The 72,089-nt window shown below is 40.4% G+C and overlaps 1 long non-coding RNA gene and 2 pseudogenes across 1 annotated transcript in view; 2 read left to right on the top strand and 1 right to left on the bottom strand.

Annotated features, from left to right (window-relative positions):
* The window catches only part of LOC144320230 (uncharacterized), a 5,731-nt gene extending 1,672 nt beyond the window's left edge, over positions 1–4,059 (bottom strand). Inside the window, exons 1-3 of the long non-coding RNA XR_013385785.1 lie at positions 2,462–4,059; positions 1,546–1,745; positions 1–608 (exon numbers count right to left, since the gene is read on the bottom strand). The exon at positions 1–608 is cut by the window's left edge and continues 1,672 nt beyond it. This is a non-coding gene — a long non-coding RNA (uncharacterized LOC144320230). The remainder of the gene's footprint in view (positions 609–1,545; positions 1,746–2,461) is intronic.
* A 29,092-nt stretch (positions 4,060–33,151) lies between these two features.
* On the top strand, positions 33,152–33,879 carry LOC144319991 (translocon-associated protein subunit gamma pseudogene; annotated as a pseudogene).
* Positions 33,880–44,813: 10,934 nt separating this feature from the next.
* LOC144321327 (AP-2 complex subunit mu pseudogene) lies at positions 44,814–60,980 on the top strand (annotated as a pseudogene).
* The last annotated feature ends 11,109 nt before the right edge of the window (positions 60,981–72,089 follow it).

The raw sequence follows: 72,089 nt of genomic DNA, 5'->3' as shown, positions 1-72,089 counted from the left end.
GAGCTGCTCCAGGGGCCGTGCAGCCCCCTCCCCGTGAAGCCTTTGTCGGAGCCACTTCTGAGTGTGGGGCGCTCTCCCTGGGGCACAGGTGCTCTGTTAGTGTCCCTGGGAGTCTGAGGTCATCCCCGCCCTCCTGGGATCCTGCTCTAACTACCTCAGAGCGCTTTCCTGTCCAGGAAGAATGGTGAAACTCCTGCTTCTCCAGGCCAGGCTCCCCTGTCCTAGGGACAGTCGCCCCAGCCTTAGCCGGTTCCTCGGGGAGCCCCTCCCCCTTGGATGCCTTTTGTTTATTTCTTTGTTCTCCATCTTCCTACCTCGATAGAAGCGTGAACTCTCCTCCAGTTTGGATTCCATCACATTCAATTGATTTTTAATTTTGGCCTGATTAGATCTATATTCTGCAGTCATGAAATCTCTTGAATCCTTCATGCTTTTTCCAGAGTCACCGGGAGCTTTATACTTGTGCTTCTGCATTGGCATTCTGACATCGAATTCTAACCCAATTTCTGTAATTCTGTGGGAGACAGGACTGTTTTTGATTGTTTCTTTGGGGTGAGTTCTCCCTTCAAGTCACGATGCTCAGTGCAGAGTGGCTAAAACAAGTTGTACTGGAAAAAGGAAGGAAAAAAAGAAAAAAAATCCAAATTAAAAAAAAATAACAAGTATGGGTATCCTCTGATTCTATATATACTGTAAGTCCCTTGACTTCCCCTGGAGCTTTCCAGCACTGCTTGGTCAAGAACTTGCTCTTCTTGTTTCCTTCCAGGTGATCTTCTGGGGGAGGGGCTCTTTTTATATTGTCAGGTGTGTGCCCCGGGGAGCTACCCCGCTCCCTGTCAGGGGCACGGCTCAGTGGGAGTTGTTTATCCTGTGAGACCCATGCTTCCTGGCGGTCCCGCTCCCTCCCATGTATAATGTGACTTAGGGGGGAGCAACAACACTGGCAACGGGCAGCTCTTAACCACTGGCGTCAGCTCACGCAGTAACTCCTGCAGATCCCAGTCCACCAGAGACTAAATCCTCCGGATGTGGGGAGCACTGACCTGCACAGTTTGGGGGTGCCTGGCGATAGCAGTGTCCTCGCTGTCCTGTGTCCTCCCGGCACCCACATGTCCCAAGGGGATTGCCGGATCCTGGGCTGTGCCCCCGGCGCCCAGGACTCTGGGGCCTGCGCCACTGGAATTGCTCTCCCAGGGCCAAGCATCCCCCTCCTCGCCATGCAGCTGCTGGAGCTGCCACCTAAGCTACTGCTGGAGCCCACAGGGCATGCGATCCAGCCCTTTTCAGAGCTCGGCCAATGGTGTGTGGCGCGCTGTCCCCACTTCCTCTGTTAGTGACCCTGGAGACCTGAGGTCTCCACTGCCCCTCGTGGGATCCTGCCTGAGTTCCCTGTGAGCGCCTTTCTATCCCGAAGGTTGGTAAAGTTCCTGATTCTCCTGCTCTTTGCTTTCCTGTCCTGGAGTCTCTCCTGCCTGGCGTTAGCCCAGATGCCTGTATGGGTTCTCCCCCACTGGAGTTTATTTATTTATTTTTCCGTCATCCTACCTTGATAGAAGCGCAAACTCTTCTCACTGTAGCCTTCCAGCTGTTCTCCCTTTAAATCTCAGGGCGAATTCGTAGGTTTTCAGGATGGTTTGAAAGTTATCTAGTTAGGTCGGTGGGGACAGGTGATTTCGGGTTCCTACTGTTCCACCATCTTGCTGACAGCCTTGTGTCTCATTATTTTGGTTTCCCATTTTCCCATTCTATTTATACAAAGGAGAAAAAATGAGTGGGAAATATCAGAAAGGGAGACAGAACATGAGAGACTCCTAACTCTGGGAATCGAACGAGAGGTGGTAAAAAGTGAGGTGGGCGGTGGGGGGGTGACAGGGAGACGGGCACATAGGGGTGCGCAGGATGGGAAGAGCACTGGATGTTATTTTATATGTTGACACATTGAACACCAATAAAAAATACATTTAAAAAGAATTTTTAAAAAAGAAGATGCACTTGCAGTGCCAGCTGGCTGCCAATTTCTTGCAGGCTTCGACAAGGTTCTCCAGAGGGCTATAAATCTGCTTTTAATATATGATGCTGTTTCTCCCATAGCGCACATTCACAGGTGCAGAAGTCAGGGCCTGTAACTGGAAGTGCTACTAGTCACTATAACCCTTCATGATCTACTTGCAAAATGTTTACTTTCTGTTCCCACGACTTTATATTCTGCTGGCCTAGAGGTCTCAGTTACAAAGAGAGACACAAAAACAATCCCACTGATCTGGAAATTGAAACTGCTGCCTGGCCACTTTGAGCTCTTCATGCCTCTGAATCAATAGGCAAGGAAGGAAGTTACTATGCTGGCGGGGTGATTAACCCCAAATACCTGGGAGAAATTGGACGAACTCCAACAAGGAGGTTAAGAAGAGCATGTGTGAAAATCAGAGGATCACTTAACACATCTTTTAATATTTAATATTACCTTCATGTTTTCATTTTCATTTCCTTCCATGTATTTTTTTTATACTTTAATTTCCCTCTTCACACATTCATTATGAGCAGGAGGATATTTTTAACCCCCATGTAATTCTGGCCCTTTATCTGATATGTCATTTGCAAATGTCTTCTCCCATTCTATAGGTTGTCTTTTAGTTTTGTTGACTGTATCTTTTGCTGTGCAAAAGCTTCCTATCTTGATGAAGTCCAAATAGACCATTTTTGTTTCTCCGTCTCTTGCCTTCATGGATGTATCTTGCAAGACGCTACTGTGGTCAAGTTCAAAAAGGGTGTTGCCTGTGTTGTCCTCTAGGATATTGATGGAGTCTCGTCTCACAATGAGATCTTTCATCCATTTTGAGTTTCTCTTTGTGTATGGTGCAAGAGAGTGGTCTAGTTTCATTCTTCTGCATGTGGATGTCCAATTTCCCCAGCACCATTTATTGAAGAGACTGTATTTTCCAGTGGAGAGTTTTTCCTCCTTTATCAAATATTATTAGTTGACCGTAAATTTGAGGGTCCACTTCTGGATTCTCTATTCTGTTCCATTGATCTATGTGTCTGTTTTTGGGCCGGTACCACACTGTCTTGATGACCACAGCTTTGTAGTACAACCTGAAATCTGGCATTGTGATGCCCCCAGCTATGGATTTCTTTTTAATATTCCCCTGGCTATTCAGGGTCTTTGCTGATTCCATGCAAATCTTAAAATAATTGGTTCCAACTCTCTGAAGAAAGTCCATGGTATTTTGATAGGGATCCAGTGTCTGGGTGACTCACATGCCCAGGGGCACCAGGGTTAAGAGGGTTCCCAGTCTGAGGGATCCTGGTAGGTGCTGTTCTGGGGACTGAATTTCTCCATGTCCTGCTGTGTTCGAGGGTTTGTGGTGTATGGACGCCCAGTCAGCCAGGGATCTGGAGCATCCATTTGTCCACTACTGAGCTGGGGCAGGCAGCTCGTGGTCTGAGGGCCCGTGTTCCAATGACCCCCACCATGTCCAGTGACGTGGTGACTCCTTGCCCCAGGACTTACTTGTTTCATACCCTTCTCTGCCGGGTGCCTGGAGGCACTGCAAACACTGTACACATGGGGGTGGAGTGGAGGTTTAGGGCATTCATGTGCCCTGTACTGAGCTGGGTTGGGGAGCTCTAGATAAGCAGTGAGTGCCCTGGGTTCCCTCAGAATGGGGACTCACAGCTTTCCTGTGTTGAGCTCCGAGTTGACCCCAGGGGTGTCAGGGAGGCATTTCCCCTCTGCCTGAGTATCCATGGTACCGATTCCCAGTGTCCCGCTCCCACAGTCCACATGGGAATATTTCCGTGAGCAGCCAGGCCAACCTCTCCGTGGGAAATGGGAGCAGGAGTCGCCTGCTGTGGTTTCATGGACTCTCAGGACCACAGAGGGGGATGAATGGATGTGCAAACATGCAGATGGAGCCCAAAGTCTTGGCGAGAGGACTGGGGCAGGAGGGTGGTCCAGGGGTTTGCCATGGGCATGGGCAGAAAACAGGGCAGACAACCTGAGGGAGAGCAGGGAGATCTGTGGCTGAAGTGCCATCATGGGCATCTGCGCGGTTGTCATGCTTTTATATCAACCCAGGTGCATCAGAGTGCCCCTCTGTGATGTCACCGCCATGCTACAGCCAATCACGCATGCTCTCGGAGGGGCCTGGTTCAGGTGGCCAATCACCGTGCAGCTCAGGTGGCCAATGTCAGATGGCTTTCTCCTTGACCCTCCTGATACCGTTGCCTGGAGACAATTTTTTTTTTAATTTTTTTTTTATTTATTTATGTATGATAGTCACAGAGAGAGAGAGAGAGGCAGAGACACAGGCAGAGGGAGAAGCAGGCTCCATGCACCGGGAGCCCGACGTGGGATTCGATCCCGGGTCTCCAGGATCGCGCCCTGGGCCAAAGGCAGGCGCTAAACCGCTGCGCCACCCAGGGATCCCCGCCTGGAGACAATTTTAAACGGAAAACAGAGTAGGAGGGGGGAAGATGGCGGAAGTGTAGGGTCCCCAAGTCACCTGTCCCCACCAAATCACCTAAGTTTCAAATCCTCCTGAAAACCTACGAATTTGGCCTGAGATTTAAAGAGAGAGGGATCCCTGGGTGGCGCAGCGGTTTGGCGCCTGCCTTTGGCCCAGGGCGCGATCCTGGAGACCCGGGATCGAATCCCACATCGGGCTCCCAGTGCATGGAGCCTGCTTCTCCCTCTGCCTGTGTCTCTGCCTCTCTCTCTCTCTCTCTCTGTAACTATCATAAATAAATAAAAATTTAAAAAAAATAAAGAGAGACCAGCTGGAACGCTACAGTGAAAAGAGTTCACGCTTCTATCACGTTAGGAAGACAGAGCAGAGGAAGAAAGAAAGAAACAAAAGGCATCCAAGTGGGAGGGGCCCCGCGAGGACCCGGGCTAAGGCCATGGCAAGTGTCCCCAGGACAGGAAAGCCCCATTCTGGAGAAGCAGGGGTTTCACCAATCTTCCCAGGAGTTGGAGCAGGATCCCAGGAGGGGCGGGGATGCCCTCAGCCTCCCTGGGACACTAACAGAACACCACGGCTGAGCTCCCTAAAAGACTGCAGCGTGCATCTGGGGGGGTTGGGTGTCTGGGACTAGCTTGGAGGCGGCTCAGGCAGCGGCTCCGCTGGGAGGGAGCTGCGCGGCCTGGGCGCAGCTCGGAAAGGGCTCAGAAAGAGGCTCTGTATAGGTGGCTGCACTGCCCTGTGAAATGCTGAGAAGGTCTCCTGCAGAGGCTCCACATGGAGGGGCTGTGCGCCCTGGAGCGTCCTACAGCTCAGGCCTGGGAGCACAGTGCGCCGGGGACTCAGCCCAAGGTGCGGCACTCCCCCCGGGACAGGCAGAAGCCAGGAAGGCTCAGGACAGCAAGGACACTCTTGCTGCCCGGTGGCCCCGAGCTGGGCAGATCAGCGGCCCCTGCCCCCAGAGCATCCAGGCTTCTGCAGACTGCAAACTTCATAGCTACTGCGGGAGCTTAGTCCAGGGCTCCAGATCTGGCCGCCTCTACTGTTGTTGTTCCTCCTGGGGCCTCACAGGATAAACAACTCCCACTGAACCTCACAGTGGACTCAACGGATAGAGGTTAAACATCTTTCACTGAGCCCTGCACCAGGGAGGGGGCTGAGCAGCTCCCCCAAGTGCTAAAACCTGAAAATCAGCACAGCAGGCCTCTCCCAGAGAAGACCAGCTAGATGGACAGTGGAAAAAGAAATTATTGACCAAGAAGGACTAGAAAGTTCCAGGAGAAGCTGAGGAATTTACAGTATACACAATCAGAGGAGACTCCCCATGTTTTTTTTTTTTTTAATTTGGTTTTCTTCCCCCCCTTTTCTTTCTATTATTCTATTCTTTTTTTTCCTTCTTTTCTTCTTTTTATTCTTTTTCTTCTTTCTTTTTCTTCTTTCTCTTCTCTCTTTTTCTGATTTTCCCAATACAAATTGTTTTTGGCCATTTTGCACTGAGTAAAATGACTAGAAGGAAAAATTCACCTCAAAAAAGAATCAGAAACAGCTCTTTCTCCTACAGAGTTACAAAATTTGAATTACAATTCAATGTCAGAAAGCCAATTCTGATGCACAATTATAAAGCTACTGGTGGCTCTCAAAAAAGCATGAAGGATACAAGAGACATCATGACTGCAGAATTTAGATCTAATCAGGCCGAAATTAAAAACAATTAAATGAGATGCAATCCAAACTAGAGGTCCTAAGGATGAGGGTTAACGACGTACAATAACAATGAGTGACATAGAGCACCAGTTGATGGGAAGGAGGGTAACTGGGGAATAAAGAGAAAACGACTAAAAGGTCATGAGGATAGGGTAAGGGAAAAAATAACAGCTCAGAAAGAAAAATGTACATTTATCTGGTGTTACCGAGGGTACCAAAAGGGACAGATGTCCCGAATATGTATTTGAACAAACCATAGCTGAAAACTTCCCTAAATTGGGGAGGGAAACAGGCATTCATATCCTGGAAATAGATAGATCCAACCCCAATATCAATAAAAACCACTCTACACCTGGACATTTAATAGTGAAACTTGTAAATTCGATAGATAAAGAGAATTTCCTTAAAGCAGCAAGAGACAAGTAATCTCTAAATTTTATGGGGAGAAGTATTAGCATAACAGTAGACCCCTCCAAGGGTCCTGGCAGGCCAGAAAGGGCTTGCAGGATATATTCAGGGTCCTAAATGAGAAGAACATGCAGCCAAGAATACTGTATCCAGCAAGGCTCTCATTCAGAATAGAAGGAGAGATAAAGAGCTTCCAAGATAGGCAGAAACCGAAAGAATATGTGACCCTGAAGCCAGCAGTGCAAGAAATACTAAGGGGGATTCTGTAATAGAGGAAGTTCAAGGGAACAATCCACAAAAACAGGGACTGAATAGGTATGCTGACACTAAATACATATCTTTCAATAGTAACTCTGCGTATTAAAGTATCTTGCTCTTAGACTACATTAATATTTGAATGATAAAAATACACAATCAATTTTATTCCAAGTTAATATTCCTTAAGTTAAACCATATCCATACTCAACAAATTTATAACAACATATTTTTAAAACATGCTACTATAATGTGCTAATGTAACCATTTCTTATGGGCCACTGAATGATAAATACATTCAAAAAAAAAAGCAAGCAAAAAAGAAATACATTCAAAAAAGAAAGCACTTTAAAAGATGAAAGACTTGCAAATTTCTGTTTGAAAACGTTAAGCATATTACTTTAAGATATGCTCGTCTTCTAAAACATGTAAAAGAGTTCAACTGTATGAATCACTTAATATACTATGCAAGGTAATCAAAAGAAGCCCCAGACTAATACAAGAAAGTTATTAATATATATTTATAAGTATTATGTTTACATTTGTCATTTATTAGGTAATGTAGTAAGTTATGTTTCTATGATGCTGTATTTGTTTTAAAGTGGATAGCTTTCAACTCTCAGATAACAAGAAAAACAAGTAGGAAAGCATAGTGTTTTTATACAATCATAAATCTAGTCAGAGATATTCTACTGGTAAATCTTTCTTTCTTATTTGTATTTCTATAGCCTATGGCTAAATGGATTTTTCACTTTTGGTTTAGACAATGTGGAAATAGGTCAGGTAACAGGACTTTCCCTTGTTAGATCTCCCATGTACGTCTGTACATAGGCTCAGAGTCAGATCATACACACACTTTCTGGAATAAAAAAATATGGATCCACTGAAGGATTCATAACTATTAGACCTGGGCTTCACTCAGAACATCTGTGCCCTCCTGGGAAAGTGTCCTTAACATAGTTCTGGTCGTAGTGCTTTCTTGCAAGCTGCAATTAGGAGGGCTGTCTTACTTCTACTAAAAATGCACACTCCAAACGTAGCCTGTGGCAGCCTGAGGGATGGTAACAGAGGATGCAAAGCAGAGAGTGTACCTTGCTTGGAAGTGTGGCTTCTGCTTATTTGCTGACCCCAAGTCCTGGAACTTGCCAGCACCAGTCTTTAAATTCTGTTATTTTGGGGCACCTGGGTGGCTCAGTGTTTGAGCATATATCTGCCTTTGGCTCAGGTTGTGATCCCAGGGTCCAGGGATGGCATCTCACATCAAGCTCCCCGCAGGGAGCCTATTTCTCCCTTTGCCTATGTCTCTGCCTCTCTCTGTGTATGTTTCTTATGAATAAATAAATAAAAACCTCAAAAAATGCCACAATTTGAAGTACCAAGCTCTTCTACAAAACAGTATATAAAAACTGGAAATTGCAGAAAGTGTTTCTGGCACTTACATGAAAGAAACTTACAGAAATGTCCTTGAGGGAGAAAAAATTATCAGGGATATTAAATAATGAATAAACAAAAATGGGGATGAAACCTTGTATTCATGGCTCTACATGAAGATAAAACTGAAATGCTTCTATGTATTAATATAAAGCAATAACATAATAAACTGTTTAATATGATGGATGATGTTGCTTTGCTGAAAGTCAACTACAGGTATTAGGTGTACAGTAGAAGATGTAGCTCCTGATACTGTCCTCTAAGATTAGTTTAGACATTGAACTGTACAGAAATTTGGGTGAGGGAGGTAATGTATGAGACCCTTACAGTTGATTTATGTTTGCTCTGGAGGCTGAGGGAATGGAAAGAAATTAATGTAAATGATAATTTCAGAGGAGATTCTGGGTTCCTGGCTGCATGTAAGGTATGTATAAAGGAGGAATCTCAACTACTCTTAAATTTTGAGAAACATTTTAAATACATTTAAATCCTGGGCAAAAGGAGTGCTTTTGTTGTAGAGTTACCAACAGTAAGAAGATCAGAGTGAGTCATGGCATAGGCTGAATGTTAGTTGATCCATTTAGGGCAAACTTGTCCCAACTGTGTTTTATAAAAGGCCAAAGCACAAAAGAAAACAAGTGTTCTATTGGTTCATCCTGGTGTAAAGTTGACTATCAAATTATTTATCAACATTTATCTGATTTAGTGAATGAGCCTATTCAAGAAAGTCTAGTATTGGAAAAGAAAGTATTTTTGTAGAAAGGCCATTCACTGACCTTTACCATTTTTGAGAAGTTTCCATTGACCTACTTCAACTATTTGGGGGCAGCAAGTTGACCCTCGACAATTTCTTACCATGAAATTAAACATATTATCCCCCAAAATGTGATTTGTGTGGTGAAGTTTAAAATCTGGAATTTATTTATGCTCCAGGATTTCACCCAGTTGCTCCAACAAAAAGTTTTCACTCAGACTACCTCTAGTGTTTTGGGAAGGCTGATGACTTCTAATACATGGGGTGACTCAAGGGATATGTCCCTTTACTGTACTCTGCTTTAATTGAAGAAGGAAACTACCAAACATTTAAACTGCCAAGAGTTTCCTAGGAGACCACCTTTCCTTCTGATATTGTGTCTAAACTGTATGATTTGCATACAGCTTCCAAAGTAATATACAATTTTCTGGATTTAAAAAAGATATTCTTTCCTTTGGCTAAGAAAACAAAATACTTTATTATTTATGTTTTCTGTTTTATGCCATCAAAAGCAAAGCAACACACTGGCAAGCATATCTACAGTTATTTATAGATCATCTAGAAATAATATTAGGAATTCATGTTTCTGAAATGGAAATAAATACCCTATAAACTTAATGGAAATGTGATTACCCAGGAAAAGTTATAATACATCGAATATTGATTTTGTACTCCTGAATACCACTGGGCAACTATATTAAACACTAATCTCAAGATATATTGTATGAAATGAAGTGAATTGACTCTGAGTGTAGTTGCCCTTTAAAAACTCTGTGTTAGCTTACGGAAAGTCCTGGAGACATAGTGTCTGTGATCCGATGTTTCCAGAGAGCTAATATTCTGGGTAACAAATAGACTCTGGAGAAAAAATAAAATAAAAATGGGGAGGGGCTCACTTAGAAATCTGTGTATAAATACTAAGAAAGGTTAAAATTAGGCATGGACAAAATAGAACTTATCTCTAAAGAGAATAAAAACCAATGATGATTGGTTTATATGACTATAGAGGGTTAAGACTAACAGGATGCTCCTTCTTTTTTAGAGTCTTTCCCTCTTGACTAATAATACCACCCTGGACTTTCTAAGAGACTGATGTGTTGCCTAAAAAGAATGCTGAAATGGAGTCTCATTCCTGTCCCTTACTAGCTGTGTGGCAGATAGGTTTCAATCACTTCATCTGTGAACTGTAAATTAATAACGATAATAAAAAAATAACAACCACCACCACCATACAGGGTCATTGGGGGAATTAAGAAAGAATATATACTATGGACTGAATTTTATCTCCCCTCCTCCCCTCCCTAATGAATATGTTGAAGCCCTAACCCCCAATGTCACTATATCTGGAGACAGGGCCTTTATGGAGGTAATGTTTAAATGTGATCATAAGGGTAAGACTCTGATCTTGATAGGATTAGTCCTTATAGGAAGAGACACCTGAGACCTTGCTCTCTCTCTGCCATATGAGGACAAGTGAGAAGACAGCCATCAGCAAGCCGGGAAGATACCATCCTGCTGGACCTTGATCCTGGACTTCCAGCCTCCAGAACAGAGAAAATAAGTTTCTGCTGCTCACAGCACCGGTCTGCGGCCTGAGCTGAGTAATACAATAAGTTAGGGTATCAAGGGTAGGGTCCATGTTAGACTTGCTCATATTTTTTAAAAGATTTTTTCTATCCATTCATTTGAGAGAGAGCAAGGAAGAGCACAAGAAAGGGGGGAGGTTCAGAGGGAGAGGGAGACACAGACTCCATGGACTCAGGGCTCGATCCCAGGACCCAGAGATCGTGTCTGAACCAGAGGGAGATGTTTAACTGACCGAGTCACCCAGGCATTCCTAGATTTGCTCATTTTGTAATCCCAGGGCATTTTCAGTGCCTATTACATAGTAGGTGCTCAAAAAGTCTTTACTGAATAAACAAATCTATAATTGAATCCAAAATACAAAAGTTAGTCAACAGATAAGCATCTGAATTCTCTTTGAGTAGAACTGGTTTCAGATGCATTCTCTGGCTTGTTTATTAGATTGTATATGGGCAGCATGGACATTCAGTGTAGAGCCAATCCCAGGTTCTTCTTCCCTTTCTATCTGCCCCTTTACGTTTTTCCTCCATTTGACTATGTAGGTGTTCAGAGAATGCAGCTTGGGATCCAGACTGCCTGGGCCCAAGTCCTGGCTCTACCTCTCGTGGCCTTAGGCAAGGTGGTTAACTACCCCATGTGCCAATAACAGCATGTGTAAAAATGGTGATAATTATAGTACCTATGAGGAGGTTGCTGTGGGAATTAAACTGATACATGTCATGCTTAGAAAACAAATAGTGAGCTCTCATCACTCATAGTTATCAATTATTCTTAAACCTACTTTAACCAGAGATCTAATATATCCTTCCTTTTGTACCTTCAACCTCTATACTGGCTCCTTCCCAGCGACATTTATATATGAACAAATCTCCCGATTTAGAAGATAAAAAATTCTCCCTTGACCCTTTACCTCTCTTTGCCTACAGGCCAATCCTTTCCCTCTACTTTTATATTTTTTTAAAGATTTATTTATTTGAGAGAGAGAGAAAGACATGTGGATAGGGTGGGGGCGGGGAGAAGGGGCAGAGGACAGGGGAGTGGGACAGACTTCCACTCAGCAGGGAGTCCTCTGTGGAGGACTCTGTGGACTCTGCTCCACATGGGGCTCAATCTCCCCACCCTCCCCTCCCAGGAGATCATGACTTGAGCCGAAACCAGGAGCCAGAGGCTTAGTGGACAGAGCCACCCAGTTGCCCCCACAGCCATTTTTCAGACCAGTCACATATGCCACCATCATCATTTTCCCAAGTTGCAACCCTCAGTATATTTCAGTTTCACATCTCAGATCCTTGCCTACACTTCCTCTTCCTGAATATCTTGGAATACAATGGTCATTGATTCTGTTCTTAATTTGCTTTCATTTCAACTTGAATTTAATGATACTGAACACATCCTCCTTCTCTCTTCTGTTGTCTGCCAAACCACATTCTCTGGACCACCTGCTTATCTGACCATTTATCCCTGCATCTCTTGCAGACTTCCTCTTATCACTTGCTCTGGGAGGTCCTCAAGGCTCTGAGTCTACAGTCACTTCTCAGCCAACTGCATCTCCTGCTTCTCTCCTTCTCCTTGCATCTAATCACCACACAGTGTCTGCTGGGTCTCTTACGTGTCTCTCAGATGTAATATGCTAGTCCATTTCCACCATCAATCCTGGCCCAGCCCAGCATCCATCTCTCACTTTTTTTAAAGATTCATTCATTCATTCATTCATTCATGAGAAACATACAGAGAGAGGCAGAGACACAGGCAGAGGGAGAAACAGGCTCCCTGCAGCGAACCCGATGTGGGACTTGATCCAGGGACCCCGGGATCACAACCTGAGCCGAAGGCAGATGCTCAACCACTGAGCCACCCAGGTGCCCCTCTCACTTTTTTGTATAATAGCCCCGTAGCTGGCTTTTTCTATTTCTCATCTTGTCCTCTCTCAGTTTCCTTTCAAAAATGCAAAGAGGATCAGTCTGTTTGAACTCTCTAAGTAACTTGTCAACACCCTTAGGAAATGGTTCTCCTACTCTAATGTGCCAGGAAGGCTGCAGGACCTGCTCACTCACCCTTCTATACTATTCTCTCTTAATCTACACTCCATGGGCTTTGAGTTACTCAGTGTCTGATACTCACTCTTGCCAGGACCTTTAGCATCCTGGACCCTCTTTGTAGAATTTTGCCACCATGTTCTTCAGTCTAGGTGGCGGTCTGTTATTTCTCCTCCAATAGCACCTTTCTCTGACATAAAATTTTGTTTTAAAATCTGTATCTTTGCTCCATGAGAAGAAGAATTATCTATGTCTCCTTTGGCTTTTAACACATAATACACATTTAAATATTTGTTGAACAGGTGAGTGAATAAACCCTCCTCAATTTTCCTTATGCTCATTTTTAATCCTTTGGTTCAAATGCTTTGCTCTGTATGATGGTAAATTTTATGTCTTAACTGGATGGAGCCAAGGATGCCTGAATATTTCATCAAATGTTCTGAATATTTCAGTGAAGATATTTCTGGCTGACATATAGTATATAAACATATATATTTAAAGATTTTATTTTATTCCTGAGAGACTCACAGAGAGACAAAGACATACGCAGAGAGAGAAGCTCCCCCCTGCAGGGAGCCTGATGCAGAACTCGATTCCAGGATCCCGGGATCATGAACTGAGCAGATGCTCAGTGACTGAGCCACCCAAGTGCCCCGAGTTTAATATTTAAATCAATAGATGAGGTAAAACAGATTGTCCTTCCTAATGTGGGTGGGCCTCATGCAATCGCTGAAGTCCTGAATAGAACAAAAAGACTGACCATCTCTGAATAAAAGGAAATTCTTCCTGCCTTATTGCCTTCTAGCTGGGACATTGGTATTTTCTTGCCTTCAGACTCCAATTGAAGCATCAGCTCTTCCTGTCTTGAGACTGCCAGTCTTGAATTGAAGGTGCACTATTGTTTCTCATGGTTCTTAGGTCTTTGGGCTCAGACTAGAACTTGCACCATTGGCCCTGCTGGGTCTCCAGCTTGTAGACTCACCCCACAGGTCTCAGGACTTGTCAGCTTCCATAATTGTGTGAGCCAATTCCTTATAATAAGCCTCTCTCTTTGTATATCTCTATCTATCTCTGTATCTATCTATCACAATATCTGTCTACCTATACATATATATCTCCTATTGGTTCTGTTTCTCTGAAGAATCCTGACTAATACAATCTGTCAATAATATTTGGAGTTGGAAATATACCAAGAAGTGATCAGATACATAGATAATAAACATAAATGTTTACCACCTGTCACTAGCAGCAATTTTCTAAATATAACTAATTTTGAATTTTGTTTTTCTTTTTTATTCAAAAATTGCCAAAATCCAGAAAGTCATCAGCAAAAAAAACAACAAAAATCAAGACAGGTATCAGTAAGCTGCAAACTGAGCAAGACAGTCTTTAGGGAAGTGACATGTAGTAATACTTATACCACCAACTAGTTCATTTGCACGTCGGTTTTTTAAAATTCATATTTCCAAAATAACATTTCAAAGGGTATTTAGGTTCTATAAATAGCTTACAAATTTTAATCTATAATGTAGCTAAAATCTCTTATAGAGTTCTGCACCTGACAAAAGAAGTTGCTGAACAGATGAGGGAAGGAGAGGAGAGACTAAGCAAATTCCACATAATTCTAGGCATGTGGTGAGTCTCGTGTATGTTCCATAAATTAATGTCCTGTGTGGCCATGTGGCCATGTGGCACATTCCTAATTCCTGCTTCCACTATTGAATTGTCTGACATGAAAGCTCAGATAAGTTCATCATCAGCAACAAAATTTGAGTACGGCTCTGTGCTAGGTTCTTTCCTAACTGTGGAGAAAACATAAAGAATGACAAATGCTCATTCTCAAAATGAGAGTAGGAAAATCAGAGGAATGAAGGAAATGAAGAGTGAATTCAATGGTCGATTCTCTGTTCTTCACTCAACTTGCCTTCATTTCTCTATCATTCACCTTCAAGCCAATTCATGGAGTATGGGAATAGAACAGATCCATGCCAATTATTTTTATACGAATGTGCATATACACAAAGTGATCACGGGCTTAACAGCAGTTTACAAGAGACTTGGAGTGTTTGGAGAAATAAAAGTTCAATTGAAACAATTGAAGTGGGGGGGAACCTGGGGTGCACAGTCAGTTGAACATCAGTCAGACTCTTGGTTTCAGTTCAGGTGGTGATCTCAGAATCTTGAGATCACAAGCCTGGCTCCATGCTCAGTGCAGAGTCTGCTTAGGACTCTCTCTTCCTCTCCCTCTGCCTCTCCCCTACCCCCAAGCTTGCTCCCTCTCTCAAATAAATAAATCTCCTTAAAAAAAAAGAAAAGAAACAATCAAGTGGTCAGAGCTGCTAAAGAAGGTAATAGTGCTAAATGTTGTTCCCATTTGCAGAAATAAAGTGCCCTGATTGAAGTAGATAATAATTTTCTAATTGTACACTTTATTATCTATTGCTGAAAGATCTTGGATATTTCACCTGGAGTAAAACAATTAAGACACACTTGGAAACTTTCTTCAAACCTTTGGTCCTCTTTCGATGGGTGAAAACTTGGAAAATGTGTGAAAATTATAGATATCCCTTACTGTTAAGAACTTTCTAGCAACTAAAACAATAGAACAAAGAAATGATACTGACTCAGCTCTCTTGGCCTGCGAGAGCTGAGTAAGTATCATAATCTCATTGGATGTGATCAAGAAGAGAGTGGATGACACCTGTAAAAGAGGATCTAGAAAGAATTATTCTACTGTCTGGAAGTTAAATTAGATGACCTTTAGTTCTCTCCTCAAATTCTGAAACTCCATGGTTTTATTTATTTTTATTTCCCTAAGATTTAATTTTTTTTAAAATTAATCTCTACACCCAATGTGGGGCTCGAACTTACAACCCCAGATCAAGAGTCACATGCTCTACCAACTAAGCCAGCCGGGTGCCCCTGAAATACCATAATTTTAGGTTTTAGTAAGTTGTGGACTGTTTACTTGTACATTTGTAGAGACTTTAAAAGCACATTATTAAAACTTTTATAGTATGTCCAATCACATCATTACACATGCAAAAAAAAAAAACAAAAACCTCAGAAAATTTGCTGAATAAATGTTAACATAATAAAGTACACATTTTGATACCTCACCAAACTAAGGGTGTACAGCATTTCCTGAACTCAACATTTTCTTTTAATTCAAATCTTACATGATATAAAGACTTAGAAAAGCATTCATAATCTGAATTATTTTACATAGAAAGATAATCCATGGGCTCTCTAAAGCTACTGAATACTATCCTTTTCATTATATCTCCTATTAATGCCTTTATTATTCTTTTGTTTCTGTTTTGTTTGTTGAAAATATCCTCATTACAAGTAAGAACAATGATAAATTTTGTTAAATATTTGCTTTTGAGTACTTAGGATCTGAGTACTTGCTCTGATGTACTCCAGGGAATTTTCTTATTTATTTTATCTTCCTGTCCATTCATTGTTTCTAATAAAAGGTTAAGACTAAAATAGTTCTCCCTCAGAAATGTACAACAGCATATTTAATTTTGCTTTAGTATCTAAAAGTTAGTGGGTAATCAAAATGAGATGATGTAAACTTTCTACATATTCTTCTCAATACCATTTTTCTCCAACAACAACTACCTTTCAAATATTTAAAGTTCTGAATCTGAGATCCTGTGAAACAAGTCTTATTTTCATCATGGATCTTAATAATACGTTAATAAAGTATCTCAGATATAACCTAAATGTCTGTTGGAATCCCATCAAAAGTGGAGCTAGCTTTCCCTTTAATATATAATTCTCTTTTTCCGATTGGCATCTTTCATCCTTCCTGGCTAGCTACTTGCTTCTGTGACACCTGTGGCCTCTCAATTCCTTTCTTAATGCAGCTGTTTAGGTCTGCCAGAGGAAACTATCAGGAAAGTCCCCCAGTTGACATTCTGTAGGTAGCCCTGAGAAGCAACCAAAAGCTTTTCCTGGGTCCAGCCACATTGAGACTCCAGCAACCCAAGCAGGGTCCCTACCATTTAACCTTCAACTCCTCTATCTACAGCCAATGTTTCTTTTTTCCTCTTTCTCTGAAGTAATGTCAATTACTCTCAAAGTTCTCAAAGCCTTGCTGCTTAGACTCAGTGAATGAAAGCATCATTTGGAAAGATGTAAGACCATACGTATCATGATAAAAGAATGAAACACTGATTTTTTAATGACAAGAAAAGAGTGCCTTATAAAACGTTTCATTGCAATACACAAGCAATGTATTAAGCAATACATTAGCAATGTGCAACACACAAGATATGTTAGCTCCTGAAAGCCTTGAAAAGCCTTTTGCTTCACTGACAGAGAGTGGGTTTTATCAGCTCAGCTGTTGATAGCTTTCCCTTCATTCAGTCTTTGCATGAAAAACATAATTAATACTGCCTTGAATAGTCCAAGCTGAGTTGAGAAACCATCTGTCAGAGATGTCATGTAAGTAATTCCTGCCTGGGATGGAACTGGTTGTTAACCAGTTTAACCAGCTTTCTTTCAAACCTTTACTCTCCTTAATAATGGTAAAAAATCATTTTTTCCAAATGGGAAAGTTGGTCCATGTGACGTTTGGATTCTAATGGAATCATTAAAAGATGAAATCAAGTCTTTCTGTATGTCAAAGACCAGTCCCTCACTCCCACCCTTCCTTTCTTTCAGAATTAAGGGGAAAAGTCTCTAAATTTATGTTCTCTTTATATTAAGAGAAAAAGTCTCTAGGGAAAAATTCGCTACACTCATCCCAGTTTAATTTACAATTGGGTTGCTAGTGTCTAGAAGCCACTGCCTCTGTGGTGGTTTCATACCTCAATGTTAAAAATCAGAATGAGGCAAATTCTAGTGAATAGAAGTCCGCACAAACAATTGCTGCTTTTGTTGGTTCCTCTGGTACCAAGTCTAAGAATAGAAAGAAAAAAAAAAAAACCTGGCAACACAACAACATCATCTTTTACAGCCATCTTTCTCTTCAGCATAAACTGAAGCATGTGTTTGATGGAGGGAGGGAAAGAGTGTTTCTTTTATTTCCCCTCAGTAAAGGAGCTTAGTTCCATTAAACAATGTTGGAAAACATATTGGAGATAGTATATTTAAAATTAATTTAAAATGTAAAGTGTTTTTAATGCCTTTTAATATAAACAAAAAATGATTTTATTAAAATGCTTTCAGATATTACAATACAATGATTTATTTATCACTCCAAGTCTGTAGCATGACTATAACTTCCTTTCCAAGTATATTGATTTTTAACTGTATTATGGAAGTGGAAAAAGAACCAAAACAGTCTACCAAAATTCTTCACCAGCCCTCTTAAATACAACCAGGTCCATTATGTCAATGGAGTCTATTTCAAAACAGTATGGGAAAATTAGTTTTTCAAAAGGATAGGATTAACCAATTAGAAACATTTTTTAAATAACAAAGGACAGGTCATACTTTTCTAAGTTGTGTTTTGCTGAGTCGAAACATGGAAGGTCAAATATTGATAAAATATTCAAAGTTAGGTACACCGAAATGTCTGAAATATTGATATAGATTATCAACCTTTTGGAGTCTTTGCAGAACCTAAAAATGTCCTTGTTAACATGAGAAACTTGAAAGATCATATTTCTCTGTAGATACAGTGCCCAGATAGAATTGATTTAAAATTTAAAGCACCTTTAGAAGAAAATTTCAGTGTTGTTGAAGTTAAACATGGAGCAAAAATCATACTTGTTACTTTTCTTCCATGTTTTCTGTTCAGGACTCCTTAGACTTTAAGGTATTTAATCCAACTCAGAATAAATGTTGGTGCAAAAAATTTAATTTTAACTTTTGGAGCATTTAGCTCTCACAATGATGATCCTTCCAAATGCTATGTTAAATATGTAGCAATAATTATGTATTTTTCCTAGCTTGTGATATAAGGTATCATGCCTCTTGGTGTATTATTCTTCGATCAAGATTGCCTGACTTCAAATGAAGAACTCCACTTCAGAGCTCTGCTTAAGTATAAGACTATTACCTGAGGAATTAGTACTAGGCTGATTTTCAGTTATGTATCCTGGTATTAATAAATCGTTGTTATTTCCCATGGAATAGAGTGTTTTTGTTACTAGTGCCTGGTTATTAGACATCTACACTTGCATTTGTGATAGTGAAAGGGAAGAGCAAGACAAACAGCAAGGCGAAATCCGTAGAAGATCCAAAATCATTGCGGTCAGTAGACAGAGGCATGACAGTGTTGCTGTTAAAAACAGACCCTGGAGTACAGAGTACTTGGATTCAAGTCTAAATATTCAATAGCTGTATGACTTAACCTCTTCCGGCTTCAGTTTCATTGTCTTGGTTGTAAAAGGAGGGTTGCTAGAGGTTTAAGTAAAATCTGTGGGTTTGTGTCTGTATGTATCTGTATACATATGTATATATATCTACAATTAAGAGATATAGATCATATTTTATATGCATTACTTTGTATATGGATATATATTAAGATTATATACATCTACTTAAGATGTATAAATGTTACTCATTTAAAACATATACGTGGATATATACATATATTCACTTCAGATTTTATGTATGTAATAGAGGCTCATTTTTGGCAGGTGGTGTTCCTTAAATATTAACTATTATATTGGCTTGTCACTTCTATGTCTGAACTGCTAATGAGTTAACAAAATTGATTGATCTGATGATTCTTGCCATGTTTTTTCTTTCAAGTTTCAGTTATAGCAAAATGTCAATTAAGAAATTGAGTAAACACATAACAAGAAGTCTTAGAGCAAGGTGCGAGTTCATAGACAGGATAATCACTTCCGGAATACATACGGATGAAGTCTTTGTAGAACTAGAAGAGGGGCTGTTAATGGACTTTTGTTTTAGGGATGATGGATTGATGTTTATTCTGATGAATATCCAGCCTGATGAGGACCCTCCTAGCAACTGCCTCTCGTTGCCTAGTACTAAAACAGTAGCTTTCCGAGTTAAGTATAACTTCCTATAAACCAAAACACTAATACCTGAGCTTCATAAGGACAGATTTTGTTTGTGTTGGGTCATTGCTGTATCTGCAGAATTTAGGCAAATGCCTTGCAAATAATGGGTGCACAGTAATTATTTCTTGAATGAACTGAATGGATGGAAAACTTGGTCTTTTCTTTAAAATAGGATTAACATTAAAAGCAAAAACAAACAAACAAAAAGTAGCAGGCTTTCCTACTTCCTGACAGATTTCTGAACCTAGGAACGCTGGTAAGCAGGTAAGCAGGGATGAGGAGCCCTATATGAAGGATGTAAGTGCAAACATGTACATTTAGCAAGTATCCTAGAAGTCAAGGATTTGGTTAAGCATTCACAGGAATGTGTGGTGTGGTGCCACACCTAACTCAGATTCCTGTGCAATGGGTCACATTCATATTACAAATATTTGCTTAGCATCTGACTAACTTTAGTGTCTATACTTCTACTTTTCTCTGGCCAGTGTTTTCAGAAATCCTTTACCTATGACCAAGTTTCATAAAGTGACACTTTAACTTTCTGCAAACATTTGGTTTGCTACTCTGCTTTGACTAGCTAAAATAATCAGTTTGACACGATCCATTCCACAGGTGGGGTTGATTATATTGCATTATTTATAATTTAGCTCACAACCTCAGATAGTGAATTAAAATAACATTCTCAAAATTATTCCCAACAATCATCTAAATACATATTTGTTTTTACTGCCATAGCAAATATTTTTTGAAACCAGAAAGAAGTCCCCTTTCATAGCATAGACAAGCTAATAATTTGAAGCGGAAACAATTCATTTGTACAAACTGTAAGTTTTCCTCATAATTTTCATAACGAAAACTGAGAAAGTGTTAGTCATCCTTGGCTGAGCTATACTCAATTCTACATCTTTTCTAAATATAATAAAACAACAAACAACCTTAAAGTACATTATTATTGATTAGACATGATTTCTTAAAGCTGTTTTTATCATCTCATTTAACTTTGGAGCTTCCAGACAATAATGAGTCACCAAAAAGCTATCATTGATTTATACTGCACATTAGCACATCAGGTTTGGCCCAAGAACTCTGTGGGTCCAGAAGGAAAAAGAAAGACGATTACAAGTGAGCCGTGGCAGAAATACTCTGAAAACGCCTATCTGTATTCACGGTAAGCAATTAGGTCTAACGCGAGGATAATGAACATTCAGGTTCATTTTATTCCAAGGAACTGTTTCTGTTCTTGAAGCTCCCTGTAGAAAGAGTCCTTAGGGTTAGAATACTATTGTGGGTGATAAAATTTTGCTTGGCCTTTGGGCATATAAGGTAAACATTTTACAACAAAAGTTTACAACTATAGATAACACAGCATCTGATCAATGTCAACACACTTGGCGTTTAAGGCTAATCCACATTGGAAAAACAATCATCTCCAGGATGAAGGTCAAAAATCTTAACACAGTGTCACCTGTCTGAGTTGCTAGAAAAGATTTATTTAAAAATCGATCCATAGGATGTGTTTCCACATTTGTCAGTTTCTTTCCACTTGCGCGCTAGAGGGAGGCACTTTAAGAGTTATTAACTGTCATTCTAGGAATAAAAGACACTGAGTTTCAGCAGTGATTGGTAAATAGGGCAGGGAATTAAAATGAAATTGGATTAAAAAGAAAGTAAAAAAAATCACTGAATTAGAAAATTTCACCAAATCTTGTAGATCATTAATTTCTGATTTGAATAACTTCATTCTTAAACAACAACAACAACAACAAAAAACCTAGTAGTTATCACCCACCCATGCCCAAATAAGTGAATATACTACAGCTTCTGATGTTAAGGTATCATGGTTTTGCTGTTTGGGCTTGTAAGGGATTTTAAATATTGACAAGTACTTTGAGTTATGTTTCGAGTAAAATTTGAAAACGTTGTATTATGCATAGGTTCCAAAGTGTCAGAAAAACCGAAAAGTCGAATAAAACATATTAGAAGAGCTTAGGAAACCGTATAAAAATTAAAAGGCTAAAAAAAACACTCCGTTTTAAACGTGTAAAAATAAATCGAATTGGTTCGCGGGACTCGAATGACTTTTTTTTTTTTTTTTCTTTTAGATAGTTGGTATGTACTGAACCCGGCACAACACCAAGTAGGTCCTGGTACACACTAAGGAATATCCAACCAGGTAAATACATCAGGGTGATGAGGCCCATGAAATTGAGTGGGTAGTGAGAATAGTCCCAGGAGCAAGCGCCGCACGAGCGGAGGCCCAGGCCCCGGCACAGCTCCCACGCGTAGAGGAAGGTCACGTAGACGGGCACCGCTTCCAGGTGCTCCAGCCGCGGCTCCAGTGCAGGTGGAAGTAGAGTTTCTCCACCACGAAGCTGCAGCTGCCCTACAGAAAGGAGGACCAGAGCGACGTGTGGCCGCTGGTCGGCCCGTCTGCCTGCCCAAGAAAGTGAAGAGGATCTCATCCCAAAAGCCGTGCGTTCCGAAGAAGAGAAAGCGGAGCGGGTCCGGCAGCCCCCGAGCGGGGCTCCCCGACGCCCCCGGTGCCTCGGCGGTCGTCGCCGGCCACCTGCGCCCGGAGCGGCGGGGGCGCGCGCGGCCAAGGCTGGGGCCGCTGCTCGGGCGGCCCCGGTGCCGCAGGCGCAGGAAGCGCTTCGGGAGCACTGGGCCGCGGGAGAGCGCCAGCACGTCCTGCAGTCCCGCAGCCCCAGCGCAGCCGCCCCGCACCGCCGCGCCCGGTCCGCCGCGCAGGCCGAGCCGCAGCGCCTGGCCGCCGGGGTCTGCAGCGCCACGCGGGCCGACGGGGAGGCCGGAGAACTGAAGACGGAGGCGCTGGGGCAGCGCGGCCGGCAGGCAGACCTTCTCCGGGGCGAAGCGGGTGAGCGAGTGCAGCAGGCGGCGGCGGGCGAGGAGAACCCCAGCCTGCGGAGGTCCGGGCTGCGAGCGAGGCGTCCCGGGCATCCCGTGCGTCCCGTACTAGCAGAGTCGCTCCAGGCGGGCAGCGCGGCGCCGGCGGCCGGCGCTTCAGCAGTGGACAGCGGCTCCGGGCGGCTGGCGGCAGCCTCGCGCCCCCGCCCGCCCGCCCCTCCGCGCCCGCATCGCCGCGTGCGTGGAGCTGCGGGGCCGCGCCGCCGAGGCCCCCGGGGGAGCGCAGGGAGCTCCGTCCCGGCCGCGGCCCGATGGCAGCCGGAGCCCTAGTGTCCGGGAGACGCGCGGCCGCCCAGCTCGCGGAGCCCCCCGCGCAGCGCCCCCCCGCCCCGCGCCCTGCCCTCCGGCCCGGGTGGGTGCAGCCGGAGCCCTAGAGTCCGGGAGACGCGCGGCCGCCCAGCTCGCGGAGCCCCCCCGCGCAGCACCCCCCCCCCGCGCCCTGCCCTCCGGCCCGGGTGGGTGCAGCCGGAGCCCTAGTGTCCGGGAGACGCGCGGCCGCCCAGCCCGCGGAGCGCCCCCGCGCAGCCCCCCCCCCCGCGCCCTGCCCTCCGGCCCGGGTGGGTGCAGCCGGAGCCCTAGTGTCCGGGAGACGCGCGGCCGCCCAGCTCGCGGAGCCCCCCCGCGCAGCACCCCCCCCCCGCGCCCTGCCCTCCGGCCCGGGTGGGTGCAGCCGGAGCCCTAGTGTCCGGGAGACGCGCGGCCGCCCAGCTCGCGGAGCCCCCCCGCGCAGCACCCCCCCCCCGCGCCCTGCCCTCCGGCCCGGGTGGGTGCAGCCGGAGCCCTAGTGTCCGGGAGACGCGCGGCCGCCCAGCTCGCGGAGCCCCCCCGCGCAGCACCCCCCCCCCGCGCCCTGCCCTCCGGCCCGGGTGGGTGCAGCCGGAGCCCTAGTGTCCGGGAGACGAGCGGCCGCCCAGCTCGCGGAGCCCCCCCGCGCAGCACCCCCCCCCCGCGCCCTGCCCTCCGGCCCGGGTGGGTGCAGCCGGAGCCCTAGTGTCCGGGAGACGAGCGGCCGCCCAGCTCGCGGAGCCCCCCGCGCAGCGCCCCCCCGCCCCGCGCCCTGCCCTCCGGCCCGGGTGGGTGCAGCCGGAGCCCTAGAGTCCGGGAGACGCGCGGCCGCCCAGCCCGCGGAGCCCCCCGCGCAGCCACCCCCCCCCGCGCCCTGCCCTCCGGCCCGGGTGGGTGCAGCCGGCCGCGCCCGCGCTCCCTCCGCGCGGCCCACGGAGGAGTGGAGGCGAGGACCGCTGCGAACCCCGTCGCCGCCGCCGCTCCGCCCCGCCGCCTCTGCCGCCCGCTCCTGAAGCGGAGAGCGAGCAGTGACGCCCTTCCCGGCCTCCCCGTGCTCCCCTCCGGCTCGCCCTCTCCCGCCTTCGCCGGGCCCCCCTCCCGCTCCGCCCTCCGCGCAGAGGCCCGCGGGGTCCCGGCGAGGAAGCCCGGCCGCGCCTCTCCGCCCTCCTCCTGGGACGGCGTCGGCGGGGGAGGCAGGAGCGGAGAAACCCCCACCAGGGGTGACCCGAGCTGCGCCGGCTGCGCGGGGGCCCGGCACTCCCGGGAGCGCGGAACCAGGGCCGGGCCCGCTGGCGAGGCGGAGGGCCTCGCGCCACACGCCAGAGGCCGGGCCGGGCCCAGGCTGCGGTGCTGTGTATTTAATGTTCTGATTCAAAGCCGGCCGTGTCCCAGGCACGAAGAATAAACACGAGACTCCGTGCCGCACCCCAGCATCCGAAATGTCCCCTGGTTCACTTTTTCACTCTCTCTCCCCGACAAGACTGTTTTCCTAGGTTAGTCTGCCAGGGGCCAAGACAGAGATTCAAAGCTCCCCACCCCCCACCTCCCACCCCCGAATTATGAAATGATCTGAGGCCAGTTCGGTTGGACGTTGCTCTGGCTGCCGCGGAGGCTCTTGTCAGGAATAGCACCCTTGAGGGATCCCTGGGTGGCTCAGCGGTTTGGCGCCTGCCTTCAGCCCAGGGCATGATCCTGGGGTCCCGGTATCGAGTCCTGCGTCGGGCTCCCTGCATGGAGCCTGCTTCTCCTCTGTCTGTGTCTCTGCCTCTTACACCCCAGTGCTGCTTTTTCTCCTTGCAGAACTAGTTCATCCCAGAGATGAAGACTGAGAGTGAGATTTTTTAATTAATTAATTAATCTATTTAAGGTAGAATGAGAGAATCTAGAACTTTGGTGTGTTGGGGGCTGCGCTTTTTTTTTTTTAAAGATTTTATTTATTCATGAGAGACAGACAGAGGGGCAGAGACACAGGCAGAGGGAGAAGCAGGCTCCATGCAGGGAGCCTGACGTGGGACTCGATCCCAGGTCTCCAGGATCAGGCCCTGGGCTGAAGGCGGCACTAAACTGCTGAGCCACCGGAGCTGCCCTATTATAAACTTTCTTAAAGATGCAAGGAAAACCTTGAAAGGTCTAATTTGATAGTTCAGACTAGTTCATCTCAGGGAATGTAGGAAAATCTTTTGGATTAAACACAAAAATTGGTATCTTCTATTTCTGTATTTTTAGCCTCCACACTTAACAAAATTTCAATTTTGTGTACCATACATGTCTTATGAATTGTATTGGTATAATAAGACATGTATAAAATTTATGCATGTATAGTACATGCATGTTCTAAACACGCCAATTTTTTAAAATTAGGGAATATATAATAAAAAGCTTGTGTCTCACCACTGTTGTCAATGTATTGCTCTGCTAAGTGGGGAGTGGGTTAGATTACTAAAAATCTCAATGTTCTAGGTCCTTTTTTTGAATCTGTTTCTCATGTATTCCGGGAGAAGTAATGCAAAATAGAAATTAACAGTTATAAGTCCATAGCAGAAAAAGCAGCTATTACCTGTTATTCTATATTTCTTTTTATATTTTTGTTGTGGCCTCGCCTTACTTATGCCACTTCAAAATGTATGAAACACTAACTTTTTTAAAAAGTAGACCAAAAGGATAAAAGGAAAGGTTTTTAAAAAGGCATGAAACGAAGGGCAAGGAAACTATTCATTATATAACTTGCTATTATTAATTATTTACACTCATTGCCTCATTTTAAAAAAAGTGACTATCTTCTACCATTCTGAAAAGCTAGCCCACCAACGATACCAATCTTTGTTTCTGCCTTATCTTCACATTGTTCTTTTGTTTTAAACACTTCATTGCTGGGTTTCCAAATGGAAAACTGCAGCACGGCTTTGCTGATCCATGATGATTTTATAATTTACAATGGTTGCATCAGAATCTCCATGATCATAAAATGCTTAAAAGCATTTCTGTGTTGGTCTTGACTACTACAAACATTAGGTTGCAAAGATCCACCTGTTAAAGCAGCAACTTGCTGGGAGTTGGTGGGCATAAGGGTGAGGGGAATTTAAAAATAGGAAACGGGAATCTGCAATAAAATAACATGAGTTGAGACTCCCTAGGTTAGAAAGTAGCCATTCGGGGATCCCTGGGTGGCGCAGCGGTTTGGCGCCTGCCTTTGGCCCAGGGCGCGATCCTGGAGACCCGGGATCGAGTCCCACATCGGGCTCCTGGTGCATGGAGCCTGCTTCTCCCTCTGCCTGTGTCTCCGCCTCTCTCTCTCTCTCTCTGTGTGACTATCATAAATAAATTAAAAAAAAAAAAAAAAAAGAAAGTAGCCATTCAAAGGATGTTTTGAAGCATTGTTCTTCCATGGAAAAGACACTCTTCTTTGTCCTCAGAAGCTGTGAAGCTGTCTCAGTAACCACCTGTAGAGATGTAACCATTCTGGGCTGGCCAGGTTGAGCTGTGTAGCTAGTGTGACCAGGGAGAGATCTGCTAATTAGGAGAAGGGTCCTCTGGAGGATTATGATAATCTTCAGTGAGTTGTTGTCTAGTGAATATGGGGTCATGGTTGTAGTCTTTTAGATGTGCGGAATGCCTGAGACCTTTCATTGCACACCAGAAGAACAAAGGAAAGTGAGGGGAGAGTACAGCATTTAGAAGAAAGCTTAAGGGAATTTCACTAGGGTAAAGTATGAATGTAACGACAGAAGAAAACAGTAAAAGGCAGCAGCCACATTAACACTAGATATAAAAACCTTTCTTATTATAGGTCAAATTATACCCATACACCCCCCTCCTATATACTATAATCATCAAACTAAGAACACCCGCTCCAAGAAGGCTTGCAATTGCTGAATGCTAGCTCCCTAAAAAATACTACCAAAATAGCCTGTTGCTAAGGCAAAACTGAGTTTGTTGCTTACCATGGTAAGTAAGCTTTCTTCCTTGACAAAGTTTTAATAGCATCTTGGAGCAGGAAGGACAACGTTGGACTATTTAAGTGGTTTTTGGGTTTGAGTCTAAAATGGGTCTTTCAATACAAGGGCTTGATTAGAATTAGCTAATGATTATGATAAACTAGTTTTGGATTGGTGGACATAAGATGAGTGTCTTGAGGTGAGTGTTTCAAAAAGCATTGTGAATCAATAAACATTTTGCTCCAGAGCTTCCTAGAATAAAAAAGTTGTGTTGATGAAGACAATAGAAGTCATGTTAATGAAGACAGCCAAACAATAATGTCATGGCCACGCAGACAATAAGCTTTAGAGATGTCTGATCTTGGGTTCACACAATCGAATAGAGAGGACCAGTTTGGAATCTGAGGAGAATACTTTGAGTAAGGACAGGTAAAGGTAACAAAGAAGCAAGGCTGACATTGAGTTTAGCTAAAATGATGCTCATCCTTAGTGTGTGTGGAGGGCAGGGGAAGGGAGAGAGAGATTGATTGACAGTTCCATAAAAACAGCCGTGTAAAATATTTGTCTGCATACATCTACAGTTTCATTTACTTTACCTATACTCTTCTTTTTCTTTTTTCTTTTTTAAAAATTTTATTTATTTATTTGACAGAGATAAAAAAAAAGAGAGTGAGAGCACAAGCGGGGGTGGAGGTGGTGGGTAGCAGGAGAGAGAGAAGCAGGGTCCTCATGGAGCAGGGAGCCTGATGTGGAGCTCCATCCCAGGGTCCCTGAGCCAGAGGCAGACACTTAACTGACTGAGCCACCGAGGCGCCCTAAGGAACAGATTTTGAATAAATTCTTTAAATTCACAACACTTAAAGAAAAACCAAAAGAGCACCAAACTATTTTGGAAAATCTTGCTTAAAATTTTCACTTTGTGCAATATTCAAATCAGAAACACTCCCTTTGTGTAATTTCTGCCTGCCTGCCAGTGACTCATCTTCAGTGCGCAAGGAGAGGATTTCCCCTCCCTAGTTAATTCCATTATGTCTTCAGAGGAAGGAGTTTATTTTGAATAAAACTACTTGGGTACATTGGTTGAGGTTTATGGGTGAGAGAGGTCATCACTGTCAATGGATACTACTTAAGAGCGCACCTACATGTCAGCTGGGCACTTCACATAGATTATCAGTAATTCCTACAACTGTTCTCTTATTTTTTTGAACAGATATTGAAACTGGGGCTCAGAAAAGTTACTTGCTCAAGGTCTTAGCTAATAAGTCCAATGCCAACAATGAAGTCATTTCCACTTGACATCACAGCTCATTTGCCACACACTGTGTTGTCTCTTATGTTCTTGTATTAAAGCCACCTTGAATGAGTTGAAGTTGCAGATTTAATAAAAAAGATTATTCTGTTTATAGTTCTAATGGGCTTTCCTTTAAGAATCCCTAACCCCTCCCCAGCTACTCCATCCCTTTGGCTATCATTTTAATCATTAACCTATGCAATCTTTCACATCCTTTTGTTGTTACTGTTCAGTACACTTATTTATTGTGCCACACTTTCCCCCTTCTGCGTTTCATGACAAATTAGTAATGGCTCTTTATTTGTACAAATGGGGCTGTCTGGAAGGGCTCGCTGTTTGGTGTGGAATAGAAGATAGAGCTCAGATAACAGGAAAATAAGTATGGAATGCAAATGTATTCCTGTGCGCTGTTGGGACATGTCTCTAGATATCGAAGTTCAGCAAAATCACATCCTGCTATTCCAGTTAACACATCTATTTGTGGCTGTCATAACCTAAAAACTTAGGAATGCTTCCGTGCAGAGACTTAACCAATAGATTTGCATGTGTTCATCTAGTTACCCAAGTCCACTCATTTTTTTGAAGATTTTACTTATTCATGAGAGACACAGAGAGAGAGACAGAGACAGAGACTCAGGGAGAGGGAGAAGCATGCTCCACGCAGGGAGCCTGACGTGGGACTCGATCCCAGGTCCCCAGGATCACACCCCAGGCGGAAGGCGGCACTAAACCGCTGAGCCACCCGGGCTGCCACCCAAGTCCACTTGTATCTGGTCTCCAAAACCTAAGTACATATTATATTTCAGCATCTTCCGTATGAATCATACATGGCATTCTCATTCTAGAATGTATATGGGGCATTTCTCTCTTTCTAGGGTAGTAAAGGTAATATATTTTATAGTTTAACACCTAGTTATGGTACTTCTTAATTTTTTTTCAGTCATTATCCATTTTGTCCTCAATCTTGTGACAAACAGCTATTTTTCTAATTCATACTTAACAAGTAAAACGAAAATGCAACTTGGCAAAACTCACACGCTGGTAATGGCAGAGTTGTTTCTCGTTTAAAATCTAAAAATTCCTTCTTCCAGACTACACTCCCTATCTTACAAAATGTCTCCAGCCCACTGGAGGGTTCTAAGCACCCACCCTAGCTGTGTGAAACAAGCTTACTGATCAGGGCTCAGAAGAGAGGAGTTATTTTCACTTGAATTCCAGAAGGAAATGAAGGAGGCCTGAGTCAGTCCTGTTGGCCAAGAGCCTGGATTTCTTAGGCCCTCTGTGGAGGATGCAGTTTCTAGAACTCACTATATTCATTGGCTTCTTTAGCTAAGTTGCTGGTTCTATTTCCTGCCACCTGGTGATTACTTAGTGGTTTTCTTCCTTTAACTGTAGTTATTTGGCCTGACCTGTGTGACTGTTTCTTCTGTGAATGGTCGTGTTGGTGACATATTGCTTTCCTCTGAGATTACGACTGCCACAACTCTTGCTTTAGAGAATATATATTTCTTATATTTATATCCTATATGAATTTTATTTATAATAACTAAATATAAATATATGTTTAAATATATTTTTCTTCAACACACAGTTATGGAACACTTATGTGCAATATTTTGTGCTATATCTTGGACATAAAAAATGAATATAACAAAGTCTACTCCTCTTGAAGTTTCAAGTATAGCTTACTACAAAGGATATGCTTGTCTATTGAATGCATTGGAAATAAATATATGTAGAAAGTAAAAGAAGTACACATCCCCCGTGATACCACCACCCATAGATAACCACTGTTAATATTTTGGTATGTAGGCTTTCAACAATATTCTAGTATCACCAAAAAGAAGATTATATTATGCATTCCTTTTATAATTTATAATTGCTCTTGTCACTTATTGGTGATTAGGGAGCATCTTTTCATTTGATAATCTGCTACATCATGGGTATGACGACAATAGATTCCTTTGTAGAGATATCCCATAGTTTGTTTAGCCAATCCCCAATTTTTAGCTGGTTAGGTTGTTTCAAAAGTTTTGCTGCTATAAACTTTTATGCGACAAGCATTTCCTTAATTCTCTTCTTCATGTAGCCATGTTTATTTACCTAGACCACATACCCTTAAAGTTTAAATAGAGAATCAAACTTATATACATTTTAAGGCTTTGGCGCTCTCTCTCTTTCTCTTTCATATAAATAAAAATCTCAAAACAAAAAAAAGGAGACATACACAAAAAGGAGATCATTCAACTTCTGTGGATTCTAATGTTGATTTACATGAGCTACTGTTTGGACATTCTTGACCTTCATTGATTACATTGTATATAAATGAAATCTAGTAGTATTGATATGAACTAGTCGTGATAATAACCAGAGCGAAAAACTAACTGAGCTCCAAACAAGTTTTTCTTCCATCTCTTCATCCTTTCCTCTTGCTAAGGAAGTCTAGGGAGGAGAACACTTCTTTCTTTCTTACTACCAGTCTGCCTAAATCCTATTCTGAACCTCTTTCCTAGCAATCTTTTTGTAGAAAATTATGGTGCTGAAGGGCAGAAGGGAAGAAGAAAGGGGAAACATATGCGAATGTAGAGAGCAGTTGTGACTGTGTCTGGCCTTCCAACTGTTCCTTACTCTCACATACATGGCAGACATAATTATTGCTGCATGTTTTCCCATTAAGTCCAGAGTTTGCCTTGGAATCTCATTCAACAGAATGATACAAGAAGATATCATCAGTCAACAGAAGTTGGCAAGAAAATGAATCATACATGGCATTCTCATTCTAGAATGTACATGGGGCATTTATCTCTTTCTGGGGTAAATTAGATATATGATAATTTGCATTTATATACATACATTCCCATGTTTGGGGTAATTGTTTATTCTTTAAAAGTTCTCTTCCTGGTAAGCAAATCCTCACAGTAGGATTTTTTGAGGTCAATTTCCTAGAACATTTAAAAAACTATTTATTTACTTCAGAGAGAGAGAGAGTATGAACAGGAAGGGGGTGCAGAGGGAGAAGGTAGAGGGAGAAGCAGGCTCCCTGCTCAGCAGAGATCCCAATGTAGGGCTCCATCTCAGGACCCTAGGATCATGACCAGAGCTGAAGGCAGACTCTTACTGGACTGAGCCACCCAGGTGTTCCCTTTCCTAGTACATTAATGTGTTATTGTTTGAGTTACACGTGACTATTTTTTTAATATTACATGACATGAGGTGAGTTCTTTTTTGTGTTTAAGGCTAAAAAAATCATTGTTTGGAGCCAGAATAAACACTTTGCAAAGAAATGGGTTAGAATTTGTATTCTTAAACTGAGTTTCAACAAAACTATTAGAATATTCAGTATTTATTTTATAGTAAGGATCTAGGCTCAGTCAATACTGTTATATATACACATTTTTTTTTTGCCTTTGCATACTACTTTATTTTTTTTAATTTTTATTTATTTATGATAGTCACAGAGAGAGAGAGAGAGAGAGAGGCAGAGACACAGGCAGAGGGAGAAGCAGGCTCCATGCACCAGGAGCCCGACGTGGGATTTGATACCGGGTCTCCAAGATTGCTACCTGGGCCAAAGGCAGGTGCTAAACCGCTGCGCCACCCAGGGATCCCATGCATACTACTTTATAGTCTACAAAGTGCTCTCATGCTTGTTTTCTCATTGGTTCCCTGAAATAATGTGTGATAGGCAAGAAGTACCATTTATTGCTAGGGAAATTCCAAAATAGTAAATTGTATTTCAAAATAGGTTAAAATAACTCTTGGAGAGGCGGAGCCCAAGCCTAGATGATTTTTTAATCTAGCTTTTATTTAATTTAAAAACAATTCACATTGTATGTGAACTATTCTTAGATAAAAAAGAACTACTATTTTCCTATGGTCAATATTTATAAGATACAGAAAGTTATGCAGAGAAAATTTCCCTCTGACATTTGTCCTCCACCCACCCATTTTCCTTTTGGGGCAATATCATTAGGTTAGTATTAGTTAGTTGGCTATCTATGCAGAGATATTCTATGCATATACTAGTGAATAGAAGTCTCCTCTACCATTTTTTATGCTGACGCTAATATACTATACATTTTATTCTGTACCTTACTTGTTTCACCTATTAACTCTGCACATAAATCATTCCAGATCTATGCATAAAGAATTAATCAATTTTTATTTGAAACAACTAAGTAGTGCATTGATTGAGTGATTCACTATTGATCAAACCAGGCCCTTACCAGTGAGGATTTAAATAGCTTAAAATCTTTCATCATGGTAAAAATGTTACAATATATGCAAACATACATGGCCAACAGACTGCATGAAAAGTTGTTCAACATCATTCATCTGGGAAATGCAAATCAAAACCATAATGAAAAAAAAACCATAATGAGATATCACCTTACATGTATCAGAATGGCTAAAATTAAAAAGACAAGAAAACAAGTGTTGATAAGGATGTGGATAAAAAGGAACACTTGTATACTGTTGGTGGGAATATAAAGTGGGACAGCCACTGTGGAAAATAGTACAGAGCTTCCTCAAAAAATTAAGATGGAAATATGATACGATCCAATAATTCCACTATTAGATATTTACCCCAAAGGAAATGTAAACACTAATTTGAAAAGATATATATGCATCGCTATGTTTCCTGCAGCATTATTTACAATAGTCAAGATATGGAAGCAACCTAAGTGTCCATCAATAGGACACTTATCAAAAGATAAGAAAGAAGGAAGATATCACACACACACACACACAGACACACACACAGAGGAATATTATGCAGCCATAAAAAGGATAAGATCATGCCTTCAGAGACAAGAAGGATGGACCTAGCAGGTATTATGCTGAGTGAAATAAGGTAGACTGATAAAGACAAATACCATGGTTTCACTCACACGTGGAATCCAAAAGAAAACTACAAAAAAGAATAAACAAACAAAAAAATGCAGAATCGGGACGATAAATACAAAGAACAAACTGATGGTTGACAGAGAGGAGGTGGGAGCGAGGTGCAGGGAGTGGGAGATACAGGTTTGCAGTTAGGGAATGAATAAGTCAGAGGAATAAAAGGCACAGCATAAGGAATATAGTCCATGATACTGCAATAGCTTTGTGCGGCAACCTGTCGGCCAAGTCCTCCACGCTCTTCTTCGGGAACGCCTTCATCGTGTCAGCCATCCCCATCTGGCTGTATTGGCAAATTTGGCATATGGATCTCATTCAGTCGGCCATGCTCTACAGTGTGATGACCCTCGTAAGCACTTACCTGGTGGCTTTCGCATACAAAAATGTGAAATTTGTTCTCAAACACAAAGTAGCACAGAAGAGGGAGGATGCTGTTTCCAAAGAAGTGACTCGAAAACTCTCTGAAGCTGATAACAGAAAGATGTCTCGAAAGGAAAAAGATGAAAGAATTTTGTGGAAGAAGAATGAAGTTGCTGATTATGAAGCTACAACATTTTCCATCTTCTATTCCTGGTCACCCAATTCCTGGTCTTGGTCATTGTTGCCTTCTTCTTTATATTGAAGAACTTCAACCCAACGGTGAACTATATTTTGTCCATAAGTGCTTCATCAGGCCTCATCGCCTTCTGTCTACTGGCTCCAAGTAGACTGTACCGGCTTTGGCCCCTGGCTTTGTATCTATGGGTGGCCTGTGGTATATGGAAAAGTAACAGGGTGGTCAGAATGAGAGACACACAAGATGTTTTTATAGTCTGCAGTTGGAGGGTTTGAAAAACCCAACCAAATTTAATTCAGTATTTGTCTATTGGCTCTTTTTTGACAGATTGTTGAAATTAAATGAATTGAAAGGAAAAAAAATAGCTGTACTTGTGGTGAACATAGCATAAAAATGACATTTTTAATCACTATGTTGTACACTTGAAACTAATGTGACAATGTCTGTCAGCTATACTCGGGTTTTTAAAATGCTACAATATAAAGGCCTTGAACACAAGTCATTTCAAGATGTGGGAGTAGATGACTTAAGGATGTAGGAGCAAAGCTTTTGGGTGAGGGGATGTATACCTTTGTAATTTTGATAGATATTGCCAAATTGTTCTCCTAAGAAATTGGATCAATTTTCACTCCTGCCAGCAATTATGAAAGGGTCTATTTCACACAGTCTTGCAAATAATGCTTTATTACACTTTTTGAAGCTTGCCAGTTTGAGAGATGAAAAGTATTTCATTGGTAGTTTTAATTTTTAATTGTCATATTATGAGTACAGTGGAGCATTATGTCAAATATAGAAGAACTATTTGTCTTTCTTCTGTAAACTATCTTTTCATGTCCCTTTTCATTGGGGTGATAGGTCTTTTTAAAATTTATTAACAGTAGTTTTCATATATTAGAGAGATCCATTCTTTGTGTGATGCACATGACTTTTGGATCTAAATTTCATGTTCCTATCATTATACTAGAATAATAAAAATCATTTTTAATGATAGTATCTCCAGAACTTGCAAGTCTTTCACATTATTTATCTATTTGCATGTAATGATACTCCTTTTGTTTCTTTCCTGTAAGATTATTTCATCTCTGTAATTAATTTACAGTGTTGATGAATTTCAACTTTCAATTTTCCATATTTCTGAGCATCTTTAGAGAACCTTCTGGGATTCTAATCTTACCTCTGAGTACTCCTTCTTAGCAAAAGGCATGTTTCTTTTCTGAATTTTTTTACCCAAATATCTGGAAACAAATTAACTTCTAGACTTCTAAATTTTAGAATTTCACAGTGGCATAGATCTTTCTTTTGAATCTAAGCTATTTGGGCACCTGGATTTTTCTGGGGGTGTGTGACAGCAAGTTGTATTTCTTGAGCTTATTCCTCCTCATGACAATGTCCTAACCCATGGAAATTGTCCTGCTCTAAATTTAGCTCTCCAGCATGGTGTACCTCTCCCTATTTGCTGACCCCCTGGGTCTGTCCCAGAAAGAAACTATTGCACCACTTTTTCCCATGCCTTCCTGTCTACAGATGACTTTTAGTGGATTATGGCTAGCCAAATTCAAATCCTGAAAATATAAAGAACAGATTGTAACTGACAAACTCTTTGTTTTCAAGTTATTTATGTGGCTTTTCAGCAATGACACAAAGTCCTCTTTGTCTCCGAAAAACAGAAAGAACTTCTTAACTCACCAAGTATTTAAATCTACTCAATATGATGGGTAGGCTAATGCATGAATCCTGGCCTGGCACAAAGGAAGTGCTGTGAAAAACCCATTCTCAAGCCATTTATGCTGCTCAGTTTGCCACCATGAAGGGTACTTAGGTAAAAGATTGAGAGGGATTAAAGAATGCTTAAAGGGGGATCCCTGGGTGGCGCAGCGGTTTGGCGCCTGCCTTTGGACCAGGGCGCGATCCTGGAGACCCGGGATCGAATCCCACATCGGGCTCCCGGTGCATGGAGCCTGCTTCTCCCTCTGCCTGTGTCTCTGCCTCTCTCTCTCTCTCTGTGTGACTATCATAAATTAAAAAAAAGAATGCTTAAAGATTTACAGTGGGAATAATTCAAGTAGTTGGAAAATTAAATCTATAAGTAAAAGCATAAGGACCTGTGGTTTTCTAGCCTACAAAAGAGAAGTCTCCAGAGTCCTTTAATAATGTGTTTCTGGGTCATAAAATAAACATGGAAAGAATGATGCTTACATAGTCATCTGGGGACAAGGGAAAATGAACACATGAATGAGGAGGAAGAGTATAGGTTAGAAACCAGATAACACTTTGAATATGCTCTTCATTTAAAAAATACGGACGTGTTCTTTTCTCTACATATATTATACTTTAAGAAAAAGTTAAAAAATGAAACGACTGATTTTTATCTGGGTGGGATGCCTTTATAGATCAAAGAGTAGATGGTTTCATAAAGCTTAGTGATAATGAGTATGGCCTCTGCCATTGGATTTCTTGGATTAAATTCTAGCTCTACTTTCTCCTGTTTGGATGACCTTGGGCAAATCTCTCTCTTCATTTCTCTTAGGCTCATCCCTACCTTCTTTTTTTTTTTAAGATTTTATTCATCTATTTATGAGAGAGAGACACACACACACACACAGAGAGAGAGAGGCAGAGACATAGGCAAAGGGAGAACCAGGTTCCCTGCTGGGAGCCCCATCTAGGACTCAATCCCAGGACCCCAGGATCATGAACTGAGCCAAAGGCAGATGCCCAACCACTGAACCACCCAGTCACCCCTCATTCCTCACTTTTAAATTAGGTATAATGATAGTGTTGTTATGAGGATTATATGAGATGATGTACATGACCTAGTTAAGATTTGGTTTTGTTTTAAAAAGCAGAACATCCAAATATTAGTAATCTAAAAAAGAGACAAATTACTTTTGTCTCACGAATAATTCTCACTAGGTGCCTAGGGCTCTGACCTGGTGCTCCTGGTATGCAGGTACTGGTTTGTGTGGTTGCTGTACTTCCATATCTAAGTATCTGTCTATCCTAGCCATGTCATTGTCTGCATTCTTGCATTAAGAAGGATAAGGAAAGGCTTTTTTGAGAACACTTCCACTTCCAGGCCATTGGTCAGAATTTAGTTGCATAGTGACACCTAGCCAAGGAAGATTAGGACACACAGTCTCTTTCCAAGTAGCTATGTACTTAGCCACAAATCATGGGTTCTCTTAATATCAATAAAGGTGAATATAGTTATTGAGGGAGCACATATATTTAGAAATAGCAGCTTCTGCTACAGAGTACAAAATGCTTAGCATAGAGTCTAGCAATAAATAAAAATTCTTATGGTTGTAATCATTGCAAACTCAGATTCATATACCCAGTATCGCATCAGCTATTTACACCTGTGTATTAAGCACCATCTCAACATTTCTAAAACTGAAGTCGTTCTATCGCTTGTTATTCCCTTTCTTCCACTGTTTCTCCTCTCAGAGGACATGGGATGCCTTGCCTAGTCTTGGCTAATGGCTTCACCACTTATCTACCTTGGAGTCTTTCTCTGCTCCCCCTTTTGCTTTGCTCATTAAATCTAATCAGTTTTGGAGACCTATCCACTCTCCTTGGGAGATGTCCCTCAGATACAGTTTCTTTTTTCTACTCTCATTATTCACTACTTTACCTTCACAACTCTTTAGAATGGCTTCGAGGGCCCTTCCTAGTCTGACTCTAATTTATTATTCAACCCAACACGCTTTTCACACTTTGTGTTAAAAAAAAAAGCAAATATTTGTATTTTTCTTGTTTTAGGCAAATTTTGAACAAAATGTTTCTTTAATATAGGATTTATTTTTTAACAAAGATTGTGATAAAAAATTTGCATAAGCATTTATTTTTAAATACTGCAGTGAATGTATCAGAAGGATTTTTCCTAATGGGGCATCTCTAATATGTGTCTCAACAAGTAAAACAGTTACCCAGAAAAAAACCCAAAAAGCAAAGAACCCAAAACCATGTATATTCTTTTCATTTATTTTCTTTTCATGTACATCTCCTCTCTAAAACCTATGGACTCTCAGGAAGGTGAGAACATTTCAGAGATATCTGCTTCTGCTCCAACTTCTCCCCATACTTTGTAAAAGATTTGCACATGATCCATAAATGAATTAACCTCTTGTAATAAAAATAAACTTGCTTTGTAAGCAATTAATCCCTAGCTATTTGGTCACTGTAAGTCTTTAATCACTCTCCTTTCTGGTCTGTTAAATGTTCAGGCTCTTATCCTTCACTGTGATCCAAATTTATACAAGACTTTGAATCCAGAGTTTGGAATCTGAATTATCACGTCTGTTTTCTTTATTAACCCAAAATTCTTTAAAACAAAGTGAAAAGGCATTTCCATCAACCTAAGTAAGGAACCTTATGCAGACTCCAGCTATATATATCTAACTAGGCAAGGATAAGAGTTAGGAAATGTTACTTGTTATAAGTTTAGACTCTGGAGTTGGAAGGTTGTGATTCTAGCTCCATCACCCCCTGGTCATGTGACCTTTGGCAAGTGCCTTAGCACCTTGGTGCCTTTCTAAAAAAAAAGGGTTAGATTAGTGCTGTCCTGCTCTTGGAGTTCTTGTCTTTGTTTTAAAGATTAAGTGAGTTAATATATGCCAAGCTCTTCGACCAATGCCTGGTTCATAGGAGGTACCAATAAATGGTAGGGTCTCAGGTGCTTAATCCTTGAATTCTATTGTAGGTTGCCAATGAAATACAGAATATTCACAAAACACTATCAAGTAATAATATTATTGCTCCTTATATTGCAGATATGGAAATAGGCTCAGAATGGTTAGACATTTTCTTGCCTGTTTCTCAATGCTGAACTCTTTCTACATTATCAGACAGTGGAAATAAGGCTTGAATTTAATTTGAAATTCCAATGGCTGAAACTGTGGAAGGAGCCTCGGTGTCCATTGAAAAATGAATGGATAATGAAGATGTGGTTTATGTATACAATGGAATATTACTCAGCCATTAGAAATGACAAATACCCACCATTTGCTTCAACGTGGATGGAACTGGAGGGTATTATGCTGAGTGACATAAGTCAATCGGAGAAGGACAAACTTATATGGTCTCATTCATTTGGGGAATATAAATAATAGTGACAGGGAATAGAAGGGAAAGGAGAAGAAATGGGTAGGAAATATCAGAAAGGGAGACAGAACATAAAGACTCCTAACTCTGGGAAATGAACTAGGGGTGGTGGAAGGGGAGGAGGGTGGGGGGTGGGGGTGAATAGGTGATGGGCACTGAGGGGAGCACTTGACGGGATGAGCACTGGGTGTTATTCTGTATGTTGGCAAATAGAACACCAATAAAAAATAAATTTATTATTAAGAAAATAATTCCAATGGCTGTGTTTTTCTCAGGGGACTAAAAGAAGAAAAAAATGTCAGGTAAGGTTGAAATTGGTATCTGTCAAATTCACAAATGCTTTAACTTACTCAGGTTCCCTCCTCTCCTTCCCTCAGAATAGTCACAACCAAACTCCTATAATCCTAATTGAACTAATACTGAATTATTTCCTCTCTGAATTATAGCCAATCTTACCCCTGATAATAATAACTTAAAAATTTTCATTCTCTGATTTCTCATTCTTTGTTTTTATGCAATACAATGTGGTTGTTGTCATTATTGAGAACCCAGGTCTACCAATAATACAAAAATTACATTTATTGTGAACCTATTATGTGTCAAAATGTGCTAAATGACTCACATAATTTCATTTAACCCACTCAACAAACAAGTAATCGTTGCCCCAGGGGGGCATTTGACAATGTCTGGAAAAAATTTTGATTGTAACAAGGAGTGGGGGATGTACTCACATCTAACGAATAGAGAGACCAGGGCTGCTGAAAAACACGAGGACAGCTCCTTACAACAAAGAGCGTCCATCAAAAGATGAATGGAGAAAGAAGATGTGGTTGATGTATACAATGGAATATTCCTCAGCCATTAGAAATGACAGGTACCCACCATTTGCTTCGACGTGGATGGAACTGGAGGGTATTATGCTGAGTGAAGTAAGTCAATCGGAGAAGGACAAACATATGGTCTCATTCATTTGGGGAATATAAATAATAATGAAAGGGAATAGAAGGGAAAGGAGAAGAAATGGGTAGGAAATATCAGAAAGGGAGACAGAACATGAAGACTCCTAACTCTGGGAAATGAACTAGGGGTGGTGGAAGGGGAGGAGGGTGGGGGGTGGGGGTGAATGGGCGACAGGCACTGTGGGGGGCACTTGACGGGATGAGCACTGGGTGTTATTCTGTATGTTGGCAAATAGAACGCCAATAAAAAATAAATTTATTATTAAAAAAATGTCAGTATTGCAGAGGTGAGGTAGGCAGTATAAAGCATTACAACCTCTGTATTTATGGTTGGAGAAAGCTCAGAGAGGTTAAATAACTTGCCCAAGGTTATGTAGACTGTAAATGAGAGAGCCAGGTATGGAATCTAGATATATTTAGCTCAAAGTCCATGTTTTCCCCACAAAGAGGCAAAGAGAATTTCAGTTTAGAGAAAGTGAAGATTAGTACACATATAATGACAACCATAAAATTACTTTAAGGTATAATTAAGTGAAAATACATGATTGTTAAGTGGAGTGTTTAGCAAAAGCTTCTGACCTTGCTGTGACACCTGAAGTTATGTCTAGAAGACTCGATACAGAGAAATAAGACTAATTGTGTCAGAAAAAAACAGAATCATTTTTTCTTACACTTAATCGCTTTCTTTTTTGTTTCTGAAAGTGTGGTTTCTGGATGTTGAAGCTCTTGAAAAAAGACATGGGCAATCAGATGAAATTATTCAGGTTTCTAGGAAAGAAGATCATCAAAAAATGTTCCATCATGCCTTCACTGAAAATAGACACATTATAATGGATCCAAAATTGATACCAAGGAAGATTTGATATTATGGTGGTAAACTGCCTGAAATACTAAACAAAAAAGCCAGTACCTATAAAATAGGAAAAGCAAAGGGTCTGTTTTGCTCCCCTTTAAAATGGAAAACCTGATCATAATGTAATAGCTGAAAGGAAAATAATAGTCTAAGATGGGAAAACATCAAAAGGAGTTAATTCCAGTCATGTAAGTCCATGTATTAGTCTTCTATTGTTGCTGTAACAAATGACCACAAACATGGTAAAATAAAACAAAAATCTTTCTTATACTTTGGCAGGTTAGAAGCATGCCATGGATCTTGCTGAAATAAAATTGAGGGGTCAACAGGACTGTATTCCCTTCTGGAGTCTCCAGGGGTGAATCAATGTCTTTGCCTTTCCAGTTTCCAGAGACTGCCTACACTTTTGGCATCTTCTTCCATCTCTAAAGCCAGCAAAGTTACACCTCTCCACCTACTCTTCCTAGTCACATCTCCTCTGACTCCCTTCTGCTTTCCTCGTCTACATTTTTTTAAAGATTTTATTTATTTATTCATGACAGAGAGAGAGGCAAGCAGAGGGAGAAGCAGGCTCTGTGCAGGGAGCCCAATGTGGGACTCGATCCCGGGTCTCCAGGATCACACCCCAGGCTGAAGGCAGTATTAAACAGCTGAGCCACCGGGGCTGCCCTCCTCTTCTACTTTTAAGGACCCTGTGATTATGTCAGGCCCACCTAGATAAGTTATGCTAATCTCCCCATCTCAGGATCCTGAACCTTAATCATATCTGCGAAGTCCCTTCCTGCTACATAAGATAACATATTCACAAGATGTGGTGCTCGTTGTGGGCATCATTCTGCTTGCCACAGCCCATGTAGTTAATATTATAAAACAGTAGACAAAGAATTTTAATTGGAGCTCTGGTAGTACATTTAAAAATTACTTCATGTTAATATATGTACATGGTTAAAGTTGTACTTACCCTACCACCTAAGTCCTTCTTTAGAAGTCGCTACTTTTACAACTTCATTTTTTTTTTTTTTGTTATTCTGGTGGTTAACTCCATGTCTCCAATAAATCATGTATAATGCGATTTCTTGACTTATCAAATTTGACACTTCCTAGTGTCATCCTGCTATGAGTCATGAGGGTTTACCTCACACAACTCTCACACCTGTCACCACTCCTCATGGAACTTCCCAAGGAAGGGGGTATGGAGATAAATCTATCAGTGCTTTCAGACCAAAAAGTTCTCTTTCATTCTTTCCCACTTGATTAATGGTTTGGCTGCGTAGAGAATGCTAAGTTGGAAAAAAGCTTCCCACAGAACCTTAAAAATATTGCTGTACTATGTGGTGTCGCTAATAAAACAAAAAGGAATCAATGCTTTTTTTTTTAAGATTTTATTTATTTATTCATGAGAGCCCACAGAGAGAGGCAGAGACACAGGCAGAGGGAGAAACAGGCTCCCTGCGGGGAGCCTGATGCTGGACTCTATCCCAGGCCTCAGAATGAACCAAAGGCAGACACTCCACCACCAAGCCACCCAGGAATCCCAGGAATCAATGCTTCTGATTCTAATTTCTGTGTACACAATTGTCTTTCCCAGCCCTCTGTGGAAGCTTTTTAATATCTTTTAACTTTTGGAGTTTTGAAGTTTTATAATAATGTGCCCAAGTGTGGTTCTTTTTAAATTCATACCATTGGTTGCAAGTAGACCCTACCAGATTGGAGACAGGTCCTCCTTTCATCTCCGGAGAATTATCTTATTTTAATTCTTTGATAAATTGCTCTCATCTCTTTAGAATTCTTAATAACTAGACTTTATATTGATTCTCAATTTTGTTGATCTTTTCTTTAGTATTTTCTGTGTAAGGACACTAAAGTTTTACTTAAGGCTCTCTTCTGCTGTTTCCTGGATATTCTTTTTGTTTAGGGGATAATTTTGTTATTTATCTTGGTCTTTCTGTTACACTGCAACCTTCCCTCAGTTTTCTTGGTAGTCATTTGTTGCCTATTTCTATTTAAAACTGAGGTAATTAAAAGGTTATGGTGTGTTCTGTATGTGAAGAGGTTTGGTGGCTAGAAGCTTTACATTATAGTTAGAGGGAAGTGAGCCAGCTGCCTTTTCTTCTAGCTAATACTAGAAGGAGAGGGGCTTTGCTTTCTGGCACCAGTGAAATGCCTAACTACAAGTCATTCTGCGTGAGAAGACAGGTGTCTATGTCTTATACAGGTCTTCATTTAATCTCGTTTTCATGTCCACTTTCTCCTGACCTTTCTTCTACCTATAGTCTCTATTCTGAAGCATCTTGATTTCTGCTGGACAAGGTGTTTCCCATATCTGCTGAAGCCTCCTTCTCTCTTATTTTGGGCTAGAGCTTTAGCACAAGAGGTATTCTTTCTCAATTTCCATATTCCAGAAATATGTTAAAGTACTTGTTTTTGTATGCTTCCACTATTTTCTTTTAGTTATTGTGTTTTTATAATTTTAGATAATCCTTATTATAATCTTATGGGGTATACAGAAGAAGAAAAGTGGAAAATAGGCTGAATCTACCATTTTGTGCTGAAATGTAACATAAAATGTTTGGTTGAGGTTGGTGGGGAAAAGCATAGGACCAGTTAGTAAAAAATTGTTAATGATTCTTGATTTTATGTGGAATGGAAAAAGGGATGAGGTTACATAGAAAGAGCATCCTAAGTGATTTGAGACATAAAATTTATGAGTGTTTTTCAGTCCTGCTATTCCTCTCATTTCCAATCATACAGAACTTTTCAAACACATCTAAGAATATAAATTCTCATTTGATGTGAATTCTTTTGCTTCTTAAGTACTTTTATTTTTCTATAGATACTTCTCAGGGTTTTGTGCAATAACCTCCAATCAGGTGTCTCAGTTACAGCTTGACTAGGGAAGGAGTACCCCTATGAGTGATATGAAATAGATTTATTGTAGGGATTAGATCGTACAAAGTGTACAAGAACCTGGAGGCACAGAAATCTTAACAGTGATGTTGGAAGATCAGAGAAAAGTTGCTAATCATCATGAAGGGAAACTGGAGAAATAATATTTTTAAGTCCCCTCTGCATATGATGGTGGGCTTGCAGTTAGTGTAGGTCAGCAGGACACATAGGAAAGGAAAATGCAAGCTGAGGTCCACAGGGACAGAGTGGAACCTGAGGAAACAAACTGGAACTCATGTGGCCAGAGGGAACTTGTTTGATGCTCACAACATCTGGATGACCTGAGATTAAAGCTGGTGCCTTTTACATGTTATTGCATGTACACCTAGATTGGTGCTCAGAAAACCCAAAGGAGGAGATCTGGTCAGAGCTGGAATCGCTGTTGATGGGCAGCTGCCATCACTGTCAGGTGGGCAAGCAGGTCAGAGACAAGGTGTATGAACTGTAGCAGTGCCTGGGGCACAATCTTAATACAGTCTACCATGATTTATCAATTGATGTTTCTGTTGGATGTCTGTGTGGACACGTGGGAGAAAGTCAGAATTTGTGGTCAGAGAGATTAACACTAGAATCTTAAGGTTTTTTAAAAAGAAAATTTCCATGGTTGATAAGATTTAGAAAAAAGAAAATTAAGAAGACTAGATTTTAGGGGACCAAGGAACTATGAACTTAAGACTTTAGGCTATTGGAGAAGTCATCCAAATGGACATGGAAGTAGTACACTATGATGATAAATATTTTGAAAAACTTGTGCCAAACCCATCTAAGTTAAGTATTGACCAATGACAGTAGATGGCTGAGAATAGGAGCTGACTAACATGTCTCAAAGGAGGAGAGGTTTGTTAGCTTTTATTAGAGGAAGATAAAGAAGAAATGATTTAAAACTAACATGAGGTGCTAAAGAATGCCACTTCTTCTCTAGTAGATAGCCTGTGATGTTTTTCTTTGAAGATATGAACTTCATGTGATTTTGGAGGAGCTATCTATTTTGGTGTTCAGCCTCACAAATTAGTGGACTTATGTCCCAGGCTGGACCAATAGAAAGTTATGGAAAGTGTTTGCATAGAAAGTAACTGGATCAAAGAATAGCTTTATTACCCAAGCTATTCAACTACAGTACTTCTGAATTGTAGATGTACTCTTCAAGATGAGGGTAAAGATGATGTGACCTTGTTATCAGCAGCCGTCTTGCCCACTGCCTAGAAGATGGCCATAGAATCCTGAGAAAATTATTTTGAGCAGAGACAAGTAGAAATAATGGCTGAAAGTTGGAATAATATTTCTGATATTTGTTTGCATCTTTGAGAATACCTCTCTTCAGTTATATAGGTCCATAATTTTTTAAGGTTATGCTAGACATTAGCCTGAGTCTCTATTACTACTAACCAAAAGACTATTAACTATTAACTTATATACTCCTTCCTATACGCCATCACCATGGCCTTGGACTGTGTGAGTTATAAGAGAACAAAGAGCCTTCATTATAGGTTTGGAGAGAGAAAAGATTCTCCAGGGAAAGTGAGGTTTCAGTTAAGACTAAGAGTACAGAATGCTTGCTTACAGTGGGATTGAGTTTTGAAGGCCATGATGAAAAGGGTTCGAAGAGTGGGAAGTCTGAGAAAGAGGGTGACAGGAGAGAAAGTACTGAATAAAGGGGGACTTAATATCAATGCAAGCTCTTTGAAACAATTAACGTGCTAATATACTAACATATAAAATCATATTGCCATGGCTCTTGTGACTGTATATGTAATAAAAATATAGATCAGATTGTGTTTAAAATGCCACTTATATGAGCTATCTAAAGTAGTCAAATTCATAGGAATAGAAAGTAGGAAGGTGGCTGCCAGGACCTTAGGGAGAAAGAGATGGGGAGCTGCTATTTAATGGGTTACAGAATTTCAGTTTTGCAAGATGAAAAGGCTGTGGAGATCTGTTGTACAACACTGTAAATATACTTAATACTGCAAACTGCACACTTTAAAACAACGAAGATGGTAAATTTTATGTTACTTTAAAAAAAAAACCCACAAGTTAAAAAAGAATTAATTAATTAGTTCAGCTAATATAACTTACAAGACACTATGAAAAGTTATGATACTGAAGCGGACCTGGAAATAAATAAAGGAATTAATCTTATATTTTAAAAAAATGTCAGAGGAAGCTACATTTTCAGAGAAAGCACAGTGTTGCCTAAATACTGAGCTTTAGATAGAGTTTCTGCCTCAGAAAACTAAAATTTAAATTTGAGATGGAGACAGATCAAAGGTCAGGAAGGAGATTGGAAAGAAAATATCACAGATAATAACTAACCGTTACCTTAGTGACATAATATGGAACAGACAATTGGAAACAAAGAAGTTGGATTCACTCTAGAATTTCAATGAAGAAAAAAGGAACAAGTGGAAAACAAATAATCAAACAAAACTCAACTCCTGGTAGGAAAATACTATATAGTGTAATTGTTTTTAGGAGAGAGGCCCATAGGAAACTCTGCAATTTGGAGGTTGATATGCTGGATATGAAGAGGATCTGATTGCTAATCTTCCTCAGAGTCAGAGAATATATGTATTTTGCTTAAGCCATTAAAACAAAGTTCAAGGTATTTCCAAGTTGCTTGAGCTGGATCTTATCTTAGAGGTCTAGCTCTCTGTTTTACAAATAAAATTGTGGAAAACCTCAGTTTGTTATGATCTGATTTTGATTTTGTTCAGGTTCACAAAACTAGCAAATGGCATAGTTTAACTCCGAGTCTCTGGAGGTTATTGCGGTCACTTTCCCCAAATGTGAGTCTGGCTATCTGCCCCGCTGTATGACAGGAAATCAGTCTTTATGGGACCACTGGTCTCGCTAGCAGTGGCACCAGCCACTAAGGCGTGGCCCTTGCAGGGTCCTTGTTATCAAAAATTGCCAGTAAAAGTACAGGTAGGTTATTAAAGCTTTAAGAACCCCAGGACAAAATTAAGTAATTATCTTTTTATTTTCATATATCCATGGACTAAAAGGTGGCATATTATAAAGGAAATGGCACTATCCAAAATGATGAGTGTGGAATATCACTTCAAGAATTTAACTCAGAGGTCAGCCCGGGTGGCTCAGCAGTTTAGCGCTGTCTTCGGCCCAGGACGTGATCCTGGAGGCCCGGGATCGAGTCCCACGTCCGGCTCCCTGCGTGGAGCCTGCTTCTCCCTCTGCCTGTGTCTCTGCCTCTCTCTCTCTCTCTGTGTGTCTCTAATGAATGAATAAATGAAATCTTGACAAAAAAAGAATTTAACTCAGAGATCCTCAAAAATGTGTGTCCCAAATTCACCTAGTTCTAAATATCTTCTAACCCTATATGTTATTTCAATTTTTGGAAAATACACCAGATACTACTGAACTGCCAGCTTAGAAGCAGGCATAAGACATGTTGAATGATAATATAGTCTTTCAACTTGATGTTCACTTTCTTTTTACAAATGGGAAACCAAAGAATTTTCCCCAACATCTTGTCTTCTCTTGTCTTTCTTGACTCCTCTACCTTCTCCTAAGAATCCAAGGTGCTCAAGTTTTAGTTGAAGAAGCAAAACCATTCCATTGTCTCTGAATTAACCTAATAGATAGGATGACCTTGTAATTTATAGCTTAAAATGGGACATTTTGAGGGACATGGGGGCCCTATTGAAATTAGATTGTGATGACTAGCATAAATAGGGGCTGTCCTGGACAAATGGAATATACGGTCACTCTATTTATGCAACAAGATGAGGTTTTAGTCTCTTCCTGAGAGCATCTTCTCAGATCAAGCTTAACCATCTGTAAGCATATGAAACGTGGATGGAACTGGAGGGTATTATGCTGAGTGAAGTAAGTCAATCGGAGAAGGACAAACAGTGTATGTTCTCATTCATTTGAGGAATGTAAATAATAGTGAAAGGGAATATAAGGGAAAGGAGAAGAAATGTGTGGAAATATCAGAAAGGGAGACAGAACATAAAGACTCCTAACTGTGGGAAACCAACTAGGGGTGGTGGAAAGGGAGGAGGGCAGGGGGTGGGGGTGAGTGGGTGACGGGCACTGAGGGGGACACTTGACGGGATGAGCAGTGGATGTTATTCTGTATGTTGGTAAATTGAACACCAATGGAAAATTAATTTATTAAAAAAAAAAGCATAGTGGGTAGTGAAAAGGAATATAAGGGAAGGGAGAAGAAATGTGTGGGAAATATCAGAAAGGGAGACAGAACATAAAGACTCCTAACTCTGGGAAATGAACTAGGGGTGGTGGAAGGGGAGGAGGGCGGGGGGTGGGGGTGAGTGGGTGACGGGCACTGAGGGGGACACTTGACGGGATGAGCACTGGGTGTTATTCTGTATGTTGGCAAAGTGAACACCAATAAAAAATAAATTTATTATTTAAAAAAAAGAAAAAATAAATAAAAATAAAAAAAAGAAACAAAATATAATGAAGTTCAGAATTCTCAAAGCTAGAATACTCAAATATTTGGCACTGGGTCTGTGAACTGAGTTGTGAATTTTTCAGCACCACCATTGCTTCAAAGAGAGCTAGATAAAATTAAAATGAAGATGATTAGTTAAGGTTGTTCAATGTTTGTTTATGATAAGCATTCACATGTTTGCTTATTAAATATTGTTACTGTAGTTTTTTAAAGATGTATTTATTTGAGAGAGAGCATGGTTGAGGTGGGAAGGGTAGAGGCAGAGGGAGACTTAGGCAGACTCTGCGCTGAGTGCAGAGCCGGAAGCAGGGCTAGATCTCATGACCTTGAGACTATGATCTGAGCTGAAACCAAGAGTCAGATGCTCAACGGACCATGCCACCCAGGCACCCTTGTTACTGTATTTTTGTACAGCAAATAGGGAAATAATTTAGAAACAGGGTTAATTATAAGTAAGCAAGTAATATTTCTGATTAGATATGGATTCATATCAGAAAAACTACAAATGCTTACTGAAACTGATGCTTATTTTATTTACCTAAAAATTCAGATATTCAAGTATATTAAAAATAAGATTATTCAAATATTATTCAAAATTAGACTACATCAGAATGATCCTTGGGAGTGATAATTTAGAACTTATCTTTTGCTTATGAACCTACAGATGGAATAATATAGTTTCTGTTGATAATTCCTAAATTTAAATCTTGTTGAATAGGAAACCAAATATTTTCAAGTTTCTGTAGTATATTTTCAGTCCACTACGGAGCCAGAAATATAACAATATTTCATGTGACATTTTCATTTAAAGCATCTTTGAGTGGTATGTGGAGAAGGAAGCCTTACCAAGTTAAGAAAAAATGCCATTTACTTTTGATTTTATTTTATTTTGTAGGTGTACCAAAAATTTTTTAAAGTCTTTTATATTTAGTATAAAATTACAGCAACACCTTGCCAGTAACCAAAACCTTCTGGGCCAGAGCTCTGAATTGTAATTAGGTGATAAAGGCTTTTAAGTTCTCTAGACAATTTTTACAAAATCTCTGCACTAAATCCATGTCCTTTACAGTTACTATTCTACAGAACTGAGCTTATCGACTTTTCATCTTGTGTGTGTGTGTGTGTGAAAGTATTAAAAAATTTATCTATTTTCTCTGTGAATAGAATATTGAGAACAAAAAACTCAAAGGAAGCAAGAAGAGTTGATAAAAAAGGAGACAGATTTAATATGCATACATTCTTTTTTTTTTTAATATGCATACATTCTTAATGAGATTGGTAGTTAATTAAGACTCCAAATCAGCAAGAAAAATTTAAATGATATCCATGAACTACTGCTTAATAAGGACAAGATGTAATTTCTTTTAGAAAGAATTCCATTAAAAAAATCAGTATACATGCTTTAACAAGTTGTTGGTATGTAAAGTGGAAGGCTTTATTTTTTGGTAAAATTCACTGTCTTCATTCTTCTATGCAGCTATCTATATACATGAAATGGTTTTATAATGTAGTATAAAATTACACATATTATATGATATATGAATATATAAAAATCTATCTTGGTATAATTTCCCCCCAGAACAAATCCTTTGGACTTGAATACCTGAGACTGTGAATCTGATGAGTGAGAGTATGGGGAAAAAAACCAATAATCCTGGTTCTCTTAGCCCCAGGTTATAGGACTGTTTTCAGCTACTGCTTATTTGAAGTGATATGTCATGTCATTCTCTACTATAGGACTTTAGAAATGCTGATTCAATGTCATGTCCAAGTACATTTCCTTGGGAAGTTGATGAGGGTGAGTTGGGGAACAGGTGTAGTCATGTAGACGGAGTGGTAGACTAGCTTACAAGGTATTTAGGAGACTGATGATTCATCTAGGTTTCAGTTATTAAGAAATACAATACATTCTCCAGAAACAAAGAAAATAAGGAAACTGTTTCATGAGAAGTATCATATTCCTATACTATCCTTCCTGCTTGTCCTTCTCATCAGTGTATTATTAAAATTAAGTTGTTAAATACATTCATCTTTGGGACCATGAAGAGAAGAAGACAATACTAAAATAACTTCATCCTGGGGCTAACATTACCAGGATTCTTTACTCTACACCAAACACATTCCTATTAACAAATTTCTTTTCCCATTCAAATTATGAATGAATCATTGAGTTGTTGGTATAACCTCTGAATCATTTTGCTAGTGTGAAAATATGCTGTTCAGAGTTGTTTACATTCTTTCCTTTCATTTCTTTTGGAGATATAAGCAAGTTGGATCAGGCTAGGGGAATCTGTGGCCAGCAATCCATTTCTCCATGCTGAAGCTAAGTGCCTTTTACCAGGACCACTCCTTGACAATACTGCTATTGAGATTTTATCAACAGATCCACTTGGCCAGGTGCTTGTGGCTAATGAATACCATTTGCATACAAGATGGAATATTTTACCTTCTTTCTGGTATGTCAAGCCCTGGGGACCTGTGTGTACCATAAGCACCAGGCTTTAGTCTCTGGTGAGGAGATCATGGTAATTCATTGACCTACCAAAGTTCTTAGCACTTCTTTTAGATCTTAAGTCACAGTGTTAGTGTTACCTGGTGAAAAACAAGGAGATTCTTACCATCACTTTCCTTGTATCTTCAGGACACATAAAAAGAGAGGAGTAGGAGGTGAGAGGTGGGGGTGGAAAGAGGTTGAAAATACACAAAACAACACATTCTTCTCTCATCTGAATCTTAATATGGTGGAGATGGAGTGATCTTAGAGACTGGTTGGAAGTGTTTTCAAATACCAAAGTCGCAACTTAAGTCTTTCAAAAAATAAAGTACTGCTTTGCAGATTTATTTGTTTGTTTTTGGTAAGGCAGAGGGTATTACTGCCCTCAAATATATTGCCCTCAAATATAACTTCTCACTTTCATTTCACTACCATTCTTCAGTGGGAGAAAGAAAGGCACATATAGTTAGTATACTGGGAATTTCATATGCCTGGTCTTATCCATGCCACAGCCCATAAGTGCCTTACTGTTTCATAATTCTGTCTGAGATGCTCTTCACCCCTTGCTTGCCTGGAAAAAGAAAGCTGCTTATTCTTCAAAGCAAAGCTCCAACATCACTACCTTTCTACCAGCAGCTCGCCTCCCCCAACCAAGCAGAACTTCGCTCTCCCTTCTCAGCTCTTTATGGCACCAGATGCTGCCAGTATGATGCTTATCACCTTGTGCTTCAGTTGGTTATATGCAAATCTCTCCCTCCTCCAAGAGAATGAGCTCTTCAAAGGCAAAAACTGTTTTCTTTGCTGATGTATCTCCAGAGCCTCACAAACTATTTCTCTAGTGCCTGGTAATGCCCAATAGATGCTAGTGTGACAACCAGTACTGGTGCCTGCTCTGATATTCTTAACTCTACACCAGGTTATTTCTGAAATAGAAACCAACTAACCAATCCACAAAACAAAAACATAATTGCTAGCTTTATTACTTTTCTAATCTGTATTCTTTACTTAACTTGAGCATGGTTTTGTGAGTGGGTTTATAGAAAGGGGTTGGGGCAAGACAGGGTAGGGCACGTTTCTGAATTTATTTTCTGCGCAACTGCTTCTTAGACTTCAGTATGAGTCACTTAAGTCACAGAAATCTACATCGTGAATACATTGTGAAACTTTTTATTTTTATTTTTATTTATTTATGATAGTTACACAGAGAGAGAGAGAGAGAGGCAGAGACACAGGCAGAGGGAGAAGCAGGCTCCATGCACCGGGAGCCCGACGTGGGATTCGATCCCAGGTCTCCAGGATTGCGCCCTGGGCCAAAAGCAGGCGCCAAACCCGCTGCGCCACCCAGGGATCCCCATTGTGAAACTTTTAAAAGCTAAAAAAATATAGGAGTTTCAGATGAAAGGTGTGAGCTGTTGGGAAATTGAATTGTATTGAATAATACACCTTGAAGTTGTTGTACTTTTTTCAAAACCCTCACTAAAAGGATCCAAAGGAACTTCTCTCTGTCCTTGTATAAAGCCATCTTTCTGTTTCTTCTCCTTTTCCTCCCACCTTCCTTCTCCTGCTTTTCTTTTTCCCCATCCTTCATCTCGTCTCTGTTTTATATGCTCTCTTTCTCTCCTTTTTTTGTTCCTAGAAGTTTATTTTTAAGAAGCTGGCAATGGTGATCGCAAGTTGGCAAATCAAATGAGAGGAAGATTATGGAGAAATCAGCGCAATCTACGCTATGACTATATGAGGAAAATATTTCTTACTTGGTTTTATTTTTCTGAGTTTCAAAATGCATTTCTTTGTTTTTGTCTAGGTGATATTGTCACATAGACCAAAATCCAAAACCAGAGAAGGGAGTATAGAGAAAAATCTTCCTCCCACATCTACCCTTTAGCTATTCAGTTTCCTCTGGTCAGAAAGGCAAGATCAAGTTTCCTCTGTGTCTTTCCAAAGATATTTTCTGCCTATGCATATAAACACTCACTCATACACTCACACACATATATTCTTTTTCTCTTATTTTACATACATGGAAGCACATATTTTGCACCTTAATTTTTCTGCATGTTGGTTATTTTTTTTTTTTGATGGCTGTAAGGCATTCCATCATGTGAATATATTCTAATGCATTTAGCTAGTTGCTTATTTTAAGATTTTATTTATTTATTTATTTATTTATTTATTTATTTGAGAGAGAGAGAGCATGAGTGTGGAGCCCAATGTAGGGCTTGATCCCATGACCCCCAGATTATGACCTGAGCCGAAACCAAGAGTTGGACACTTAACACACTGAGCCACCTAGGTGCCCCCAGCTAGTTACTTATTGATGGACATTTAGGTTATTTCTAATATCATGTTGTTACAAGTTATGCTAATAAATTACCTTGTCCATATGCTATTTCACGCATGTTCAGGTATTTCCATATTCAAAGATAAAGAACTTTTGATCAAAAGAAATGTATGTTAATAATTTTCATAGATGCCAAAGTGCCCTCTTCTCTCCCTATCTTACAGTAGACTTTTAAACTTTTTGATAACTCCTACTCTGACTCATGGGGTTTCTATAAAGCATAATTATTTTTTATTAAATATTCCATTACCTAATTCTTAAGATAAAAAGCATTTGCTTTTAGTGCTTTTATAATGTTTAAATTTTAATAAAGTAATCAAATGAAAGAACTGAATCTATATTGGAGACCGTGTCCAAAGAACTCGTTGAAAAGTAAAAAAGATAGGATTCAACGAGTTATTTTGTTTACATAATCTTGAACCATTAATGTGAGGCTTTTGTTTTACTGACTTGGCAAACTTAACTGATCATTTAGGCTTAGACTGAAGTTCTTAATTTCACAGTAGTCCAAAAAAATATCATTTTATATCTATTTATTTTCACAGTTATTTTCTATTTAATTCAATAAATATTAATTATCTAAAATGTGTTAGACAAGATTGGGAGATTCAGGACAAATATGACGGTCTGCCAATTCAGGGGTTCACAGTCTAATAAGTGACATTGAAATAGACTTCCAAAACTTACTGTAGTCAGGAAATACTGAAAGCACTTGCTTGTAATTTTAAAAATGGCTATTAAGGAAACCACTGTTATAAGGAGGTGAAAAAAAAATCTCAACCAGAAAATCATCTCCATTTCAATTGACCAATTGATAAGTATTCATAATTCTCTTCCTGGTGCTGAGGCAAATTGCATCACCTCTTGCCACAGAGCAACATGAAATAAAAGCTATAAAATGCTGCACCCCTTTTGACCTGGTAATTGCTATAATTAGGCAATTTTCTTATAGTTTGGAAATAGTTTGTCAATCTAGCCCAGTCAATGCAATTATCTACCTTTAAAGGACAAAACAACCAATTGAAAGATCAATGTTTGCAATTTTCATGGGGTAGCCTTGCACTGACCCTGCACCATCTTATCCTTGAGTTAATATTTATTGTATGATTAGATTATAAACAAAATCATGAACACTTGAAATTTACATATTACACAACAGAAATTGTATGATGTTGGTCTACTTAATGAAGTTTTTGTGAAATTCCTGTTTCTTGATTAAGCAACATTAGATCTTATGCAATGAACAATTTGTTCCATCTTGCTTGGTAACAGTTTTGTTCCATGATTATGTTTTAAGTAGAAATTACAATCTGTTTAATTATTGTTGTCTGCCATTGTTAATGTTGTGCAACTTTGATCTTAGTACTGTGATCTAATAGGGCCAGTTCAGCCTTATTTCAAAACTCATGCATTGAACAAATACTAATTAGCACTTATTATATGCCAAAATGATACCTGGATATTAAGATAATAGCTGGGTTTTAGGATGTAGAACTTTTGGCATGGCAGAGAAGACAAAATAAACAGCTGGATGAATAAGATAATTACAAATTTGGATAACTATTTTGAAGCCAACAGCTAAGAGATGAGAGAGAAAGTACCTGAAGTAACCAGTAACAGTCAGAGAAGGCCTCTGAGGAGTTCACAGTTGACCATGGACCACAAGTTCGAGAATGAATGGGTTCTACAATTTTGGGAAGAGTAGTCTAGGCAGAGATAATAAATGTTAAGCCAAGAAAGAGAGCTTGACCTTTTCTGGGAGAAAGATGACAGTACATGACTTTTCTGGAAACACTCAACTAGTTAGTGCTAGAAGACATAGGGCTCACTTTGTGTAACATCATCAAACATATCTGATAGAAGGTAGAAGAGATTCATCATTCACCCCTTCATTTATTTAATATGTTCCACTGGAAATACAAAAATCAAAACAGCAAAACCACTGCCTTGACATCTGATATTTTCAGGAGTTAAATTACCTTTTAATAAGTTTATATTCTTACCGTTTTCTTCATATTGAAATATTCACTTTTTGAAGTATAAAGCACATGATGAAATCTTTACATTTTGCATAATATTACTCCTGGGTACAAAGAAGATTCCAATTGCTAATAGGTCATAAAAAGATTAATATGAAAAAATTTAAAGATTAATATGTAAATTGGACATCACTCTACAAATTATGCTTTTCTTAGCCCCAGCTGAACCAGAGGTGGACATCTCATCCATGATGGGCCAGGCAGACTATCACATGATGAATGGAACCTAAACTGAAAGATTCAGTAGAGGGGGTGAGAGCCTTTGCATGCCAAAGCCACAAACCACGTAAAATTTAGGTAGAACCATATAGAGCACAGAGAGCCAGTCTGAAGAAAGTGGCAAGAAAATGTGGCAAAAATGCAAAGAAGCAGCACTAAGACCATGTGCCTCATTGAGAAATAGAGTTGTGTGCTTCCAGATTTTCCAAACTTCATGTGTAGGATTGCTGTAAGATTGACAGAAAAGGTCAGTAAAAGGTCCTGCCATGGACCATTTAAAGTATGTGGGGTCCACATATTACAAACTCACACAAGGAAAATTACGTCACTAGAGAACTCAAGGGCACTTCTAAAATTCAGTAGCCAATACTCCACATTGGCACAGCAAGACCCTAAATTCTGAACATTCATTCTTGTGACTAACACAACTAATGCTTCAGTCCTAATAGAAATGCTTCTCTGTATCCTCTGCCCTGTGTCTTTGAAAACAAAAGCAGTGGTACCAGTTGTTGTGTCTCTTTGATGTCAGAGACAGGCATTGCTTCAAAATGCAGGGCATCCTGGGGCAGGTAGAGGCTTTTGAGTAAGAGAAAAGACTGGCTTACCTGTCAAATGTTTGTCTAAACCAGCATGAGTGCAATAGGATTGTTGCACAAGAAAATGTCATTTACGGGGGCGGGCGGTGGGTCGGGAAGGGGACAAAAAAAAAAAAAAAAAAAAAAAAAGAAAATGTCATTTACAATAGTGCAGGATGTATATTTTTTTGGTTTTTTCGAATGTTCCAATTTGTGACTCCAGAGGAATTCACAAATTAGCATAGTATTAGAATAGTTGTACATGGTGGAAAAGGATCATTTTATAATATTAAACAATTCATATCATTTATAAATGTATATAAATGTGTTGTAACATACATAATACTATTTTTTATATAACTGAGAGGTTCTAGATATTGTAAAAAGAGTTGATGAAATATAAATTTTATGGATTGATATGAAACTAGTATATTTTGTAGTATTTTTTGTGGAGTAATAATTTTCATATGCAATCTTAAATTTTAAGTTATGGGATATAAAATCCTTGGTTCACTTCTGAGTTATTGACACTTCCCGTTGCCACTGCCTCATAAGAACAATGGTTGTCCAAGTTGAAACAAACATATTATTTAAGAACTACAGTGACTCAAGTGTGGTTTGTCTAATTAAGCATTACCATCGATAAAACATATTAAGTGAATATTTAATAATAATAATAAAAAACAAAACTGCTGATTATGTTGTCATAAAGTTGACAACATAATCAGCAGTTTTGCTGGAACAAAAGCAAGAATTAATTTTTTAGAGTAAATGTTATTTATTGTTTATATACATTTTAGTAGTCATCCAAACATCTGCTGACCAGCAATAAACCTAGATATGTATAATAATAATTAAATTCATTTATATGTGATATCTTGCTAACTTTCAGTCATAATAGACCATAGGTTTACATTTTAAAAGTTATAAGGTTTGTCGACTAGAAAGAGCAAATATATCTTACTTAACAAATATATTAGTATTTTGACTTACCACTTTTAAATATTTGCTCATATGGTGTATAAGTCTTCATTGTACTCTTGTGCCATGTGCTACAGATATCGGGGTGGGCCTGCTTCTGACCAACTTTTACTTTTTTCTGGTTGAGATCCCTGTTGTGTCATTTCTATGAGAATCTTTTGTATCCTTTTAACAACACTGCAAGTTTTTGACTTGGGCTAGTTTGAGTAGGTTTCGGTTTTTTGCACGAGAGTTCTATCTAAGCAATCACAGAGGCCCATTTCATTTCTCATGGAGGTGAAAAATAAATTGGTTCTCACATGAATAAAAATCATAATCTGATCTTTATTTAATTTGATCTTATCAAATTATGATCTTTATCTTGAGCCTTTTTAAGAAATCAGGACTTTTGAAAAAGACCAATGATTCTGCCAAATTTATTAGTACATGTACTTCAGTTTCTCTGGATATTTGGATTGATTTTAAGTGTACTATAGAAATGAAACAGGCAAAAAAATAACAATTTTATTTTGAATTAAGCTCCATTATTTTATTTTTTATTTTCTTAAAGATTTTATTTATTTATTCATGAGAGACAGACAGAGAGAGAGGCAGAGACATAGGCAGAGGGAGAAGCAGGCTCCATGCAGGGATCCTGGAACTCCAGGATCCTGCCCTGAGCCCAAGGCAGACGCTCAACCGCTGAGCCACCCAGGCACCCCAAGCTCCATTATTTTAATAGAGAAAACAGCTTGATGTATTATAAAATATATTAAAGAGCAAAATGACATTAATGGTATTTGACTTCAGACAGAAAACTAAACAATAATAGAGAAGAACTTTGTGTAAAATATAAACACTATTTGAAAAGAAATCTAAAACAAGAAAAGAAATCTAACTCTTGTTTTATTTTGTTTGTTTGGGGGATCCCTGGGTGGCGCAGCGGTTTGGCGCCTGCCTTTGGCCCAGAGCGCGATCCTGGAGACCCGGGATCGAATCCCACATCGGGCTCCCGGTGCATGGAGCCTGCTTCTCCCTCTGCCTGTGTCTCTGCCTCTCTCTCTCTCACTGTGTGCCTATCATAAATAAAAAAAAAAATTATTTTGTTTGTTTGTTTTAATTTAAGCACAAATTTCAAAGTGAAAATCCAAGAGAAACATTTCTTCTATTTATTTTCCTGGTTAAAACCAAATTGTTCACTGTTTGGAAAATGTTCTCTAATTTAGAGTCAGAGAATTCTTAGATCTGAAAAGATCTTTATACAGTTCTCTAAGTCCACCCTGAGCTTAGAATGCTATACTGATTTGGCCAATGTTACCCAGACCATAAAGGGAAACTTAAAATACGTTTGTATTTGGATTATTAAGTATACTCTTTGTACTTTGGTTAAATTAAAAAAAAAATAAGTGATTATTAGAGAGAAGAAAGAGGGTTAATGACCAATTTTAGAATCCATTTCTGCTCTTGTTACTCATGAGGGCACTGCTGTGATATTGAGAAGGGAAAGTTTAAAGAAAGGAAAGATACATGGCATTAAATTTAGATTTAAATATATTTTGATTCCACCTAGTTCTGTGCATTCATTCAGATGTGATGCCGATATTCAGATCCTGTCATTTGGTGCCTGAATGCATGGAGAGCTAATCTTGGTATGAAAAGGGGTAGAATTGTTGACGTTTTATGAAGCTTTTTTTTTGTAGAGTCACTATTTCAACTCCTTTCTTTTCCCTTCCTCCTCAATGGAGTTAACCATTTTAATGAACTATTTTATTACTTCCTTCCTTCTAAGGTGAATCCTTGCTCTTATATTCTGAAACCCCTCTTTGTGTAACTTTTCAGGGACCTCTCTTTTTACATACTTTCTGCTTATCTCTCTCTAGAAGGTCTTTCCCATCAATATTTAAATGTCTTTATATTTCTCCCATCATTAAACGTAAGCAAGCAATCAACCTCCTCTATCTCACCAAATGGATATTCCCTTCCCTCCAATTCCCTTCCCTTCTTCTCAGGGCCATGCTAACCACTTGCTCATGCTCCATTCATTCCTTAATGAATTTCATCTCAGCTTGACACTCCCTGACTCACCTAACTCTTACTCCTTATCCCAAATTCCTTCACAGAAATTGCTCTCTAATGAATTACCACTGGCTGCCTACCTGCTAAATCCCAAGGATATTTTTCAGTCCTTACCTGTCTTGGTCTTTAGTGTTTCCTAGAGTGTTACATCTAGGAAAAATCTTCTACGTCATCTCCTCTAGCCCCCTCCAATCAATCATACAAAAACTGGAGATATGAGTCAAGGCATCCTCCTTCCTCATCACTCTCAGCAGTGCTTCTATAGTGAAGGGAAATAAATGAAATGTCATGTTGCCAAAAGACTTCACTATTCATCTGCCCATCTCTCTACCAGGAGAAATAAGTGAAAATTCATGATAGTGAAAGTGAAATGCTTTCAACAGGAGGTCAGGGAGAAAATGACTTTGGTCTGCCTGTCTAATGAGTCTCATTTATGAACTTTATGGGAGCTAGGTTTTTTTTAAAAGTGTGTAATTCTATAATTTTGAAATTAATTTATTTTTACAAAGAAGAATAGATATTAAAGAATCAAGAAAGATCTTGGGATCTGGAGAGTGGCTGGCGGGGGGGGGGGGGGGTTGCTGAGCAGGCAGCCGTGGACACCAGGTCTGTTCTCAGAGTGATGGGCCTTGGAGACTGAGCTGATTGGAGGAGGCTGATTGGAGGCTTATTCATCTATAATCACAAGGGGGAGGTGCTCCTCTCCCAGGTCTACCGAGATGACACCGGGAGGAATGCAGTGGATGCTTTCGGGTCAATGTTATCCACACCCGGCAGCAGGTGTGCAGCCCCATCACCAACATCGCTCGCACCAGTTTCTTCCATGTTAAGCGGTCCAACATCTGGTTGGCAGCTGTCACCAAGCAGAATGTCAATGCTGCCATGGTCTTTGAATTCCTCTATAAGATGTGTGACGTAATGGCTGCCTACTTTGGCAAGATCAGCGAGGAGAATATCAAGAACAATTTTGGGCTCATATATGAGCTGCTGGATGAGATCCTGGACTTTGGCTATCCACAGAATTCAGAGACAGGAGCACTGAAAATCTTCATCACTCAGCAGGGTATCAAGAGCCAGCATCAGACAAAAGAAGAGCAATCCCAGATCACCAGCCAGGTGACTGGGCAGATTGGTTGGCAGTGGGAGGGCATCAAGTATCGCCGGAATGAGCTCTTCTTGGATGTGCTAGAAAGTGTGAACCTCCTCATGTCCCCACAGGGGCAGGTGCTAAGTGCCCATGTGTCAGACCGGGTGGTGATAAAGAGCTACCTGAGTGGCATGCCTGAATGCAAGTTTGGGATGAATGACAAGATTGTCATTGAGAAGCAAGGCAAAAGCACAGCTGATGAAACAAGCAAGAACGGAAAGCAATCAATTGCCATCGATGACTGCACCTTCCACCAGTGTGTGCGACTCAGAAAGTTTGACTCTGAACGCAGCATCAGCTTCATCCCACCAGATGGAGAGTTTGAGCTAATGAGGTATCGCACCACCAAGGACATCATCCTTCCTTTCCGGGTGATCCCAGTAGTGCGAGAACTGGGACGCACCAAGCTGGAGGTCAAGGTGGTCATCAAATCCAATTTCAAACCCTCTTTACTGGCTCAGAAGATTGAGGTGAGGATCCCAACTCTACTGAATACAAGCGGGGTACAGGTGATGTGCATGAAGGGGAAGGCCAAGTGCAAGGCCAGAGAGAACGCCATCGTGTGGAAGATAAAGCGCGTGGCAGGCTTGAAGGAATCGCAGATCAACGCAGAGATTGAACTTCTGCCCGCCAATGACAAGAAGAAATGGGCTCGACCCCCCATTTCCATGAACTTTGAGGTGCCATTCGCACCCTCTGGCCTCAAGGTGCGCTACTTGAAGGTGTTTGAACTGAAGCTGAACTACAGCGACCATGATGTCATCAAATGGGTGCACTACATTGGCCACAGTGGCATTTATGAGACCCGCTGCTAGCTGCCTAGTAGCAGCCAGCCTGCCTCCCTACCTGCCCTTTTCCACAGGTCTGGGTGCCCTGGGCCACCACACTCCAGTGTCTCCTCCCTCCTGCTTTGCTGCCTTCCCTTTGCACCAGCCCCTGAGTCTAGGTCTGGACCAATCACCTTGCGAGAGGGACTGGTGGAACAGTCCCTGGGCTCCCTGGGCTCCCTGGGCAGTGTCGTTTCTGGGACTCCTACTCCACCATCCATCTGTCAGCCCTGGCCCAGTGCCAGGCTCTGTGTTCTGTGACCAAAGCCAGGTGGGCTCCCTCTCCTCCTCTCCCCTGTGGCCACATCTCTCTGGAGCGGGAGGGTTGGCTGCCCCTCACCTCGGAGCTCCCCCAAAGGCCAGTAACGGATCCCCAGCCCTCAATCCCTATTCTGCTTTGGGATAGTGTGAGCTTCATTTTGTACATGTGTGACTTTGTCCAGTTATAAACCCAATAAACTCTGTAGAGCGGGGAAAAAAAAAAAGAACCAAGAAAGATTTGACACGAGTAAAATCCCTTTTTTAGTACCAATGAATGTCTAAAGTTGGCAATGCTGATATGTCTGTATGTATGAATTGTAATTACTTACACAGTAAAGAAGTAAAAGATGCCTCTTGTTGCAGATGTGATCTATCAGCCAGCTAGATAGCTTTGTGCTGGAAGAAGGAGCTGTCTTGTCTGCTTCCTTCCTCTCTCCTCATACAGATGCTATTTTTGAACTTTTACTCTGGCCAGCCTGGATCTCCTCCTGTTCCAACTCAAGTACTTTTAATTTTCACTCATCTGGTGTTTCTCAGCTTCAGGAATTAGGTCAGCATTTAAATATAGAGCAACTCCTTATTTAAAAAGTTGGGAAGCTTTGGAATCATGTCAAGCCTTGACTCCATGAAGCATTCTGACTAGTTGTTACTAGCACTATTTGATTAATATTATTTGAAATGTCCTTAGCACTTGTGTAATCATTTTGTACCACAGGTCAGATGTCTGCTCGTATGTTGTCTTGGAGCTCTTATGTAGTTTTTTTTTTCTCTTTTTTTTTTTTTTCGTATGTTTCCTTGCCCACTCAGCTGGTCATTCCCACAAAGAATTTGGAGTCTACCCAAATAGATGAACTAATACGGGCAATTTACTTATCTTTCCTAAATCTTATCTCCTCATCTCTCCAATGGGAGAGATTCTGCTTCACAGAATTGTTGTGAAGATTTCATGTTCCTAGTGTGCTTGGCACATGGCAGGAATCTAACACATATTGATTTCTTATCATCCTCATTTCTTCTCTTCTCTCTCTTTCTTCTTTGCACCACCTCTTGTCAAATCACCTGTTAAAAGATGCTTCTTTTTACATTCTCATTAAGCAAATGGGTATTACCATGGGCAGGTGAAAGTGGGGACTTATTTTGCATGGTTAACACCAAACACTATATGTGTAACTTGGGATGTGTTATTCTTTATGGTTCAACTGACTAGGTATATTATGCAACCTTTTCAAATAATACAATAAATTATTAATCCAAATTACAGAGTGGTAGACTGGAGCCCTGGATTCATTCCCAGAGAATGGCTCTGCCACATTATAGGCATGTGGTCACCTGGCTGGGACGATGACTTTTTGTACATGTGCCAACTAAAATTTTAAAATGTCTGTTGACATTCTGTCCTTCCTTTGTTTCTCTATTATTGGATGACTTTACTGTTCTATCTTTGTGTGTTTGTGTGTGTATGTATATATTTTATCCTAGCCAAGTAAAACATTGCTGAGAAAATAAGCAAGATAAAGGAACAGATGTACCTTGTTAGATGATTTTGTTAATATTAAAGCTGAATCCCTCTATGTGCTGTCCATGAATAGATTCACAACCTTTTAGTGAGGGCCCAGTTTTGTTTCCACTGATGTTTACAGAATATCAAATAATCATCAAGGCAGAATCTGTGCATATGTGGAATGTGTGTATTTTCGGGGGTTCAGGAAGATACTGTCCGCCCTCCCATGCAATAAATATCTGCCACTCAGCTGCCAGAAGGCTGCCTTCCTTATATATCTGGTTTAGAATTCCTGGTACTGAAATCCTCAGTAGATTGCTAGTGATAAGTAATATGTATTTATAATAATGTGTATTCATCAGCCCTATAAATAGATCACATGGCTAATGATCTAATTTCTGGACAAAAGATTAGAAGGATGAATGAATCTTCTCAAATATGCCCATACGTTAATATTTTTGATTAAAATTGATGCTACTGGGCAGCCCAGGTGGCTCAGCGGGTTAGCGCCGCCTTCTGCCAGGGCCTCATCCTAGAGATCCAGGATCGAGTCCCACATCAGGCTCCCTGCATGGAGCCTGCTTCTCCCTCTGCCTGTGTCTCTGCCTCTCTCTCCCTCTCTCTCTCTCTCTCTGTCTCTCATGAATAAATAAATAAAATATTTTAAAAATTGATGCTACTTTCTTAAAAATACTTTTCTACTTAATAAATATATAATGTGGTCTAAATTATAAGAGCATATATTTTGACTACTGAAGTTAATTCAGTTATTTTCAGATGAACTGGAAAAATAAAAGGAGTCTATAAACATTTTTTTGTTTTCTCAAATAAACCCTCATGCCAGTTGCTTACCATGTAGTTCACCACTTTATGAAGGCCACACTGAAGCAGATATATGGGGGAAATTTTATTTTTTAAGTCTCTTTCTGGACACATTTACCTGGTTAATGGAACAGACAAGTGAGCTGCCACTTTGGACTCCTTAGGGGGATCAGATAAAAGGAATGATGAGCTTCAGCAGAGAAGGAATGAGCAGGGTCACAGCAGGAAAGGTTTTGTGAGGGCCTGGAAGGGGCAACTGAAACAAGGAGAGACAAAGATTGGCTTTGCTCAGGCACAGTTATATGAGGGGACTGTTCCCTGCATCAGAGGAGCCCATCTCCTGGAAACTGGCATATGGTAGTATAACAGTAGAATGGAAAGGAAACTTATCCAAAACGCAGGATTTATGGCTTGATTTGGGCTTTGCTTTAATCGGCTCTGATTTTGGGTAAGCCATTATTTTGGATAAGGACTCTATCCTCATTACAACATAATGGACTCAGACCACTTAGGCCAACCTTTGTACTCTTAACATTCTGTGATTCTAAGATTAGCTAATTCTTATACCTATCCTTTATATAAAACAATCATTTCCCAAATCCCTATGTAGAGCTGAGGAAATATCCACAGTTGTTTTTTGAAGATTGATGAACTTTACTTTCAATTTCTGATTTTGTATTTCCAAGCTGACTAGTAGCTCTCTGTCAACTAACTTGTATATACCTCTGCACTGATGAGACATGATATGAGGGCATCAAATATGATTTATAAATATTTTCAGAAACATACTGCATAACCCTAAGATACCTCTAGTTTGATAAATAGAAAATGTATATAGGTCACTATTAACAATGATAAATTTTGACCTCAATATTCTTAAAAAAAAGATTGCTAAGTTATTCTTACTATATATTACATTATACTTTCTTTTAACCTCTTAACTCTTGTTTTTCCAAAAGTGCTAATAGAATAATATGGTTACACTATAACAAAATTTTGAAACAAACTTTTTTTCTTGTCTTATGGTTATCATGTTGCTTGTTTCTTCTGTTTCTTTGGTTTTATTAAATAAGTATTGCTCGGAGGAGGGGAAGATGGCGAAAGAGTAGGGTCCCCAAATCACCTGTCCCCACCAAATTACCTAGATAACCTTCAAATCATCCTGAAAATCTATGAATTTGGCCTAAGATTTAAAGATAGAACAGCTGGAATGTTACAGTGAGAAGAGTTCCCGCTTCTATCAAGGTAGGACGAAGCGGGGAGGGGGGGAAAGAATTAAAGAAACAAAGGCCTCCAAGGGGGAGGACCCCAGAGAGGAGCTGGGCTAAGGCCGGGGCGAGTGCCCCTAGGACAGGAAAGCTCCGTCCCAGAGAAGCAGGAGCTTCACCAACCTTCCCGGATGGAAAGGCGCTCACAGGGAGGTGGAGCAGGACCCCAGGAGGGCGGGGATGCCCTCAGGCTCCCGGGGACACTAACAGAGCAACTAAGCACCAGGGAGAGTGCACCGAGCTCTCTAAAGGACTGCAGCACACGCACGCATTGACCCGGGAGCAACTCAGAGGGGCTCAGGCAGCGGCTCTGCAAGAGGGGGCTGCACGGCTGGTAGCGTGAATCCAACACGGAGGCCCCGGAGCAAAGGGCGCCGGGACACAGCCCAGGATCCGGCCTCCCCCCGGGACAGGCAGAGGCCGGGAGGGCCCAGGACAGCAAGGATGCTCCTGCCCCAGCTGAGCAGATAAGCGGCCCCGCCCCGGAGCCTCCAGGCCCTGCAGATGGAGAGCTCCGGAGTTACTGCGGAAGCTGAATCCAGGGCTGCAGAGCTGGCCCCGCCACTGGGGCTGTTCCTCCTGGGGCCTCACGGGGTAAACAACCCCCACTGAGCCCTGCACCAGGCAGGGGCAGAGCAGCTCCCCCAAGTGCTAATGCCTGAAAATCAGCACAACAGGCCCCTCCCCCAGAAGACCAGCTAGATGGACAAGTTACAGGGGAAGTCAAAGGACTTAAAGTACACAGAATCAGAAGATACTCCCCCGTGTTTGTTTGGTTGGTTGGTTGGTTTTCTTTTTGTTTTTTTGCTTTTTGATTTCTGTTTGCTTCCCCCACGCTTTTCCCCCTTTTTTTTCTTTCTCTTTCTCTTTTTCTTTGCTTTTTTTTCTTTTTTCTTCCTTTTTTCTTTTTCTCTTTTCTTTCCTTCTTTCTCTCCTCTCTTTTTTTCCTTTTTCCAATACAACTTGTTTTTGGCCACTCTGCACTGAGCAAAATGACTAGAAGGAAAACCTCACCTCAAAAGAAAGAATCAGAAACAGTTGCCTCACCCACAGAGCTACAAAATCTGGATTACAATTCAATGTCAGAAAGCCAATTCAGAAGCACTATTATACAGCTACTGGTGGCTCTAGAAAAAAGCATAAAGGACTCAAGAGACTTCATGACTGCAAATTTAGATCTAATCAGGCAGAAATTAAAAATCAATTGAATAAGATGCAATCCAAACTAGAAGTCCTAACAACGAGGGTTAATGAGGTGGAAGAACCAGTGAGTGATATAGAAGACAAGTTGGTGGCAAAGAGGGAAACTGAGGAAAAAAGAGACAAACAATTAAAAGACCATGAGGATAGATTAAGGGAAATAAATGACAGCCTGAGGAAGAAAAACCTACGTTTAATTGGGGTTCCCAAGGGCGCCGAAAGGGACAGAGAGCCAGAATATGTATTTGAACAAATCATAGCTGAAAAGTTTCCTAATCTGGGAAGGGAAACAGGCATTCAGATCCAAGAAATAGAGAGATCCCCCCGCTAAAATCAATAAAAACCGTTCAACACCTCGACATTTAATAGCTAAGCTTGAAAATTCCAAAGATAAAGAGAAGATCCTTAAAGCAGCAAGACACAAGAAATCCCCGACTTTTATGGGGAGGAGTATTAGGGTAACAGCAGACCTCTCCACAGAGACCTGGCAGGCCAGAAAGGGCTGGCAGGATATATTCAGGGTCCTCAATGAGAAGAACATGCAACCAAGAATTCTTTATCCAGCAAGGCTCTCATTCAAAATGGAAGGAGAGATAATGAGCTTCCAAGACAGGCAGGAACTGAAAGAATATGTGAACTCCAAACTAGCTCTGCCAGAAATTTTACGGGGGACTCTTAAAATTCCCCTTTAAGAAGATGTCCAAGGGAACAATCCACAAAAAACAAGGACTAAATAGATATCATGATGACACTAAACTCATATCTGTCAATAGTAACTCTGAACGTGAACAGGCTTAATGACCCCCTCAAAAGGCACAGGGTGTCAGACTGGATAAAAAAGCAGGACCCATCTATTTGCTGTCTACAAGAGACTCATTTTAGACAGAAGGACACCGACAGCCTGAAAATAAAAGGTTGGAGAACCATTTACCATTCAAATGGTACAAATGATACAGTCAACAAAACTAAAAGACATCATACAGAATGGGAGAAGATATTTGCAAATGACATATCAGATAAAGGGCTAGTTTTCAAGATCTATAAAGAACTTTTTAAACTCAACACCAAAAAACAAACAATCTTATCTTGAAATGAGCAAAGGACATGAACAGAAATCTCACAGAGGAAGACATAGACATGGCCAACACGAACATGAGAAAATGCTCTGCATCACTTGCCATCAGGGAAATACAAATCCAAACCACAATGAGATACCACCTCACACCAGTGAGAATGAGGAAAATTAACAAGGCAGGACACCACAAATGTTGGAGAGGATGTGGAGAAAGGGGAACCCTCCTGCACTGTTGGTGGAAATGTGAACTGGTGCAGCCACTCTGGAAACTGTGTGGAGGTTCCACGAAGAGTTAAAAATAGACCTACCCTACGACCAAGCAATTGCAGTGTTGGGGATTTACCCCAAAGATACAGATGCAATGAAATGCTGAGACACCTGCACCCCGATGTTTCTAGCAGCAATGTCCACAATAGCCAAACTGTGGAAGGAGCCTCGGTGTCCATCGAAAGATGAATGGATAAAGAAGATGTGGTTTATGTATACAATGGAATATTACTCAGTCATTAGAAATGACAAATACCCACCATTTGCTTCAATGTGGATGGAACTGGAGGGTATTATGCTGAGTGAAATAAGTCAATCGGAGAAGGACAAACATTATATGTTCTCATTCATTTGGGGAATATAAATAATAGTGAAAGGGAATATAAGGGAAGGGAGAAGAAATGGGTAGGAAATATCAGAAAGGGAGACAGAACATGAAGACTCCTAACTCTGGGAACCAAAGAGGGGTGGTGGAAGGGGAGGAGGGCAGGGGGTGGGGGTGAATGGATGACAGGCACTGAGAGGGGCACTTGACGGTATTAGCACTGGGTGTTATTCTGTATGTTGGCAAACTGAACACCAATAAAAATAAATTTATTATAAAAAATAAACAAACAAATAAATAAATAAATAAATCTCACCTGAAAAAATAAAATAAAAAATAAAATAAATAAAAATAAAAATAAATAAATTAATAAAAAAAACTGTTCTCTTGTATCAAAGATCAATTGACTCTCTCTGTGGGAGTCTATTTCAGGGCTCTGTATTTGGCTCCATTAATCTATTTGTCTCCTGTTTCATCAACACCACACTACCTGGATTACTGTAGCTTTATACAGAGTTTTAAAGTTGGGTAGAATCAGTGCTTAGATTTTGTTGTTCTTCAGTATTCTATTAGCTATTGAGTCTTTTTGCCTTTCCTTTTTTAAAAAAAGATTGATTGATTGATGACACAGAGAGAGAGAGAGGCAGAGACACAGGTGGAGGGGGAAGCAGGCTCCCTGCAGGGACCTGATCAGGAGTCCATCCCAGGACATCGGGGTCATGTTGGGTGCCGAAGGCAGGCGCTGCACAGCTGAGCCACAGGGGCGTCCCTCTTTTGCCTTTCCTTACAAACTTTGGAATCTGTTTGTTGATATCTACACATTTTGATAACTTGGATATTAACCTCTATTTAGTGTAAAACATTTAAGAGTTTTTCTTGAGATGTTCTTTTAACCATTTGTCCTTTACATGTGTATTGTTTAATCTGCAAATATTTTGGGATTATCTAACTTTCTGTTATTGATGTCTAGCTTAATTTCACTGTGATTTGAGACCATGTTTTGTATTATTTCTATCCTTTTAAAGTTGCTGAGATGTGTTCTATGGCTCAGAATGTGGTTTATTTTGATGACTGTTCCATGAGAGCTTGAGAAGAGTATAGGTTAATATATAGCATGTTTGCAACCGTTTTTCATTCATTGCATTTGTTGCTTTTAAAAAAAAAAATCTTTCCCAGGGTGCCTGACTGACTCAGTCTGGAGAGCATGGGACTCTGGATCTCAGGGTGATGAGTTCAAGCCCCACATTGGTCGTGGAGCCTACTTTAAGAAAGAGAAGAAGAAAAGAAAAGAAAAGAAAAAGTCTTTCCCTGTTTCTGCCTTCTCTAGTTTAACTGAACATCTTATTTAATTTCAATTTCTATTTAGCATATCATTTATACTTCCTTGAAAAATATTTTAGCGGTTGTAATACATATTTACAGCTAGCCTGAGCCCCTTTCAAGTAACTCACTGCTTCATAGGAAGTGCGGGTGCTTACAACCAGCATCCCTGGTCGTCTCCCCAGCCCCTGACACCGCTGTCATTCATGTTATTCATCCATGTGCTGTAACAACCCGACATACTATTGCTGTTGTTACTTTGAAAAACAATAATCTTTTGGATTAGTTAGAACTAAGAAAAATAAAAGATTTTGTTTCACCCTCTCTTAAAAAAAAAAACAAAAAAAACCAAAAAAACAAAAAAAACAAAAACAAAACTCTTGTTTGTTAGCTGAAGAAGAATAAGAAAAACTTTTATTCACTTATTCATTCTTTGATGCTCTTCCTTTCTTTTTTTTTTTTAATTTATTTATGATAGTCACACAAAGAGAGAGAGAGGGAGAGGGAGAGACACAGGCAGAGGGAGAAGCAGGCTCCATGCACCAGGAGCCTGATGTGGGACTCGATCCTGGGTCTCCAGGATCGCACCCTGGGCTAAAGGCAGGCGCTAAACCACTGTGCCACTCAGGGATCCCCCCTTTCTTTAAATCAAGTTTTGACCTATATCATTTCACTTCTCCTAAAGATCTTTTAAGATTTCTTGCAAGGCAGGCTTACTGGCAACAAATTCCCTCCTTTTTTTTTTTTTTTTTTGTCTGACAAGGTCTTTATTTTTCCTTCACTTTCAAAGGATAATTTCACAGAGTATAGAATTCTAGGTTAGTAGGGGGGTATCCTCTCAATATTTTCATATTTCACTACACTCTCTTCTTGCTTGCATGTTTTCTAAGTAAATATCTGATATAATTCTCATCTTGGTTCCTTTATAGGTAAGGTATTTTTCTCCCTGTAGCTTCTCTCAAAATTTTTTTTTCCTTACCCTTGATTTTCTGTAGTTTGAGTATAATATTCCTAAATGTAGCTTTTATTACTATTATTATTTTTACATTTATTGTTTGGTATTCTCTGAGATTCCTGGATTTGTGGCTGGATGTCTGACATTAATATGGAGAAATTCATTATTATTTCAAATATTTCATTTGTTTCTTTCTCCCTTCTTCTCCTTCTGGTATTCTCATTACTTGAACATTACACCTTTGTACTTGTCCCACAGCCCTTGGATATTCTGTTTTATCTCTTTACAGTCTTTATTTTCTTTGGTTTGAAGTTTTGAAGGTTCCTATAAAGATATCCTTAATCTCAGAAAGGAGGGAAAATAAGTGGGAAAAAATAGAGAGGGAGACAAACCATAAGAGACTCCTAACTCTGGGAAATGAACAAAGGGTTGTGGAAGGGGAGGCAGGCAGGGGAATGGGATAACTGGGTGACAGGCACTGAGGAGGGCACTTGATGGGATGAGCACTGGGTATTATACTATATGTTGGCAAATCAAACTTCAATTAAAAGAAAAAAAAGATATCCTTAAGCTCAGAGATTCTTTCTTCAGCCATGTCCAATCTGTTTATAAGTCCACCAAAGGCACTCTTCATTTCTCTTTCAGTGTTTTTTGTTTTGTTTTGTTTTTTAACCTCTAGCAATTCTTTTTGGTTCTTTCTCAAGATTTCCATCTTTTATAGTGCCATCTGTTCTTGCATGCTGTCTCCTTTATTCATTAGAGCCTTTAGCATTTTAATAATGGTTGTTTTAAATTCCCATACTTGTTTTAGATTCCCATAGTTGCTTTAATTCCATGACTGGTTCTAATGCTTGCTCTTTCTCTTGAAACTGTATTTTTTGCCTTTTGATTGTCTTATATTTTTTAAAAAAGATTTTATTTATTAGTTTGAGAAAGAGAGAGAGAGAGAGAGAGAGAGAGCATGAGGTGGGGGTTAGCGAGAGAGAGAGAGAGAGAGAGAGAGAGAAGCAGACTCCCTGATGAACAGGGAGCCAGACATGGAGCTTGATCCCAGGACCCTGAGATTATGACCTAAGTTGAAAGTAGATGCTTAACTGATTGAGCCACCCAGGAGCCCATGTAGTTATTTCCTAATAGCTGGATATGTGTACCGAATAAAAGGAACTACTATAAATAGTCCTTTAGTATTGTGGTAGAAAAGTGTGGGGGAAAGGGAGGCATTCTATACTCCTATGATTAAGTCTCAATCTTTTAGTGAGCCTATAACCTCTGGACTATGAACTTCACAAGTATTTTTCAGAGTTTTTTTCCCCCACTTTTAGGTGGAAGAGGCTGACTGGAGTAGGCTGGAGTATTTTCCTTCCCCCACATTAGTCTCTGATAACATCCCAGCAAGATAGCCTCCGGTTAACTAGTTTCTCCTGAGGGCAGGGCTTAGTCTCACGAGTCTGTTCCAGTGAGCTAGGACTCCTTGTATTCACCTGTCTTTTCAGTTTGGAGATTTGACCTGTGTCCTCACTTCGCTTAAGAATTCAAGAATTGATTTTTCAGCCTGTTCAGCTTTTACTTGTTAGGACAGGGTGGCAATTTCCAAGCTCCTTACATGCAAAAGCCTCAGTTGTCCTTTAATTTGTTATAGGTATTCTTTGCATGCAAATAATTTTATTTTTGTGTAGTCAAATGTATCAACTTATTTATTTCCTCTAGATTCTGAATATTTTTAAAAGGCTTTCCCAATACTGAGGTTAACAGAATAATCTACCTGTGTTTGCTTCTATTATTTGTATGATTATCTATCGTTATCCCTGTTCCATTTATTCTTGTGTACAGTATGTTTAGATTAGTATAGCAGCTTATTCTTGTGTATAGCATAAAGTCTAAAATCTGATTTTGTTCTTTCTTTATATAGTTACCCAATTGTCTCAGCACCATTTACTATAAAATCCATCTTTCCTGTGGTAATTTGAGATGCCACTTTTATCTTATACTAATTTAATATGTGCTGTGTCTAGTTTTGGATTTTTTGGATTTTTTTTCTAGTTCTATTCCTTTAGTCTGCTTGTCCATTCAAGAGGCAGTACTGGATTGATTTAATTATGGTGACTTTGGAGTGTGTTTTAATGTAGAGCTAGTCCATCTCATAATTTTACCTTTTAGTGTTTTCATGGCTACTTTTGAGTTTTTTAATATAAACTTTAGAACCAATTTGTCAAATCCATAAACTATTTGCTGGATTTTTATTGAATTGAATTAAAATTATAATTTAGGGAATCCTGAAAACTTCATGATGGTGCATCATCTTACCAAGAACAGGGGATATTTTTTTCTTTTGCCCAAGTCTACCTCTGTGTCTTTCAAGAGAAATTCACTCATACCTACAAAGCCATGTAAGTGTATATTCATTTAGCAAGTCAAAGACAGCAATCTGTCCAATCCAGATTCCTATTGTTTATATTCTGAGACCCAGGGCCCAATAAAAAACCATGCATGGGCCTCAAAATGATAATGAATCCCTTGAAATTACATATAAAACTCGTGTGTGTGAGTGCTTCATTATTTTTTTTTAAGATTTTGTTCATGAGAGACACAGAGAGGCAGAGACA

The sequence above is a fragment of the Canis aureus genome, chromosome 9, assembly GCF_053574225.1.
Source record: "Canis aureus isolate CA01 chromosome 9, VMU_Caureus_v.1.0, whole genome shotgun sequence".
NCBI classification, from domain to species: domain Eukaryota; kingdom Metazoa; phylum Chordata; class Mammalia; order Carnivora; family Canidae; genus Canis; species Canis aureus.
This window is presented reverse-complemented; position numbering and strand designations above follow the sequence as displayed.